This window comes from Pangasianodon hypophthalmus, chromosome 14 (assembly GCF_027358585.1).
Source record: "Pangasianodon hypophthalmus isolate fPanHyp1 chromosome 14, fPanHyp1.pri, whole genome shotgun sequence".
Classification (NCBI taxonomy): domain Eukaryota; kingdom Metazoa; phylum Chordata; class Actinopteri; order Siluriformes; family Pangasiidae; genus Pangasianodon; species Pangasianodon hypophthalmus.
The window spans coordinates 14,249,844-14,313,473 of NC_069723.1; the positions used below are offsets into that span (position 1 = coordinate 14,249,844).

Here is a 63,630-nt window from a genome sequence, read left to right on the forward strand (position 1 = left end):
TTCTTCACGTGTCTTAGCTGTCATTTAACTGTTTATTTAATTCTACTTAGTCACTTTGCTTCCCTCTCATTTCCCTTCTCCAAGTTCTTATATTTCTGGGCCTCGGTCTGTTGCAGCCGTCAAACTGATCACATTTTCAGATTTCTGTCATACACTCTTCTCTTCTCTCCTTATGCTTTGCCCTCATCAAATTCAGCTCAGTTCTTTCAACCCCACATGTCAGTCCACTCTTCACCACGCTGACTTTAGTACATCTTGGATCTGCTCCTGCATGCTTGCCCTCTCTCTCCTTCTCCCATCACATTCTGTCTTCTTTGCCCAGAAACTGTCTCCACTGGTCACTTTCCTCTCAGTGTGAATCTGTTTTATCTGCTCTCTTCTCCTCATTCTGCTCCCCCATTACCCAGTCACCCACTATTCTGTTTCTTTCTTTTGCTTTATGTTGCTTCTGCTTCCTTGACTGCCCATTATTCTCTGCTTCTGTCACACCTTCTGTCATTTTATTAAGCTGTCCCTACTTACCTTGGTGAATTTGCCTGGCAAAACGCCATATCCCATTGACTTTATACCCAAAATGTCTCTCCTATTCCTCTGTTGTTACCACTAGCTCTCCTCTTCTCATACTTGGTGGTTATCCACATTTCTCTTCCTTTCCTCTCTTTTTTGTTTTTCATAAAACATTTCATTCTGGTTTCTCATTATATTACTTGCTGTACTTTGTGCTTCTAAAATTAGCCACACATTGTGCAGTTACCAGTTCCATGATAGAATGTTCTATCACCTAAACCCTTTTTTTCCTCAGATTATAAATGGCAGAGCTCAAACACCTCATCTAGCTTATTCTATTGATCAGCTAACTATTACAGCCTAGCAAACACTTTCCCCATAATAAATTCTAACATAAACACTAATTAGTGTCACTTTTATCTTTATGTTAGCTTATTGGAAATCCTGAAAGTCATATTGTTATAACTATTTACATCTATAAAAGTGTAAACATATGAATTGAATAGTGGAAGTCTGGGTTCTCTGGGCTCTCAAAGCTCATAGTTTAAATTTCAGCAGACACAGCTGAAGTCTAATGAGCTACAAGGACAATATCAAGCACAGAAATGTTCTACCAGGAGCACTTACAAAGCTTTTATGTAATTTTTGAAGCAGCAGCTGTAGTGTAGAGCAAACTTGCAGGAGATTAGAAAAAGAAATGGTGACATCTACGTGTCCATTACCAAAAAGAATAATAAAAAGTTAGCTGGAGAATCTTCTGATTGCCCAGGTGGTCTGATATGCACAATAAAAAGGCATGAATCTAAATCTAAATAAGATTTAAGAAAGATATATACATGTGGAAGTTCATATACAATAATATTCGTTAGATTTTATATAACAACCATTACCATTCTAATTTTTTTTACAAGTTGGTTACTGTGGATTCATAAGAATTGTAAATTATAACACCTGTGATGTGTTGCCACTTGAGACATTTCTTTAGTTGGTTTCCATCCATCACCTATCCATTTGTATATTCAATTCAGAATTTTATTAGGGCATTTCCACACATACACCATATGGCAAAATGTTTGTGGACATCTGACCATCACATTCATATGTGGAGCTTCCTTGCCACAAAGTTGGAACAATTGTGTAGGATGTTTTTGTATGCTGTAGTATCACAATTTCCCTTCACTGGAACTAAGGAGCCCAAACATATTCCAGCATGACAATGCCCTTGTGCACAAGCAAGGTCCATAAAGACGTGGTGTGCCAAGGTTGAAATGAAAGAACTCGAGTGGCCTGCACAGAGCCCTGACCTCAACCCCACTGAACACCTTGATGAACAGGAACATCGACTGTGCCCCAGGCCCTCTCGCCTGACCTCAGTGCCTGACCTCAGTAATGCTCTTGTGGATGAATGGACGAATCCCCACAGCAATGCTGCAGAATCTAGTGGAAAACCTTCCCAGAAGAGTGAAGGTTATAAGAGCAAAGGTGGGGCTAAATCTAAATATGGCATGGGATAGTCAAAAAGCACATATAGGTGTGATGGTCAAATGTCCACAAATTTTTGGCCATGTAGACTACATATACAAACTATATTCTTTCTGACTATATTAAAAATTGTGCACCTTAATTGTATATTATAGCAGATCCATCTGCATAGAACTTTTCATTTCAGCAGGTCATTGCCAGAAGGATTCATTACAGTTAGTAGGCTTGTGTGTGGGCTGCTCTGCATTTTAGTGTGGTGGGTGAAAGAAGGGCATTATTCACAACACTAGTCTATTAATAATGTATAAGCAATATCTCTTAAGAAATGACTTATTTCTCTTAAACGCTGAGTAGAATTAATATGAGAACAACCATAATAATCTATCTCACCATTTCTCTTTAAATATGGATTACAAAGTATATGATGCACCTTGTGTTTGCCCTTAATTTCATTTACCAACAAAGATGTTGACATGGAGTAAATATCAGTATATTTACAGACGTCCCTGAGAAACATTAACAGGATTATAAAAGTCAGTAAATATCCCCAAGAAATATTCTGTTTTCTTCTATTTGAAAGTGATATAACAAACTGATAAATGCATATTACGTTGCATTATTCATGTTACATATTGCCTCAGATCATAGTTTCATCACCAACAAAACAATATGTATTAAAATTCAGTGTAGAGGTATTTGTGAAAAGAATGTAAATTAAATTCAACCACTGTAAAAAAAAAAAACCTGTTACATGCAACACTCTAATAGACAGCAGTCTAAATTTAGCCATGGTGAGATCAGTGCTAAGACATTGACAGTGCAAACTGAGGAGCTCATCGCCACCAGTGGAAAGTCAGCACATCTCTATTGGCCTCCAGACCCTGGATCCATCACTACCTGACTGCTTTTGTCAGGTCAGAGTTTAGGAGTGCAGGCTTGTAAATAGTGAGGATGTGTGAGAGCTTTTTAATGAATACAAATTCGCCCTTTCTGAGGTGGGTCTCAAGTGTAGTGTAAAGCAGATTTCAACTATTTTTTGAAGAGAAAGGGGTGTCAAATTTTTCAATTAGATATTGGCTTAAGGTCATGAAGTGAGGGAAGCAAATACACAAGCAAAATTCTTGAATTTTTTTTTTTTATCAGTCAGTGCTCTTGGTTATTTCATGTGTGACAGATGTATTATTATTATTATTATTATTATCATTATTATTATTATTATTATTATTATCCTGACTGGAATCAGAACCTATAATTGGCATCTTGATACGTGGCTAGATTTTATCGTAACAAAGGATTTTACATGTCTTGTATCTTATTTAGTGTTCACCCTGCATCACCAAGTTTAGGGTGGCAGGGTGGTGCAGTTGGTAGCATTGCCACTTCACAGCTCCAGAATCCCTGGTTTGATACTGTCTGTGCAGTGTTTTGCAAGTTCTACCCTTGTTTGTTTTCCCTCTGGGTTCTTCGGTTTCCTCCCACATTCTAAAATCATGCCAGTAGGTGGATTGGCAGCTCTAAATTACACCAAGGTGTGTGTGTGTGTGTGTGTGTGTGTGTGTGTGCGTGTGCATGGTGCCCTGCAATGGACTGGTGTCCCATCCTGGGTATAGTCCCCCCTCATGCCCAGTGTTCCTGGGATAGATTCCAGAGCCACTATGACCCTGACCAGGATATAGCAGTTACTGAAGATGAATGAATGACCAAATGTTGTTCAGGTAGACAGTTGCATTGTCTTTTGGCAAAAAAAAAAAAAATGCAATTATTTATTTCTTAATTTTAGTATTACACCAGCTTTTATTTTACCACTGGACATTCTCACGCTAATGTCCATTCATGAAGTCTGGCTTTAATTCAGCATGCATGCATTTGCCATTTTCAGCCATTCTGACAAAACAGCTGCGAGCTCGACAACTCGAAACGCCCTTTCATTAAGTCTTAACTCAATCAGATCTCCTATCAGTGTCGTGTTAAACACTAGCACGCGCGCCCCAATTTCCCCGGTTTTACCCAGTGATTTGTTTTTTTCCTGCATTCAGCACTGAACAGCTCCTCGCGCGCGTCATGCCTTGAGCAGAAACCTGAGCAGCTCGGTCGAACTGAACGCACGCGAATGCACTGAAATCTCGAAATGCGTCTATTGTTCTGGCGCAAGTGTTGAGTTGTGCTCGGCTCAGCTGACGGGACGGAACGGGCGCAACAAAAGCGCGTCGTGTCTTCCTGCTACAGCGCCTTCCAAGCTTCCCTCTGCAGATCCGAGTGCATATGCGTGGAGAAATATGCATGAATGAGCTTGCTGGTTTTTACTGTGCCCTTTGGGGGTTATCGATACGTCATCGCGATCTGTGAGGGATTGGCCGCTTTTCCGCTTCCTTTTTATTTCTTTCTCCCAATTTGCAAACGCGGCCAGTCTTCGCCTCCGGAGCGGCAGGATTCCCACAGTTGGGGAAGGTAAACTGCATTTTTATTGCGTGATATATTGCACTGATTGAAAAAAAAAGCTGTCTGTAGTGGTTGCACACAAGGAAATCCGTGTCAGATGTGCTACTTCTGCTACACTCTGCGTTTTGTAGCTCATCTGGCGTCCACTTTAGTCTCATGCAGGAATGCCGCAGTTTTTTTTTAATCTTGTAGATGAGATTAGATTAACCCGAGGCAAATTCTTTGAATTTATAGCAGACTATCCATAAAGTGGCAGGCCTACCAAAGCTCCTGATTTATTTATTATTCATGATCAAAGTTCAGGCACTATTGCGGAGGTTTTGTTATTCCCACTGCTGCTGGCTGGACAGAAATAAAATATCTAGGCAATGTTCATGCCATATGGTGGGGAACTATATTTTAGGGTTAGTCAGTCATTCTGGAGTTTAGACCACACTTGATTACTATAAAGTGATTATGAGATCTGATTAGGTTTTTTGTCCTTTAACTGCATTAGCACTTTTATTTAATTGTGTATTGGATCTATTTTAGGGTGCCTCCCGAGGGAATCTTGTAATCCTTCCGTGCAAGAGGAATGAGCGCAATATAGAGGCAACGGTGACACACAAGGGCTGGAAATTCGCCGTCAGCCGTCATCAGAGCCTCGTCCTGGTTTTTTTTGGTGGGGAATACGCTTCTTAAAAGGACTAAATGAGCGCCGGGTCTTCCGAAAGCCTGGCGCTTTCGATCCCACCGTGCACCTCGAATGGCACGGCGCGCGCCAATGGCACGTGCGCCGACCCCACCGATCCGCTCTTCCGGTCGTTTTCGTCCACGATGGTGTTGTTAGTGCTTGTGGCGATGATCGCCGGCACTGTCCTGGTCTCCCTCGCCACCTTTCACCTGCACAAGAGCAAGATGAGGAAGCGCAAAATGCAGAAAGCGCAGGAGGAGTACGAACGCGACAGCGGCCGCCCCAAAGCCGTGCGAGGGAAGCCAAGCAGCAGACACTGCGTAATGGAGAGACCCACGGCGGTGCAGAAAAGCGACCTGAACGCCAAAAGATCGGATAAAGAAGCCGCTGACAGTGCAGGCATCCCGGGGAAAGAGTGCACGGATTATACGAGACATACGAGCCAGACGCGCGGAGATCACCTGTTGGAATCCGTCGCGGTGTCTTGATTAACGCGGTGCCATCCCAATGCTTTGACACTGTAAATACAGCCCGTGTTTTGGTATAATTATATTACACGGGTGGGGATCCAGAATCAGCCTCTATACGCATGAACAGTGCTAAATCTTCTTCAGCTTCAGGAGGGAGGAGCCCGCTGGAAACAATGGACGCGTGCTTCAAGGCCAATAGATTTATAACGGTTTATAAGCTAGTGTCGCTGTGTGTGAGGATTGTATAGATCTCCTTCCTTCATCCATCTGAATAAATAGGCTCCCACTGCTAAAACAAGGAGTAGCCTGATTTCCTGCTTTTAAGAACCTAAAATTGTCATCTGGACCGCCAACCTTGATGGATGATGTGGACCAAACTGTAATATATGATTAGGAGTAGGAGACATGCTGGATGATATATTTGTTGCCAAAAGTCAGGTATGACTTCATGATTGAATTGAGGAGAGAACTAGATTGAGTTCCTGTATGCTAGAGCTGAAATAAGGACTAAGTCAAATAACTGGGCTTGTAGACGTCAATGTAGACTTCTTCTTCTTCTTCATACTTCTTCATCCTCGTACATATTTTAGAGTATTTCCCAGTAGCCTGCTCAGCAAGGTCCCCAGTGTTGAGTTAACACCCACAGTGTAAGAATTTGAATTAACATTTGATTTATGAAAGAACTCTTACATTTCTCATTTGCATTGAGATCGAATACCCCAATATGGAGAAACATGGTATTATACAACACTGTGGATTTTGCTGTGCACCTTTACTTATAGTTGTCTATTTAAAAAAAAACACGTGTATCAATATTAGGCTAAATCGTGATCTAAGTTTATGTCAGGTAGGCCTAAACTGAGAGCTGAGAACTTTCTCTGAGAGCTTGGCATGAAGAAATGTGGTAGTTTAGCACCTTTTCCCTGAGACTGTTAGCGCACTATTGCAGCTCCTAGTGGTAGTATTAAAAGCATCTTCATGTTCTGGTCACAGTGCCGTAATTCCCATAGCGATATCCAATATATATCCAGAGGTACTTTAGTTATGTATTATGCTACAGCTTTGGATCATTGCTTTCTTCTTTGCATTTTTGCTCAAGATTAATCTAAAACTAACAGCTAACTATTTTATTATACTCTGATTATATATCTAAGGAATGTCATTTAAAATCTACAGTGAATAAGACATTTTCAAAAGTTATTTTCTGTATTTCTTTGACGTTGTGTTTAACCATAAGGAGACATTCAATATAACATTGTAATGAAAACAGGTATTATTTTATTTTATTTTTCAATGCCTACTACTTTGAAATACCAATAAAGAATTGTGAAAATGTGTGTGTGTGTGTGTGTGTGTGTGTATGTGTGTGTGTGTGTGTGTGTTCTTCTTGCAGTTCTAAATGGAGCGTCATTAAGGTAATAGGCTCATTAGTATAATGTGCTAATCGTGACAGGGAATAGAAAGGCACATTATAAGGAAGCTGGCATGCTGCTGGAGTATAATGTGTAGTCATCCAGTGTTATAAAATTTCTGTCCAATATGAACAAGGATTTTGGCTTTTGGCTGTAAATTTGAAATAATTGAAGCAGTTTTGGCGGTGTGTATTCACAGAGCACATTTCATATAGCAGCTCAGACGTTATGACAAATTCTGTTGAACCCTTTAGGTGAATGCCCTAGGTCATTACAGTCCTTATATCCACATGTTCCATGTGCACTTTGTGAGACTGGGTGAGAACTGAACACCTTATTAGCAGATTCCCGAAACCATCAAGTGACAAGAGAGATATGTACTTATTTGATGTCATAACAAGCTACTCACCAAGCTATAGGCCCTCCATGATGCATTTCAGTTATATTTAACCAGGGATATTGTACAAAATATTTGGGTCCTGTGCTAAAACCTTCCTGTGTCTTGAAAATGGAAAGTTTCATCCAGGCGCCTTGAGGACTCCCTTTCACAAATGGCCCAAGTTAGTAAATTATATTATCCCCCACAGTGACACCACTGCACTTCACTATCAAAGCATCTAAACAAATGTGGAAGGCCTTTCTGTGTTCCTTCACATTACATATTTAGCATAGAAAAGCATAGAAGCCATATCTGCGGCCTGGTGCCCAAGAGAGCAAAACTGGTCTTGCTCTCTATTTGGGAGTGATCGAATTACTTTCTCCCCTGTCAGTCAGAGCAACACTACCCAATCATGGGTATCTCTGGACTCGTATGTGGAAGACGGCTATTAGCACTTTCCTCCAAGTCTGTTCAGCTGCCCCTTAGTATAGCATGAGCAGCAGATTATGACAGATTAAGACTATGCAGTGGTTGGCTTCACATGTCTCAGAGTAGGAACGTAATACACACATTTACATTTGCTCATTTGGCTGATGCTTTTAACCAAAGTTACTTACAATCGAGGCAGAATACAACAGAGCAGATGAGGGTTAAGGGTGCTGGGAGTTCAATCCGCAACCAACCATTCAGTACACCAAATCCTTAACCACTGAGTTACATGCTCAGGCTCTATATAGAAAAGTAAAACCAAATTCATACCCTAGGTTTAGATGATGTATGAAAAAACGGAACAAATCTGTTGGCTGGTTTTTGTGTCTGTTCAAGTCAATTTTAATTACCTTTGACAAGAAGGTTTATGCTTTCATCTCTGGCAAAAGCCTAATTGCTCAACTGCAGCACTATCCAGTAATTGTAATAGAAGCAATGATAGCCAAGGACTAAAACATTAATGAGAATGAATGCCTCACAGATATGTCCTTTTATCCATGCTTGTATTGCTGACAGACTTAATGTTATCCTTTCAAGTGAGACACATGACCTTGCCAAACTACTGCAGAACTTATTATTTTTTCTTTCCTTTCTCCCTCTGCTTCTCATTGTGTGTGGTCTGGCACAGTCATGAGCAGCACATTCCACACTTAACAGCTCTTTCACTGGGAAGATGTGGACTGTGGAGGATGAACCACTTAGATAAAAGCTTTAGCAGTCATGCATTATAGGTGTGGGAGTGAACGAGCTTTCCCCCTAACTCCTGCATACTGAATGACCTACTAGTATAATGGATTCAGTAATCAGAGGGGCCAGTAAAATCATCTGACACTCTTGAGTGTTTGCATATCCTAAACTAGATAGGTATATTCCATACATCGGGGTGGTTTATAAATGTAGACTATGTACTGTTTTGTTAAAGTTTTCAAAAGGTTGATATTATATTATTATAATACACTGAGAAGGATTTTTGAAGTATGATTTTATGTAAATAGGTACATGTCATGTACTGTATATGTTAAAACAGCATAAATGTCTTTATATAAACTGCTATCAGTAGGCAGAGTAATTCCAGGGTAATTTACTCTATTAGTCCCTTACAAACATTTTACATTTGGGAAAATGAGAAAATTTTGCAGAACAGCAAATAGTCTATGACAAACATGATTTTGCTCATTAGTGTTGCATAATTTAGCAACACAATAAGCAAGGTAATACAAAGTGTAATAGCCTAAATGGCCTACATAGGCATATTGTAGCTCAGAATTAAAATGTCACTCAATCTCAGATTTTAAATATTAATATGTTTGTAAGTGATACAGTGTAGTCCGTGAGCAATTTGACAGTAACACAAATCTTCCTGCTTTGATTCTGCCCTTAACATTTGTCAGTAGAATCTTAGAAAAAGTGCAGTGTAATCCTACAAAAGGGTAGTGTGATGTGTCATGTGTTATTCCTTACATTACTATCCAACAAATTATTGAGAAAATAATTTGAGATAGTAACATAAGGAATAACACATGACACATCACATAAGGGTTCTTTGGATCATTAATGGTTCTTAGCATCTTGAATGGGTTTTTCTCTCTGAAATGGAAATGCCCTGTTGGATTCTACAATTAGGTTTCTAGATTTTATGGGTTTTTTTGTTTGTTTTTTTTTGCCTAAGAGTGAATGTAGTGATGTCTATAACAGGGATTTGTATCCAAATACTAAAGTGACTGTTTTTTTTTTTTAATATTACATAATTTTTTTCCAGTCACCTCAAATGGTCTCAAATGGGAGACTACATATAGTAAAAGCATGTGATTCCTATATCCTATATTATTCACACAGTGTAGACCTTTAATACAGTTGATTTAAAAGTAATCCAAATCCAATCTTGTGCACAAAGTCAACATGCAGTTCTATTTTGCTATCTGGTTACTTAGACACTGTGTTGTACATAAATAAAAAATAGAAGAGTGAACATCCAGCACTGGATGAAACTGAAATTAAGAGAAGAGAAAGATTTCCTCATGACAAGTATACCTATTTTTAGAAGGAAAGAATGCTTTATGGTATCACAACCCTGCAGCCACAGTCACTACCTGCTTTGGCCTCCTCCTGAATAATTTAGGTAAGGTGAGTACTGTCAGTTGGTTTTATTAAACCTTGGTTTTATTATCCTTTTAACAGAAAAAACAAATCTACCCTAGTGATTTTATTAGATATACAGTACTTAGATGCATCATTTCCATTGGCAAGCTCTAGCAACAAGAACAATATTGCACAGAAGAGTGTCATTTCATATAATATATTACAAGCAATCCTCGAAAGATTGTGCTGCTATAAAATGCAGTGAGATGCTCTTGCATTATCATATAATTACATCTTCTTGTGTCTGCCTGAGATAGTTTTATAGTTCAAAATGTGAGTTCTCTCTGCCTTAAGATAGAAAATGGCTTCTCACTTCAGAAAAAGGACAGAGCCACTCACTTACACATGACTGTGTTCAGCATTTACTGAAAATGGCAGTGAGGCCGGTGGTTTAAGAACGAGTAAGAGTGAGCTCTCATACAAACAACACTTCAGTTCTCACTGCATGATGCTTTAGTGTGTAGGAGTATTGGCAATATGCAATGTGCACATGGAACATATCAAACAGCTGTAGAAAAAAATGGGCCAGGGAATAAAGTGAAAAAGAATGTTGATTGAATGGCTCTCAAGACAAGTGATTGACAGCAACTAGATGAGAACTGATAAAATTCTTACAGCTGCCTGTAAAAGAGACGTGTAATAAACAGCTGTAAAATGGGCCAAAGTGGACAGTGCCAGCCGCAGATATAGAAAGGCTTCTTCAGAAATAGATAGAGAGTCTCATGTGAAATTGTGCAGGCAAAAAAGGATCCAATAAGAGAGTAATGGTAGATATCTAAACCGTGTGCTACATTAGTTACAACAGCAAATTAAGACCAAATTATTACAATGAACCTAGCCCATGCACAGACTTTCAGTACAATAAGAATAGTCTCATTCTCAGAGCAGTGCTTATGTAACGTGGCAGCCAGAGCCAGACATACAGTTGAATGCAAAAGTTTGAATGTGATATAAATATTTTCAACGAACTTTTTTACACCCACCCTCTGCCTTTGTAACTTCATAACCTCTTTGCAGAACCTCTGAACAGCTTTCGTGTCCTCTCATTTGCAGTATTTGCTGCTCTATTCTTCCTGACATAACATTTATAACTGAAATGTTTGGCGAGAGAGTCAAGGCAAGATTTTGATTTTTTTTTTTTTTTTTTGTCTTTTTAAATGTTTTTTGTGTAAATGTTGCCTTGTTGTTTGAACTATTTTCTAGTTTCAGCATCCACCAACATTTACTTTTTGCTACCTCCGGTTGACTTAGGCAGACCAAAAATATTACTGGCAAGCTTCAAACACATACTGTTGTTTCGGCTATAGTTTTGGAGAGTTTTTTTCAGTCCAGTCCTTATCTAGTGAAGTCTGTTTGCAGATCACCATTTAATGTTTTGAGGCTGTCAAAGACAGAGCTTAGAGAACCACCAGACTACCAGAGAAGAAGGTTACATATGGTATACACAGAGAAATAAGACATACACAAATGCAAACTATGAACAGGAAGTGTGGTCATGGTAGAGCCAAAGCAGAAGTGCGTCAAAACAGGAGACAAATAAGAAGGTTTTCGTGTCAGTTGGTCTTCAGAAAATGGCAAAAATTAATTCAAGAGAGCAGTAAAAATATCCTGGAGGTTAGGTTTGGTGTTCATTAAAACTCGTCTTAATGGGCTATGGGTCTAACTTGGTGGGGAGGATGGTAAACAGCGTGCATGTCTTGTCACTTGAGGGAGTGCTGATGAGACGAGGGGATGATCACATGTGACTTCAAGTAGTGCTTGCTGAAGTTTGTGCTTCCTCAGGCGAATCTGCAAAAAGGCAAAAAGACACATATGTTGGAGTGTTGTTCCTCTAGAGCAAGTGCCATTTTTATCCTCCTCATCATGAGACACCCACTGGGAGTGATTGGGAAGCTGAGCAGCCTCCAGCCGCGCCTGTGCATTTTCAGCTCCGCCTCACACAAGATCATGTTTTTGCTGAGGTTGCTGTTGGTCCTTCGATGGCAATTAATGACATCAGACATTAACGATACCACTTTTAGCATTGCTAGTAGCAGTGAAGAAAGTTAGCTCTGAACTTTCTGAAACATTGCATAATGAATGTAATTCTTATCACTGTTCTGTCATTATACAGTGCCTTGCATAAGCTTAAATTACCCTGAAATTATCCAGGGTGAATTCTCCTGCCTTGCACCAAGCGTTATGGAGGTAGGCTCTGGATCCACCACGACCCTGAACCGCATAAAATGGTTACTTTAATAGAATGAAAACTTTTACAATGTTTATATTTTTTATTTGTAAATAATTTTGATGTTTCCCTCCATTTCAATACTGTGGGTTATTTTGTGTAGATTCATGACATATAATCCCAAATATATCCCAATATAATCACAATCATATAATCCCAAAGCCTGTTTCAGTTCCAGGTTGTAACAATATAAAATTCTGAAATGTTTAAGGGGGGTCAATACTCATCCCATTGCTTATATAGATCATCATTATATGCATTATTTTGTAGGTGGTACTTTGACATTTTTCCCCAAAGTGAATGAAAACTGTGTTCTATTTGTTGTGATTTCTGTATTGATCATCATTAATATATAATTAGAAATGAGTTCTGGGAATTTAAAGAAGTTGCTTGGTTTCAAAGCTGCACTTTCTGTATCCTTCTACTGAGGGTGGAGCATTTAATACTTTAAAGATCAAGCAACAGCTTTACAGCAGGAGCAGGATAGTGACCTTTAAAGAAATATGCTTTTGGTATAATATAATAGAAGAAAATCTGACTCGTCTATGTTGTTCAGGAGGTCAGTGTCAGCCTGGCAGCCACTTAGTTTGTGCCACGATGCATCGAGTTGACGAACGTGGCAATATGCAGGACAAAAAAGTGATTACAGTAAAGGATGATCAAGGTGTACAGGATGCAAATTCCATGCTGCATTATTTCACTTGCCAAAAAATATTTAGTGACCTTGCTAGACATTCTTTCATATACTCAAGATGAGTGAGTCTATACTAGAGAGAGTATACAATCACTGAAACAAAAGAATAGCCCCTTCAATGCCTTCCTCTATAGCCTTGTGCCATTAAAATTCCTCTCATCAATCATGGAAATTCAAATGATGTGAAAGCCTCTCAGCGCCGTCCTTTGCCTGCTCCAGCATAAAATCAATCAGACAGCCCAAGTGCATGCTAATGAGCGGCCTTGAGCTTGAGAGAACTGATGCAGGCTGTCATGGTATCCAGTCACACAGGCCGGATATGCCCAAAGCATATGTTGCATCTTATTCAGGTCTGATGATCAAACAGCTATGGTAGTTTTAGTCTCTCTTCTTTAATGGCATTTATTTTTTAAAAAATGGCTTGGATCATTGGAATTCAATGTATTTTCCACCAAGAGAAAATAAAAGAGTCTGATATAAAACTCATAATGAGCAATGAGATCAGACAAGAGATAACAGTAGGTGGCATTACACTGACAGGATACTAGGTTTTATTTAACAGAATGAACACAAACCTAAAACATATCTATTCGGATTGTTTGAGTTCATCTGGCTGATGCAGGATACAACTGAGCTGAAGGGTCTTGCCCAAACACACTAGCTTGGTGGTACTGGGATTTGAACACAAAACCTCCCGATTTGTGATTGAAGCCTTAACCACTCAGCCATCAGACTTACACCACGACAATGCTGCAACTAGCTTGCACTGATTCAACTACTTCTACCAATGAATTAACGCCAATAAATATTGTATTGAAGCCACGCAAGTTCATTGAGCTAGTTGTGGTGGTTCAGTGGTTAAGGATTGGAGTCACAGTTAAAAAGGTTGTCTGTTCAAATCCCAGTATTACCCAACTGCCATGAATGGGTCCTTGAGCAAGACCCTTCAGCTTAGTTGTATAATGCATCAACCAAAAGGGGTGTTCTTTTATGCTATGTATGATATTATAGTACTTTACTGTAAATTTATTTTAAAGTTGTTTAAAGTAAAGTCTACAGTAATTTTTTACAGTATATTGTATATATAAAGTTGTTAAAGGGAAGTCAGAAATCAAATAGAATTTTTGCAAGTTTAATCTTTTTTCCAAGTTTTATAAAATGAAACTGAGGAACTAGATTGGGTAATGTGTGTATGATATATTACCTTTCTCATCCAGAGCCCATGGCACTTTTTGGGCAGTTTTTAAAAAGAATAATTCAAAAAGCCAAATTTTGGGCCTTTTGTGGCATGGGAAAAATAAGATGAATGACTTCTTGAGTCTAGAAGTAAAGATGTGTGTTATGTCTCATTTTTCTAAGACAGTGTGTGTAGGACTTGTGAGAGTTTATAAATTGAAATTCTGGTCTGACAATACACCCAAATGGATTAGGATGCATTTTCGCGTTTATTGAATATTGATAAGCTGCCTTGCTTGCCACCATATTTTAAGCAATAATGCTTTTCTAATACACGCTGCTGAGACACACTCACCAACCACATCATTAGGAACACCTGTACGCCTGCTTATTCATGCAATTATCCAGTCAGCGATATGGCAGCAGTGCAATGCAAAAACAAGTCAAGAGCTTCAGATAATGTTCACATTAAACATTAGCATGGAGAAAAATGTGATCTCAGTGACTTCGACTGTGGCGTGATTGTTGGTGCCAGACGGGCTGGTTTGAGTGTCTCAGACATCCTGGGATTTTCATGCACAATAGTCTCAACAGTGTTTCATGCACAACAGAGTTTGCACAGAATTGTCTGAGGAACAAAAAACATCCAATGGGCAGCAGTCCTTTTCCAATCTTTGACTGTTCAGTTTCAGTGAGCCTGTGCTCATTGTGGATTCCTTTTCTTGGCTGACAGGACTGGAACCCATTGTGGTCTTCTGCTGTTGAAGTCCAGCCTCCTCAAGGTTCAGCATGTTGTGCATCCTGAGATGCTTTTCTGCTCACCACAGTTGTAAAGAGTTGACTTACTGTCAGCTCGAACCAGTCTGGCCATTCTCCTTTGACCTCTCTCATCAACAAGGCATTTCAACTCAGCAGAACAGCTGCTCACTGGTTGTTTTTTGTTTTTCACACCATTCTAGAAACTGGTGTGCATGTAAATCCCAGGCGATCAACAGTTTCTGAAATATTCAAACCAGCCCTCCTGGCACTAACAACCAAGCCACAGTCATGAGTAAGTTCATGAGTACAAGTGAAAGAAATGAGGTTCCTCCACAGGGTTGCTGGTCTAAGTGTCTGTCTCAGTCTGTCTGGGCTGACCTTCTCAGGCTGTTGCCATCGCAACCTCCACCAGGAAAAACAGAAGGAAAATAAATAAATGAACAAAATGGAGGTGGTAGAGAGTGCTAGCTAACACGGTGGTCTGAAATCTCTCAGAGGTGTTTAGCTGGGTTCAGATCTGGTAAGTGTAAAGCCAAAAGCATGGCTATGATTTACATAAGTTTCATACTCATTAAACCATTCAGTGAGCCCTCGTGCCCTGTGGGTGGGGCCGGGGTCATCCTGGATCCTGACTTTCCTCTAAGTAGAGAAGTGGACTTAAGCCATGCCAGCATAACAGGGCCACTGTTTTTGCCTCTGTGACCTGTCTATATATGGAGACAAAGAAAGATGAGTGGAACTGCATGTTTTTCTTTTCATTCTAATTATCAAAATGCAGGCACTGTAAAAAAGGTTACTGTGAATTTAACAGTAATTTACTGGCAACAAGGTAACTGGCAGCTGGCAAACTCAACTGGCCTGCATTGATGTACTAAAAGATGTCACTGAATTGATTGTTGTGTTGGCTGAGTGGTTAAGGCTTTGAGTTACAGTTCAGAAAATTGTAGGTTTAACTCCCAGCACTGCCAAACTGCCATGATTGGGTCCTTGAGAAAGACCATTAACCTTCAGCTCAGCTGTATCCTGCATCAATTTTAAGTCTCTGTTTTTTTAAAAGCATCAGCCAAATGAGCAAATGTACTGGACTATGTGTTATTTTATACGATGTAAGATATTACAGTTTTTAACCGTAAATGTTTGCAGAACTTTAACTTACTGTAAAATTTACAGTAACTTTTTAAAGTGTGAATTTCATTTTAGTTTATAATGCAGAATCAGTTCCATGTTGAAACTGCAATTAAATTAAGTGACAATAAAACAAAAATTCTTTCATGTGCTTTCGTGTGTTTTCAGGTAGTGTTTAAATGAATTATTGACATGTCAATGTCATGATTTTTTTTTAGGAATTATCACAATTTATACCTGCCGGTTAGGCCATTAATGATTGATTATTACATTTAAGTATGTGTTAGGAAATAAATTAAGTGCCACTACATTTACATTTACATTTACAGCATTTGTCAGATGACCAATTTACAGAAGTGCTTTGTAGTCTCCATTAGAAACTACAGTATATCCTCATGCTAGTATAAATAGGCCCCATAACCCTGGGTAAGAAAGGAGATAACTGAACTGGGTAAGATAAGTGATAACTGAAGTGATACTGGTTGGTAGTTGTCCAAGCTGTCAGGGTGGGTTCAGTCCTTGCTGTCTTAAAGGCAGTTAGCTAGCCACTATAACTAGGTTTAGGTATCCTTTAAGAACAGCTATGGTTTTATCATCACTTTAAGTCTAATAGCATAGGTTCTTTGAGGGCTTGCTGAAGGAGCAATATGAGCATTACAAATTAAATTCACTTGACATGATGTTAAAATTCTTTTACATCACAGCTTATAATTAAGACCACAGATTTGAAAGAAACTACTTTGACTGGGGAAAAGTTCAGAAGAAACTGGCACCACTTCACTGTCTGCCTAATTAATTCAAGTTCAATTCAAATGTAGCCTAGTGTTTTAATACTGTTTTAACATGTCTACTTCCACTTACAGACACTTTCAAGATGTAAAGGAAAGTCGACAAGAGTGGGAAATATTCATTAAATGAACAGTATATCACCGAAATTGTTAACAATTCTGAAGATAAGGCTGGTATAAAAAAATGGTAGTCTGAGAACTCTGATGAAATAATGAAATATAAAGTTATTTTTTATTTTATAACTCCCTCCTGAGCGTGTTTTACTGGCTTTGAGAATCTGCGATGCTGAGTTAGGCTCGAATGTGTTTTCATGGCCCTGACAGGTCTGCTATCTCACATTATACACTGACATTGTTAAATATTGCCTAAATATGTGTATTTGTTCTAATCCGTGGTATTGTGATATCAAGCTCCACTACTTTGTGCTTTGATATTGATAGCATTTATTTTTTTTGTAAAATGTTGAACTTTATGATGAGTTTCAAATAACAGTAATAAATAACAGTGAGTATTATTATAAGTATTATTATTATTATTCACAGACTTTTTCAATTATATTTCCTCATATGCTTTTCTACTCTAAATGAAATAAAAATACAGGGAGTGCTAATATGTAAGGCTGAAATACTATATGTTGGTTTTGGTAAATTCTACATTATTATGTAATTACACAGAAATAATATGTAATACTGTAATACCATAATCAAAATATACATTTCTGTAGTTTTTTCATTCATTTATCTTTAGTAACTGCTTCAACCTAGTCAGGGTCTTGATCTGGAGTCTACCCTGGGAACACTGCATGTGAGGACAGAATACACTCTGGATGGGACGCCAATCCATCCCAGGGCACCATGCACACACAGACCTGAGCTCAGGATCAAACCAGAGACCCTGGAGGATACCAGCAGAAGAACATCAGAGAATAAATCAGAAAAAAAATCATAAAGATCTTTTAGATATTTTATATTTTTGGAATTGCTTAGGTTCATAAGAGGACTGCAGGTGATTATCAGTGTGTGACTACATCATGATAATCATCTGCCATCCTCAGGGCTTCACTAAATCAGTATGATGGAGCTTGGAGCATCTTTTAATATCTGCTGCTGAGACATATCTCTGTGTGGTGCACTCTCTCCAGTGAAGGAAGATATTTAAAGTACTTATCAGTGTGAACAGAACATCTGAGGTCTGAGAATGTCGTCTGTTGTTCTGGTGGCAGTTAACACTCTAGTCATTTGGAATGATGATGCCTTTACTTGGGTTTTGCTGTTTGAAGCTTTCACTGTCCTTCTGAGCATGTAGTTGTTCTAATCTTCTTTGGGGTTAATGCTCAGAAAAACTGAAGTATGATTGCAGCAGTGATTTTGGGAATGAAACTGAGACTGATTTGAAGGCCACGTGATAAAACATGCAAAGCAGACACCCAGTGATATGTAAGTAATACACTATCAAAATTTGTGTGAGCACATATTACCCACTTCACTGGCATTAGAAACAGCTAGAAATGTTTCACAGTGTCTAACCTAATGGTTAGAGCGGTGCCTTGCAACCTGAAGGTCGTGGGTTCAGGTCTCAGGTCCAGCAGGGATTGTGGGAGGGGGGGGAGTGAATGACCAGCGCTCTCTTCCACCCTCAATACCACGACTGAGGTGAGACCCTTGAGCAAGGCACCGAACCCCCAACTGCTCCCCCGGCACTGCAGCAAAAAAAGGCTGCCCGCTGCTCCGGGTGTGTGTTCACTACTGTGTGTGTGTGCACTTGGAAGGGTTAAATGCAGAGCACCAATTCCAAATATGGGTCACTGTACTTGGCCACACGTCACTTCACTCAAATACTATATAAATATAATTGCAGTCAATATTACATTGGAATCTCTTGAGTAACAAAAACATAATAAAATAATAAACCATTACAAATTATATTAGAAATTAATTCAGTTACTTCAAGCCACTCAACTATTTTATGTGCCTTAAATGGGCTTTAAAGTGGCATTTGTGTGGCTCTGTGTATTTCTGTTCTGTAATTTTGCTCAGTGAAATTCTGTTTCCCTCTAGTGGACACTGTGTCTCATGTCACGGCTTGATAAAAAAAACTGAAATTATCACTGGACCGGAAGTGCCAGTCCATTTATGGAGCAATGTCACTAATACAAATAAAAATAACAAATAAATGAGTGATGCACTGCATACATTATTTAGTGTTAGTCACAACTACACAGTAAAAAAAAAAAAGGATAGTAAATCCCAACTGTAAATTCATAATACATTCCATAATGTAAAATCCTAGTAATAACCACCAACTGTAAGATAGCTCGACAACAGCTATCCCAACTGTAAGATAGCTCGACAAAAGACTTGTGCCTGCTTAAGTTATGAAATATGGGCTAGAGGACCTGAAAAGAAAAAAGCACCTGAAACCAATGCAGAGTGGACAAACTGAAATTTCATTTACTCATTAATCATATTAGCCTATTGCTGTTTTCTACATTAGTTCAAGTTCTTTATTTGTCACATACAGAGAGTTATACTGTATAACTCTGTATGTACTGTATAATTCTTGCAGTGTTCTTGCAAGTTCCCGGACTGTGCAAACATTATAAAGACACATAAGACGCATAAAAAGACATAAAGTGCACAACAGTGCAGGACAATACAGTGCAGATAACAATAAATATATTTGTTCAGAATGCAAACTGCAATATGTAAGTGCATCTGATATGCTGTATGCTATGCACATTATGTACATGTGTGTCCTGATTTGCTGTTTGTGTGTGTGTGTTGGGAGGGGATGTGTGTGCTGTTGGAGTGAATGACATGATAGAACAGTCTTCAGCCTCCAGTCAAACTGTGACACCTCTACCAGTTCTCACCTTCTGTGAAAACATAGCTCCCTCGCCCCTCCTATCACCAACACGGAACATCAGGTTCAGAACACTGAGGAAACAGAAAATCAGGAAAGCAACAAGCTCTGACCATGTCTCACCAGCAACACTCAGACACTGCTCAGAACAACTGTCTCCTGTTCTCACTGATCGATTTAATCAGTCTCTAGCCCAGTGTATTGTGCCTGCCTGTTTCAAAACCTTCATCATTCCAGTTCCCAAGAAACTGACAACCTCTTAGTTAAATGATTACAGACCAGTTGCCTTGACATCTGTAATCATGAAGTACTTCGAAAGAATAATTCTGCACCACCTCAAAACCATGTCTGATGCCATTCAAGTCCTCTCCAGTTCACATATAGAGCAAATCTGTGGAGAATGCTATAAATGTGGCTTTGCATTACATCCTGCAGGATCTGAACAACTCTCACACCTACACCTGATTCTGTTTGTGGATTCTAGATCTCAGTTTTAGCTTTCAATAATATCATTCTTGACCTACTCTTGGATAAACAAAGGCAGCTTAACATATCTATACCTGTCTGCCGCAGGATTATCAATTTCCTGTCCAACAGGAAATAGCACGTCAGGATGGGTGACCAGTTCTCAGACTCACTCTACTTCGACACCATTGCTCAACAAGGTTGTGTTTCTCCCTTGCTCTACTCACTGAACACCAGCAACTGTACAGAGTGTCCCAAAAGTCTCCATACATAGAGGAAATTAACACTTTTGAGAAAAAAACATCTTCCAAAATTTTTCATACTTAGTTTATATTTTATATTTTTTCAGATAGCCTTTAAAAATACCTCTGACAAAAGAAGAATATATTGAAATCATTCTCATGGCTTGATTGATAAGCTCTCGCAAGGTTGCAATGGACTTTAACAGGAAACATGGCAAGCACATCACACATGACACTGGTGCCAAATTTATTAACAAATTCAAAAAGACTGGAAGTGTTGCAGACCAACAGAGAAGTGGATGTCCATGAACATCCACTGACGACGGCACAAACTACATGGTGCTGGCATACACAGTCCATTATGTATGAAGACTTTTGGGACAAGTTTGCAGATGACATCTCCCTGGTGGGACTCAACTCAAACAACGATGATTCCACATATCAGACAGAAGTGAGTCATCTGATCGCATGGTGTGCAGCTAACAACTTAGAGCTGAACATGCCAAAACCTGTGGATTTCAGAAGGCAGCATCCACCACACCTTCCTATAGAAATAAATGGCTCAACAGTCAGCAGAGCAAAGTCACACAAAATCTAAAAGTAATTTAAGCTGTCACCAAAAGCTACTGGTCCTATTCTACAGCGCAACAATAGAATTAATAGCCACATCCTCCATTTCTGTCTGGTTCAGCTCTGCAACTTCACACTCCAAACACAAACTACATCATCATATGTGCAGAAAAAATGATTGGCAGTCAGCTCCCCACCCTCACAGACATGTACTCATCCAGGGTGAAGAACAGAGCAGGGAAAATCATGGCTGACTCCACACATCCCAGTCACGTTCTTTTTCAGCATTTCCTTTCCCAACAGAAACCCAGAATAAGAGCCCTGAAATTCTTTACCAGTCCACACCTCCACAGTTTCTTCCCCCAGGCTACACTCCTTCTATATAAAGACTCCTCCCACATCCCTGCCCTCTGACATGCAGCACAAGTCACTTTAATACACCAGCAAAATTCAATTGTAATTGCACTAACACCTGCAGTAACTGCACAATAACAATAATTATAGTCATATTAACAATTATATTACACCCCTACATTCTGCTGCATCAGCAGTGTCCACATATCGCAATAAACCTTTGTACTGGCTTCATATTATATTGTATTGTATTGTATCCTATATAGATATATTATATTGTATTATATTGTATTGTATTGTAGTAAGTAAACCCAGCCACTGGGAGTGTACTCTCAGTGCTGGACCCAAGCCCGGATAAAATGGGAGGGTTGTGTGAGGAAGGGCATCAGGAGTAAAACCTGTGCCAAATCAAACATGAGGAACAATGATCCACTGTGGCGACCCCTAACGGGAGCAGCCGAAAGAACAACAACAACATTGTGTTGTAGTAAGTAGTATTGTATTGTATTGTATCACATTGTATTGCACTGAACTGTATTGTATCATATTGTACTCTCTTGTCAATGTGCTGTCCTGTACTCTGTGTGACACTGCACCAAAAAGAATTCCTTGTTCCTTCTGTGCTTGGAGAATAAATCTGATTCTGATTCTGATTCTGATCAGACAGAATCGAAGCATTGCTGGGATTTTTAAACACATCAGCATTCCAAAACCAAAAATAGTTGTCTACTGTCCAGTAGGTGTACAGAATGGCAGTGTATAGGAGTGCGATTGGGCAGTGTGTAGGTGTACAGGGTAGTTGTGTCTAATACAGTGGATTAATAACTCCAGTATAGCTGCAGTGCCTAATACACTTGTGGCAGCACTAAACACACTATCATGCCACTACCGAGTCAGTGTCACTGCTGTGCTGAGTGTGTAGGTGTACAGGGTAGTTGTAGGTGTACAGGGTAGTTGTGTCTAATACAGTGGTTTAATAACTCCAGTATAGCTGCCGTGCCTAATACACTTGTGGCAGCACTAAACACACTACCATGCCACTACCGAGTCAATGTCACTGCTGCGTTGAGAATGCTGTGATAATAAGCTATATGGCCAAAAGTGTGTGGACATCTGACCAGTCATACCTATATGCGTTGCTGAACATCCCTTTCCAGATTTAGCACCCTCTTTGCTGTTATAATAACCTCCACTCTTCCGGGAAGGCTTTCCACTAGATTTTGGAGCATGGATTTGAGGATTTGTCCATTCAGCTACAGGAGGTCAGGCACTGATGTTAGGCGAGGAGGTCTGGGGCGGAATCAGTGTTTGAGGTCAGGGCTCTGTGCAGGCTACCTGAGTTCTTTCACACCATGTCTTCATGGACCTTGCTTTGTACACAGGGGCATTGTCATGCTGGATCAGATTTGGACACAACTGTGTGCTTCCACGTTTGTGGCAACGGTTTGGGGAAGGCGCACATATGGCTGTGAAAATCAGGTGTCTACATAGTTTTGGCCATATAGTGTACCTGGTTAGTGGTGGTCATGTTGTGGTTCCATTAACTGATAGATGGGTTTTAATGGATTTATTAATGGACTTCTTTGTCTAATGTTTTCTGGTAAAGTGTTGATTATGCATACTGTTTAATGATGATTTTTCTGACTAGGGAAATGCAGATTGTCCTATTCAGGCTCTGATCAACCCAAACAAAGCCACTTCCGGCTTTACTGTTAAACACTGTTGGTGGCTGAAATTAACCTGGGCTTGTAAACATGTATGACTTTTGTTCATCCTGAACGTTTATTTATTTGGGTGAAAACTGATCTAAAATACAATATATGAACAAAGAAACGCTACTTTTTCTGTACACTATTAAAAAGCACCAAGTACCAAATTGTTGAATGTTCAGTTAAACTCAGAATGTATAACATTATCCTTTTACTAGATTTTCTGCTAGCCGGTATTTGCATTTTGCTAACGATATCCCTTGTAATGCTTTCTACGCTTTGCCTGATTCAAACATCATTCGTTCTCCTTTATAGTTTTTTTTTCTTTTTCAAAAAAATTCTAAAAAAAAAAGTACATATACGCCATACACATTTGTTTTATCTTTGGAGGACTTATTGATGTACAATTTTTCTCACAGATCTTACATGTGTGAAATTTGTGCAGGCATGACCGAGACAGCTAACCCGCACAGTGGTATATTGAAGGCCCCCTTCTAGCAGACTGCTTTCTCTGGACAGCAAACACGGACATGGCGGATTATGATACCTACGATGACCGGGCTTACGGTAGCTTTGGTGGCGGAAGAGGGTAAGAAAAATATTTGTCTGAAGAACGGGAATTCATGCTGTCGGTTGCCGGTTCGGCGGGGTTGAGGCGGTGCAGGCTGGCGGCCGGCGGGGGCAGTGGGTGAGAGCGGGCGCAGGCCCGGGCGCGCTGAGCGCTGTGGGGAACTGCGCTCCCCGGCATGATGAATGGGAAGTCGCTCACTGGAAAAACGCAAGCGCGGGGATTGGCGCTTCATCCATTTGTGCGCGAGGGATCACTCGATCGCCTTGTACGATGCGTTTTTCTTTGTGGTGAGCTATCAGTGCTAAAGCGTGAAATACCCGACTTGATTCGGGTGGAAGGCTTTTGCCAACGAGGCAGTTGGCGCCAGGTATCCGCGGTGAAGAAAAGCACAGCCCACATGGACTGCGAGCTGTGATGCACATAGCAAGCGAAGCGAAGTTAGCGATTTCGCGCCCATCTGCGATTTCACATACTATTTAGATCTGTTTTATGGGCTTGTTTGCACTGCAGTTGCGCTTGAACCTGTAGGTGAAACGTGATCGCTGCATGGAGGCTAACTGTAGCCGGTTAGCTCTGAGTCTCAGGGAGCAGCTCTGCATGGTGGGTGTAGAAATCAGGCCCTGCTGCACTTCACTCTACACTGACATTGACTAGCACACTTTCTGTACATCACAGGTTTGTACTCCATCTGATCTCCTAAAGAGTTTACAAAACGCAGATTTTAGTCATTTTTTCCTGGTTGTCGAGCAGCCAAGGTTGCGGATTTACTGTTTTTTTTAATGCTGTAATTGACGATGTCTTGACAGAATTTCATTTCATATGAAGTCCAGTTGTTTTTAAAAAAGAAAGAATTTCATTTAAGACTACATGATGGCCCGAATCTTCCGTTAGCATGCGATGAGCTGCATGTGAAATCATCTCACCTCACGTGGGATGCAGTTAAAGATGGACTCACGTTGTTTTGCAGGAAGTTTATTCCATCCTGCACTTGTTCATGATCATGTTCATGTGAAACTAAAAGTTGCTTTGCTCAGTGCAGCTTTCTGCAATCCCAGTATTTTGATAATGATTAACCAACCATATATTGCACTGCCTTGTAATAAGTGGCTCTAACTGTTGACTCATCACAGACATCATTTACAATCATTAAAATGATTTTGTGCTGATTTCATGTGTACTTCTGAATAAATATAAAAATCACAAGTAATAAGCTGTTTTATGATGTTATGAGGAAGATTAGAAGACCTGCAAAAACCAGAGTTTCCGTGTGACTGCAGAACTGGCTTCTTCTTCTTCTTCTTCTTCTTCTTCTTCTTCTTATTATTATTATTATTATTATTATTAGACTGTTTTCATTGTTGAATAGTCTTCAGTTTGTTACTGAAGGAATAATACACATTAACACATTTGATTGAAAGAAATTTTGTCATGGAGAACCCCACAGTTTCTTGCAGCCGCTTGTAAAAGAACCGGCACTAACAGCTTTAGGAGCTTTGTCCTGAAACCTTTTGTATAAAGCATTTGTGCTTGCTTTTGTTTAGCATTTGCAAATGTACTAATATTGATGAAACATAGAAACTGGAGTGTTACATGGTAGGGTAGAGCCTAACTGGCTTTTTATTCTATCTGTCTATCTATCTATCATTGTTACATATAATTACTAGACTTTTGATTACAGTTTGGTTTGCTTCAGTAATGTAACTTTAATGACACAGGATCATTACGCATATAGATATTTACACCATATATATTAACATTTTCACTTGTTTTAGGTGGGGTGAAGCTAGGAATTTTCTCACTTAAACATGAGAATTTGTCCATTTATGCTTACGTTTAGGTTATATAAATGACATGGGTTGGCTGTCTGCTAGATGAGAAGCACAAAGACACTATTCTTTCTCAGAGAGGAATTTTTAAGCCACTGTGCCATTTGTTTCATTTGTTCTGTAAGTTGCATGGAAACTTGTTGTTTACAGTACACAGTATATTATTCACAGCCGTGGAGGTTGTGAATCTTCTTTTTTTTTTTTTTTGTTTAAAAGATATCTTATGATTTTAAATAATGATCATGTGTAATCCAAATAGTTCCAAATAGTCAAACTTGCTCCCCCCAACCCAGATACAGTCAGTTAGCCCTGCACAGAAAAGAGCGCAGTGGTGCTCAACAGTTAAGGCTCTGGGTTCCTGATCAGAAGGTCGGGGCAAGCTGCCACTGTTGGGCCCTTGAGCAAGGCCCTTAACGCTCCCTGCTCCAGGGGCACTGTATCATGGCTGACCCCAGCTTCCTAACAAACTGGGATGTGCGAAGAAGAGAATTTCACCCTGCCGTAATGTTTATGTGACAAAATAAAGGCTGCTGCTTCTAAAAAAATTCATTAAATTTATTAAAATCACAATCTCAATTGGTTTCTCAAAGCAGTTTGATTTAAGAACAGAGCAGATAATACAACATTTGCACTTCTGCAACCTTTGCATAAAACTGAGCGCCACTAGAGAACATAACAACCTTTGCATAAAACTGAGACCCCCACCACCACCACCATATTTGCTGATAAGTGCAGAGAGTGAACAAAGAAAAAGGGGAGAACCAAAGTTTAACAGCTGCAAGTGAATTTTATAATGATCCAAACTCCTCCTGGTTATAAGAGAAGGAAGACATGTGTCTTATACAAATAAAAATAAAAATAGAAAATAAATTTCATATTATGTACTGAATGTTAAATTCCCAGTTACTAAGCAAACAAAGACTAAAAACATAAAATGAATGGAGTGAGTGAGTCACGGCTGCACATGCAGTCTCACGCAGAATCTGCCAGTGAAGCTTAATGTCTTGTGATTTTCTGGCGGCAGAAGAACAAATCACAGCAATTATTTAGCCAGTTTCCTTTTATCTTTGGGAAGACTCACTGCACTGTTTGTGGGACAGTTCGCCGGATAGATATGTCTAAATCAATAATCCAAGTGTAGACAAGATGTCATTCCCAATCATTCACTAGGAAAATGTAGCTACGACTCATCACCGTAATAATGCAGGAATTTAAAAAGTTTTCTCTGCAAAAATCGGTCAAACAATTGCGATCTTAATTCAAAGGCAAAAAAAAAAATTCATAATTCTTGTTTAATTGTAAGAATCATGCAGCTATACCTCCAATAAAACCAGAAGCCTGCTGTTTGGTGGATCATTTCATCCCAGTTCAGCTTCTCCAGGTCTAAAAATTTGGCTCATTTTGGCCTCCTCCAGAAACCTTCTACTCATAACGACAATATCAAGCTTCTTTTTAGTTAGTCTAATGTAATACAAAGGAATTTGCAGTGTGACAGTGATTGGGAAAAGCCCAAACCCCTCAAACATCATCAGAAATGGGCAGCTTTCCTTCTGTGTTAGCGTCAGATACTTTGCGTTCCCTGTAGATACATTTCCTCTGACACCAGTGGAATGTCTCTGGCATGTTGGACACCTTCTGCATGTGTCTTCTTTGCCAGCACAGACTGGCAGTGACACAATTTCTATTTGAATTTCACCGATTTTTCCTTCACGAGGAAGCGTAGTTCTTTTGCAGATCCGTTTCAGCAGGTGTAGCATGTATGCCCATTTGTTTGGTTTAGTATAGTGCATTATAAAACCATGCACAGACACAGGGTTGTGAGCTCTATAGTGCTGGGGAGTGATGTCTTCCATTCGGGAGCTGACTGCTAGCTTTATAATACACAAAAGATTATAAAACTGTTAGCGCAGAACCCTCAGAGGAAACACAAATCATTTTCTTTCTGAGCCACTTCAACAAAGGAAAATTAGTTCCACTGAAACAATTTGTTTCATTTTCTCGTAGCCATAAGCATGTTTGCAAATATTCATTACAGCAACATGTTAGAATACTTGTGTTAGGATTGGCACAGGTTTTAGTCTAGTTACTGTCAGTGTTGCTGAATGGAATTGTGTAATGTTCTAATTTTGTTGTTCATGCAAATAGGACTGGGCAACATAGCCAAAGATGATGTATCGTAATATTTTAGGTGATAACTCTGGATATCATGGTATACACATTTTAATGCAGAGCAGAAGTGGGCCTTTTCTCAATCTCAGATCTTTTTGTATTTATGAGACATTGTCTGGCTTTAAATTCCCCATGAAATGGTGTCTTGGCTGTGATTTGCATACGTTGACATACTTCTTTCTGAAACATGACGTCAGAGTAAAGTGCTTGACTGACTTGCACAACAGCCAATAACATTTGAGATACGCCACACCCACACCGAATTTATATTATTTCAGTTGTATAAGAGATTATTTAGAGCCTTTTACTTATTCTTACGGATGGAGGAGCCCTGGCGGCGTATAAAGATGGAAGTAGTGGTCTCGATCGGTCTTGAACAGCGCTGAGTTGGTAAAACATCGTAGAGAATGTCACATAACCGTGACCTCGTACAAATTCCACCCTCTTCAAATCCGATAACAACTTTTATTTCTCTCTCTTTCCTCAACCAAGGGACGGTTGGAAAAGTAAATAGTGTGGGACAACACACAGCCATAAGTGCACAGGCAAACCATCTTGTCTGCTAACGAGCTACTAAGAACCGCCTCCCGAGGCGGGACATGTATGGCTCTAGAGAGAATTTAATAGGATGTTCATAAAGTTTTGACTAGATATGAATAATCAATATATATATTTTTTTTATTGTTTTCCTGGATTGGATTTATTTATTTTTTTTCTCTTCCCCCAAGTATCTGATTGTTGCGAGTGCAAGAACCTTAACTGAAAATACTTGAAAGAACTGAGCGACTAAAACCGCTAGTCCTGGCTAAAGTGATTTAACATGTGATTTTGTAGTGAAGAGTGGGACAGGTAAAGCAGCACTCCCAGAAGTAATAGTAACTACTTTTAGTGTAAGTTGCTGGTTAGAAAAGGTGGTGAGTAAAAACACAGATCTAGAAGGTTATGTGAGGTGAATGCTGAACTGCTTTCAGACTAAAATGGAGCAGCGTCTATAAATGACCAGCATGATTAAATATGTCCCAGCCTGATATGATGTGTGAATGCTGGTGTATAAACTGTTTGAATATCTGAGCCAGGTCTGCATACAAATATGAAACTGTTCTTGTACACACTGGCTGTTTGATTCACTAGCTGTCACTGATCAGATATGTGTGGACTAATGCTTACTGGTGTTGGTGAAACTGGGACTACAGGGATGATGTATATGTCGTCAACTTCTCCGCAGAACAAGATAAGCAGCACAAGCATTGTTTTTTTGCACTACATTTTCAGATCACTACTTTGGATGTTGCATTTAGTCCTATAATTATAAGCAGTGAAATCCAAAATATCTCACTTAAATTTGTTAATCTAATATTTGAATTGTTTACTATATGGAGCTGTAGAAAACTCATCATAAGTTAAATACTCATCATACTACCTACATCTCCCTTCTCCCCCAATGTCAATTCCCACCCACTAATTCAATTCAATTCAGTTGTATTTGTGTAGCGCTCTTAACAACAGACATTGTCACAAAGCAGTATTACAGAAATAAATACGTTCAGGATATAAATTGTAAATGTATGAATTTATCCCTAATGAGCAAGCCAGAGGCGATAAGGAAAAACTCCCTGAGACAATACGAGGAAGAAACCTTGAGAGGACCCAGACTCAAAAGGGAATCCATCCTCATCTGGGTGACAGCAGATTATTACTGCAATTATAAATAAATCTCTTCTTTAACTGTGTACTACATGGACAAATAGTGCAATTGTGCAACCAGGAAACTGCTTACAGTTTTAACATGAAGTCTGTTTACTGTTGCTGAGTCCTAGTCCTGCACCAGTATAAACATTTACTCTTTTGCACTGAGAAGCCGAATATAGTCTGAAAGGTTAGATGCACTCTGCTTATTTATTTGATTCAGTAAACCTGACGTGGAAATGGTGGCGCTAGAGCTGTTTGTACATGACATAAACATTAACTTGCTATATAACTTCTGCAAAATGGAGCACTGAAAAAGCTGGCTTTCAACACTACATAGTGCAATTCACTTTAAGAAGTGGGGAAAAAAATACAAAGCTTACTATAAATTCTGCTTTAAACAATTGTGCCAAAAACAGACAACTATTTAGGCACGTTGTGAAACAGACAGGACAGGTATGGCAGGTGGCCTGCTGGCAGACGTGGTTAGATCCCCAGAATTGCCCCAGAAATGGTTTCTATGGTTAATTCAGTAGTTTATCTGGGTCAGTAAGGAACATTTATATATACTGCCATGTACACTAATATGCTTAGAATGTTACACTTTTATTTATTTTTTGATTGTTATTCTGCTGTCATTCTAAAGAAAAATTTGCCATTTCAGATCGTTTTATTCAAGCTTGAGAGGACAAAAAACACACTCAAACATAAGCATATCAAGCAATCCGTGTTTAACTTTTCGTATCATTTCTGACCAAATCAAATGAATTGTATTCTGTATTAGAAGTTTAAGCTCCTTATTATTGGTGCCTGCAGCAGTTGTCACATTAATTGAGCCTTAGTATTGATGACTTGGAGATAAAATCAAATTGAATTAGGAACTTCTGTAATATTGTACTAAAGAATGCATGATTATTGAGAATACTTAGAAAGTAGGAAGTTTGCTGATCAGTTGTGCTTTCGGACAGAAGACCTCGAGGTGCAGGCGGCCCAGGCGGACCCCGCAAGCAGAAGGAACTCCCAACAGAGCCTCCATACACAGCATATGTAGGCAACCTGCCCTTCAACACAGTACAAGGAGACATAGACGCCATCTTCAAAGACCTCAGCGTGAGGAGTGTGCGACTAGTCAGAGACAAAGAGACCGACAAGTTTAAAGGTGAGTCACAGTTAAAAGCTTAATAATAATTTAATAAGAAAACGTCACTGTCTGCTTGCCATGAATACATTTGTTCTGACCTTCCTTTTAGGTTTCTGTTATGTCGAGTTTGACGACTTGGAATCTCTAAAAGAGGCTTTGACGTATGACGGAGCTGTGAGTAGTTTGTATTTCTGTAAAATAACAGGTAAGTAGTAATACAGACTGCGCTGACATGCTGGCTCTCTTTTACAGCTGCTTGGAGATCGATCACTGAGGGTGGACATTGCCGAGGGCCGGAGACAAGAGCGAGGCGGTGGATTTGGCTTCCGAAAAGACGAAAGAGGTACTGGTCATAAAACATTTCATCTTTTCATAAATTCATAAGACACTTTTTTTTTTTTTTTTTTTTTTTTTAGCAATAACTCTGTTTCAGATACTTAAGTCTTCACTTTACTTGGTCTTTCAATCACCATTGCCTACTCAAATCCAAGTCTTAGTAAGAATGAGTGACAAATCAGTTGGCAAGAAATGTAAAACAGCAATCTCAAATCATGCCTTTGAAAATTATATTAGAATAACTAAAGCTCAGTGCTGTTGCATTTTAATGATTTAATAAGAGCATTGTGCACTATAATGCAAGTCATACGACAAGTCCTTGCATGAGGCATACCTAAACTAAATCGACGTAAACTACGTATTCACTTTCGCAAAAATTAAACAAAGTGGAGTTCAGATGATGTTCGCAGAGCATTAGAACATATTTGCTGCTTGAATAATGCTGCGTGATATTTACTTCTTTCATTCATTCATCATCAGTCAGGTCAGGATCATGTTGGTTCAAATTACTAATTTGTTTATATTTTGAGAATGAGTACTAGAGAGGGTAGGATTGGTAAGAATTCCTTCAGGAATTCTCATAAAAAAGCTCCTGATTTTATATTTTTCTTTTTCGTAATTCAACCAAATGAACTGTTATGCTGTATATCTGTTCAAATAGTGCAGTCGTGACTCTATTACTGAATCCCGTAATACATACTTTTATAAAAATTAAAATAACTGTGATCAGCGTATCCATATTTGTGATTAGTCACACTTAAAAGTGGCTTATTTTGTGTATTTTTAGGTCACTGGGTAAAGATGTAGGTTATTTGAAGGGTAATACATTTTTAAATCATATTAATAAGAATATTTACCTAATAGTCACTGAAACCATTCAACTAAAGCATTACAAAACCATCAATATAACGGTTTTATGAGTAAGACACACAGTGTAGGGAGTGCATCTCCTATGTAGTTCTTTTTGTATCCCTCACTTGCTGAAGTATTTGCATGATTTGATTTGTAGGCTGTACTTCATTCCAGTGTTATTTAACTAGAATTTTACGTCTAAGCCAAATAACTTGGATTTTAGTAGGTGACTGTTCACTTCCTGCTCATTCTTCATTCACTACAGTCTTTCGTTTCCCTAATTTTCTTCTAATAGCAAATAATCCTACATCATAGGCTTCCCTGATCTCTCTTCTTAGCTTCACTTACAAGTGAACTGTTTTCCCAAGGCTGCCTTTCTGTGAAAATGGTTCCACCTTTTCTAGCAGTGTGACTAACCAGGGCATGGCAGGAGGTCACTTTAGCAGAACCAGTGTGTGTGGGTGGCTCTCTTCTGCCGCACACCTTTCCTTAGATTGCAGTGTGTTTTAAACGTAGCCCCATGTGCATTTCAGGCCGCGGTGGCTCACGGGGGCCCAGAGGAGGGGGACGAGACTCCAGAGACGACTACGACCACTCAGGAGGAGGTGCGATGAGTGGGAACAAAGGCACATGGACAAAAAAATAAAGCCTGTTGTACAGGTCTAGCTGGTAGCTTTAGAATACCCTCAGTCATAGAAAGAGATGCTGTAATTTTCCCTTGTCTTTTCCATAGATGATTGTTTTTTGTTTTTATCTTCGTGATATCATAGGGAACATCTCATTGCCATCAGTCATACTGTTACAGTTTCACTGCTGGTGTGGAAAGAGATCCCTTTTAGAAGTTGTCTATAAATACTGATCTGACATAAGAGCTTTATTTTAATTATTTTGAAGCAATTATTGTAGATCAGTATTTTGGTACAACTTGTGTTTTAGAGGTGTTGGTGCATGCATTAAACTCTGCTTTTTTTCCCAACCTCAGGGTATAGAGATGATGACTTCATGGGTGGGAGGAGTCGTGGAGGCAGTCGTCCTGGCGACAGAAGGGGCGGCGGTGGAATGGGCCGCTACAGAGACGGACCTCCACGTGGAGGCCCGACAGACTTCAGAGAACCCTCTGATGGTGTCATAGATTTATTCATGCTTCAATTTTATGCATATTATTTCTATAAGAGATGAGAATGCTTGGGCAGATCTTGTCTTTTAATTACTGCTAAAAATGCAGTATTTATAAGTGGTGTTATTCTTGGCATATTTTTGGATTTGAGGCTGATGATGATAATAATAAGAGTACAAGATGAAACCACCTAAAATTTGTCTGTTTGGTGGAGGAATATCAAAATATATACAACTGGGTGACAAATTAAAAGAAAAAATGGTGGCTCTGTTATGCTATGGAGGGAAGCTTCTGCAAATCAATACAAACTTATTCAGGCTGATCACATTTATTCTTTGAAATATTTCTATCCTGATGAGACAGTGCTCTCAACCACCATCTAAAAACAGTCGAAGGAAGAATTGTGTTCATCCCTCCTGTACCGTTCCGGAGACTTCTGAGAATCTGTGGCATGGTGCACTGAAGCTGTTCAACACCTTACTGTGATACTTTTTCATTTTTTCTTTAAATTGTCACCTGTCTGTACATTAGCTTAATGTGCTTGGTATTTCCTTTTTTACACAAACAGCACTGTAGCACCCCCTGTTGGTGGTGTCTAGTTAAGCTTTTGGATCTGTTGCCCTTTACCTCAGCTGAGTCACTTGCTCAGTCATTATTTTAATCCCATTGTCAGGCCGGAAAAATATATCTACGTTTTCCATTAGCGCACAGTTCGGCATTGCTTGTGGCAAGCTCACAGTAGTGTGCTTTACCACATTGTCACTTTGCAGTACAAAGTTGCAGCATCTGATAGCTGAGGACATAAGTGTTGTAGAATCTGTAATGTATAGCAATGTTGGCTTTATTTGGCTAAATGCTGGCTGTATTTGTTTTCTCATTTCTCCAGAGGAGCGAGCACAGAGACCAAGGCTACAGTTGAAGCCGCGCACAGTCTCCGAGCCCCTGAACCAAGTGGCCAACCCAAATTCGGCCATCTTTGGGGGTGCCAAACCCAGGGAGGAGGTAATATCCAAAGACAAACACTAAAGAGACTGCAGCCTCCCTCAGTACACTGAGATGGATGGAAGGATGGAGGGAGGGATGGAGTGGGAGGGGGGCCAGTGGAGAGTGCAGGACCAGGACAAGAAGACAAAATGGGGGAGAGAGAAAAAAAAAAAAGTATCATCATGCCAACAGGAATATGATAAGACTCGGTCATCGTTCTTAATAGTTAGAGATGAAACCCTTCTTCTTCATAATCCAATTTGATTTGAATATATTTATTCAAGAAGGAAAAATATGATTAAAATCCATACACTTTCATGACACAGTTGCACACACAAGCATACACAAACGAGCAGCTCGTGAATGCATGTCAAACTGATCAATCGTTTTTACGTCCACCTCTGCTTCCCTGTAAATAGTGCCTGCTCTGTACTGTAGTTTGTCAGGGGAAAGCTCATTCACATTCTTTGTGGTGCAAAAAGGGTTTGATATAGCTGCTCTCTTAAATGGAATCCAAACTGTTTTAAATTTTTTTTAAGTCAATTGCTACTCAACTCTCCCATCACTGTTCTGTGCAGTTGTAACAATGCAGTTTGGATGTGGAATTAATTTGATACAGCCTCTTTCCTTGCAGGAGGTTATAGATACATGTAACTTGTGCTTTTCAATAAATTTTTGTGCCGGTGATGCAGGTTATACTGTCAGTGGATATTTCCCCTGCCTTGCCTTCAGTCCCTTTTGGGGTTTTTTTTGTTTTTGTTTTTTTTAATGTTACCCCTGGGAACATTGTAGATTTGATGTTTTCAGAGGAGGCACAAGCAGTTTTATGTCCTGCATGGTCAGTGCACCAGCTCTCACTTGTTTGTGGAGATCCCTCCTGCTTTTAAAAAAAAAAAAAATTTAAAAAAAAAAAAAAAAAAATTGAATGCACATTGGGTTACTAGGATGGTGCTGTCCTAGCCCTGGTTGTGTTTAATGGAAAATTGGCTCAATAAAGCTGTGTAGTAGAATTGTACAAGCAGTGTTCAGTTTTGGGGTGAATGTAAGATAGAACATTTAATGAACAGAAATGATGAAGTTTCTTTTATTAGCTTACTGCAATCTCCTGTTCACATGGGGCTGATTTTGTTATTTGGTCACATTGTTCATCAAACTATTAGGTGTTACCTTTCAGCCTTTGTGAAACAGGCCCTTGTGAAATCATTGTTCTTATTTTTTTTTTTTTCTTGTTTAAGCATTGATATAGCCGTGTGGCTGCATTATTCCGGAAGGCTAGACTGGATCTACGGGCTTTGGCCAGCAAAAAATCTTTCAAGGTGCCAAGCTTCTCCGCTTGGCTAAAGAGAAGATGATTGAAAACAGGCACGGCATGGGTTAACACCCACCCGTGACTATCTGCTATAAACGAACTTCCTACCCACCTAAGCGAGACTCTGAGGACAGTCACATCAGTTTCATTCTGTTGCCTTTGGGTAAGGACCTTACAGTATGTGCTTTTGTCTCCTTTTCCCAAGGCATTGTCATGTTAAATCAATTTGAAATGCGTGAAAACAGTAATAATTGCTACCCCTTTGTGTCTTCTGTATTGCTTCCTAACTTGCTGCTCAGTTTTTTGAAATAACATTTTAGTTTCCACTGTCTTAAACATTAAACGGCTTAAATGTTAGGATTCTGAAATCTGAATAGTCGTTTGTTTTTCATACGTAATTCAACATTTTGGAAGATTTTTTTGACCATGTCTGTATAATCCAGGTGAGAAATGCTTTCTGCGAAAAAGATACAGCCACACCGTGAGTAGAAGAGTGAAATGAAAGCATGATGGATATGAACATGGATATCAGCTACAGTGTCAGTCAGGCTATTAACTTTCACAGCATGTACTTCATCCAAAAAAAAAAAAACAAAAAAAAATAGTGTTAGCTGTGGATCTCTAACACAGTCAGTAATACTGCCTTCACATAGGAAACTTATTGAAGAAACATCACACACATTTCCACTTAAGGTGACATCAGGCACTCGTATTGTCTACTATTAGATCAAGTATAGAATTCTCTTTGGGTATCCATGTGTTGCAACCATTTTATTTTACATTTTACTGAACGTGAAAAAACGTAGAGCATTTTCTTACTGTACTATAAAAAGAATTGGCTGTTTTTATTCTTTTGTTTTTCTTTTCATTTTCCTACACTGTTTATGGCAATAAAATGTATCATCTTGAAAGTGTTTCAAATGAATATCATAACTGAATGTCACATTTACAGCACATGAGAGGTTCATGTTCAACAGCTCATAAATAACCACAGCTAGCTGGGAACATTTTTCTTAAAGCTGGATTGGGACCCTGGTGGTTTAAGAGAGTGTTCACCTCATCTAATTCATGACTCCAGCATCACACTACACACATCTTTTAGCTGTTTGGTTGCACAGGTACAATATGCTGTTTTAATCTTTCATAAAGCAGGGTAGTTGGAGGTTCAGTATATTTGTGTGTTTTGTAAAATCCACGTTTATAACAGAACAATTAATACTTCTTTCGTAAGGACTAGGCAAAGCATCTACACCACGAGTAGAATTTAGCTGAACTAAAAGTTGAACTAAAGGTTTGTGATACATTATATTGCCGTTATACCACAGCGAGATCTGATGGGTCAGAAGGTGTTGATTCATTTTTTTTTTTCCACGGCTCTGACAGTACTTCAGGATGCAAGACAAATCACAGGATTATATTAATGTGCTTGCTTAATAGATTATTAATAATCTGGGTAAAGAATTTATTTAATAAATACAAACAAAATTGTTTATGGTGAAGCTTGGAGATGTTTAAACTTGAATGGAAGGAGTCTCCAGTGTCAATGCTTCATAACAGTTAGAGGTAATGATGTAAGTTAAGTCATCTTCAAGACAGAGGCTTTTGCCTTTCATTTTTATTTAATTAATTAATTAATTAATTAATTAATTAATCAATCATGACAAGCTGCATTTTTGCCCCTTTAACCTCGAGAGAACAAAGAGAGGCTGGTGAGGAAACAACTGTTTATAGCTGCTATAATTTAAGTGATAATGGGGACTAAAGAGTTTCACAGACATTCCACAACATTAAATAGAAACAAACAAGTAAAAAGTATGTGTTTCTTGTTGGGCCATATGGCTACAAAGCAGTTTTAATAGTCATTTATACATTAAGATTCATATAAAGTATATTCTAAGCTATAGAGATTGGGATAAACTTATGTTGTTTCTTTCAACAGAAAGCCTGCAACTAAATGTACAGACAAACCAAACACAGCATGCCACTTATGACCACTCATTTAATTATCTAAAAAAAAATTTCTTTTGGAGCTTAGACATTATAGAGCCTGTAAAATTAGGAATGAGGATTAGGGCAGCCTGTCTCAGTGCTCTTCAGCTTCTAAACACTAGAGGTCAGAATTAACATTTACATTTATGGCATTTGGCAGACGCCCTTATCCAGAGCCACTTACAAAAGTGCTTTGAAGTCTCTATCAATGGATACATTCTGACACTGGTTCGCTAGGTCACAAACTAAGAATACCATCAGTCCAAAAACTCTGTTGGGGAGGTAATGTAGTAACAAGCGCTCAGACAATACAAATTTTTTGTTGTTGTTTTATTAAGTGCTAACTTAAGTACTTTAGGAAGAGGTCGGTCTTTAGACGTCGTTTGAAGACTACCACTGATTCAGCTGTTCGGACATCTAAGGGGAGTTCACTCCACCACCTAGGTGCCAGAACAGAGAAGAGTCTCGATGCATGCCTTCCTTGTGCCCTGAGAGATGGTGGGACTGCATTCATTTTACCATTCATGCACTAAAACATCCTATTCTATTTCAGTATTCTAAAAGCATGAAGCAAGGGGAAAAACGCTAGAATGTGTGCAGTGGGTTCCCACTTAGACTTCAGCTTCTTCAGAAGACAAGAGTTGCTCTGGTACAGTCGATGTTTACTTCCCAAACTTACTTGTTACTGCGGTGAACAGCCAGGTTTTCGTAGCTCTGTACCATCTCAGTGTGTTCACTTGGATGATAAAGGGCTGGAGAAGACGTCTCAAGCAAGTCCACCACCATCTCCTTTTTCTACAAGATGGTTAAACTGACGCCAGTCTACAAAGCTGTCAGTCAGGCTCCTCTATCCTGCCTCCATCCCGTCACTGTGTTGTCTGAGAAGAGAAGTGTGGTAACATGAAATAAACCATATCTACAGAGTAAATCCAAAGATTAGATTATAAAAGGGACTGGCTTTACTGGAGCATTTGGGTAGTTGTAACCTTTGATACAATTATGACACCATGTGTAGACAAACTACACAGTAACCTTTGACAGTGTGGTATATGACATTAATAAACATGGTCAAAGGTGTTGAAACATTTTGCATCCTGGTACTGAAAAATGTACAGTTCTCATCATGGCTATTGCACTGATTCAAATCCAACTACTCAAACATTAATGTGTTCCAAAATATGTATTTAATGGAGCCATTAGAGCTTTTTTCCCACTGTACTTTGCACCCACACGACACAAAGCAGTTTACTGTGTGTTAAAAGGTTCAACATTTTGTGTCATATTTACAAGTTTTCTTAATTTGAATTAAAAATAGTTCTATTGCTTAAAACTATAATTAAATAACTATTACTGGAATAGTTGACCATAGTCTATCCTGATCTCCATCAACATTCTATCATTAAAAATATTTATAATTATGGTGGACTCCATGGCTATATGTCCTGCACCCTGGACCTACTGTAGGAAATGGCATGAAATGGTGCACTATGTGTAGCCTACTACTCAGACTGAATCCCACCCCTAGGCAGGATGCAGTATATGATATGTAAAGAACATAAACAATAAAAAATTTCCAAGTAGGTGATCAGGTCTGTCTTTGTGGTGTACTGCATCCCACAATGTAGTGCAGTCACTGAGATCAAGAGGGCAGCAATGCCACCAGCTCGTTAGCAGAAACTAAACAATAATGTATTTGGTTTTGTCTTCAATAAATTTGGTGTTATGTTTGCATTTTTGGAGTAGATCTTTTTTTTTTTTAAAGCTCTTTAATTCATAACTTAAATCTTGGTTCAGAAGGTAAAATTGGCCATTCTGTTCCAAAATGAAGGCTATACTGATATTCTGGTATTTTCTACTGTCTCCTTGCATCATTTTCTACTTGAACCATGAAACAGTACCACATTATTCTTGGTACCTGAATAAACTGACATTTTAAATGATACAGTCTGAGGAGGAGCTGCTTCCACAAGTGTGTTTGACTTCCAGGTAGAGACCTGACTGTGTAGAATAGATAAATAGTACTTGTGTGGTTTGTCCAGGTACCAGCGGCCAAAACACAGGTTGAGCTGGTAAAACTGGTAGGTGTTGGCACATGAAATGTTTCTAATTTCCCCAGTAGTAAGGAAACTAAGGGCTACTAGTTTTCTAGAAAACAACACAACAGCAAGTCAGCAGGAAAATCCTGATCATTTATTAATCAATTTAGTAAAGAGATAGATAGGCAAATTAATAAATATGCAAGCAGTGCAATGTAATACAGCAGGTACAAAATTACACTCCTGGGCAAAAAAATGGGCCAAGCCCAATATGGCAAAATGTTACATTTTAATGGTCGTAACAACAAATCATTGGTCAGGAAATGAACAAGAATTAAACAAATACTGTAGATCTCTCCCTGCTCTATCAATCCTGGGTCATTTATGAGCTTGTTATCAGGCCCTGGATGGGCTGCATCAGGAGGGGCTGATAACCAAATAATGACTAATCTCTTAAGGAAAAAAACATCCCAGAAGATATCTTTGGAAACTTTTGCACACCCAGACAGACGTGTGTTAGTCTGAATTTTACATCAAACATTTTAATCATTATCATAATTTTTCTTTTGCGTACAAGAAGACTATATAAGTGAGTTTCCTGGTTTCTAGCTTTTCCCCAAACACTTCACTGCAGCAAAAGTAAACCAGCAAATGGAGGCACAGCAGCTCTCAGGAGTGCATTTGTTTAATTCTTGCTCATTTTCTGACCAATAATTTATGGTTAAGACCATTAAAAGCTTAATATTTTGCCATTTGGGGCTTGGCCTCCCTTTTTTCCTTTTTCCCTTTTTTTTTTTTCTCAGGAGTGTAGATCATATGGTTTATATGTTTTAAACTGAATGTAATCATACGTATAATTACACTAAGCTGTTGATGTTGATCTACCAGCATTGACCAGCTCAGCCTGTGTTTTGGTAGCTAGTATGTGGTCTAAACAAGCCGGAGTTTCAGCAGGGTGGTATAGCAGTGTTCAAGTGTGCTATTTGGAACACAGCCACAGTCAGTTTAGGACATGCCCTCTGCCTACGACGTGCGCGCTCCCGACCTTGTGACGTTGCCAAAGGTCACGCGCACGTACCTACAAAACTACCAACAATAGCGACTGAGGCGTTGAAGTGGAAGTGGACGAGTTTTTACTATGAACTCATTGGCTTCGAGTCGCGTAGTAGGATTATTGGAGAAACTTGGTTTTGCGTACACTGGAAAATAATCTCCGGATTGTGTTTTTGGTGGACTAGAGAGAACTTTTGAAGTCTCGACAAGTTGGGAAGTGAGGTACGTTTTGCAGGTATGAAAAGTGAGTAAGTTATCTCGCTTGAGTTTGAACCTCGACGAGGACAGAGAGAAAGTGGAGCCTGAGTATGAGCTGAAGCTTTCAGCTGCTCTGTGTGGCTTTACACTCGACTGTCTAGCTGAAGTTCAGTCTAACACATGGTTAGAGAGTTCCAGTGAACTTGTGGGTTGAATACTGACCGGGTTCAGTCAGCTGGAAATATGTGTATAAAGCTATAAAGGGTTGTTTTTTGTTTGTTTTCTGAGCCTGTGATGAAAATGATAGTGCTCTGATTTGAACTTTCTTTAACACTGCCTTGTAAAAGTGTTGCCATGTAGAGCAGTCCCAGCTCACTCATCTCATTTATCCTCCTATTGTTATCATTTCAGTTTGTCAGCTGTGCTCTTGGCCATTTCATCAGCTCTTTGTAACTGAAAAACATTCCAGAAAGAAACAGAACCGTTTCCTGAATGAAAAGTTTCCTATTCATGTGCTCACTTGAGCTGCAGTGTTGATCTGTGAGTGTGTAAGAGATCAGGTTTCCTCATAGGGGAGTGGAAATGTGTGTCATGGGATTTATGATTCCTGCATGTTGCAGTGATGATGATGATGATGATGATGATGCATTTCCCAGATTCTCGCATACTAGTCTTGTTTCCTCTCTCTAGATGCGTGTGTGTGTGTGTGTGTGTGTGTGTGTGTGTGTGTGAAATGAGCTGCACGTCTGTCAAGCTGACACATTACACAACCATCACTGAATCATAGTCAAGGTAAGGACAGTTCAACAACCTTCAACTAATCCACTTATTTCAGTTCGTTAACTCTTTGTGACATTTCGATAGTTGAAAGAATACTAATCGTAGCTCTATTCACCACATCTGTAGCGTATGAGAAATACAGATGTGACCCCAGACATGAATTTCAACACATTTGTCAGTATTAAGAAAATAGAATGGAAAGCCTATTTACTCAAACCTGCCATTACTAGAAGTCTAAGGGCGGCTGCTGAATCATGTTGATAAATATTTGAAGTAGTATTACAAAGTATTATTTAAACAATCCAAACTTTTACAGTCTAAAAAAGAGGTCTTAGGAGGAAACCGATCTAAAAGAATGTCTTCCCCAAACTTATATATGTAGTTTTATGTATTTTTCCAACACGTGAGCAATACAGTAAAAAATAATTGTGGTTTTCTGGGATTCAGGGACGTTCAGAGAGAAACTGAGGTATGTCCTGATTCCCGTGTTTACATTAATAACGCATAACCACATATTCCTCCCTCTGAATAAGTAGTCCCAGCTAGGAAAGGACAAATTATACAAATTTAAAGATTAGGCTAATTTACAAATGTGTTTTGTACTGAAAAATTGTACAAAACTGTGTGTTATGTATAAACATTTATTGACTGACTCAACAGCTGCCCTTAGACTTGTATGTGTGTTTTGAATAAACAGTTTGTTCTTTTCTCAGTGTATGGAAACGTTGAAATTCTGTTGTGTTGATCGTGCATGCAATACAGATGCAGTGGGGAGTATTTCTTTGACGTGGTTTTATCAGTTGTTCGCCAGGTGATACAAGGTTGAGGTGATACTGGAGGTTTAGTGTACCAAAGTTTGATTTGTGCTATCTGCAGGTCGCAGATCTTATTAGCCATGTTCTGCTAGGAGGAGAGGGAGGTGTAGTGAATTCTTTGCTTCAGGTATGTGGACAGTCTGCTACATGCCTGGTCATGTGACCCAATGAAGCTCGTAGCATTTTCCTTCAGGTGTTTTCCCCTTCAATTTTCTCCCCACTTTGTTCACTTGACATTTCCCACCCACCACTCATCTCTCCCAACATCATACCACAGCCACCACCCGGGGAGAGTGAAGGCTAACACGTACTTCCTCCATCTTTTGGAACTTCTGCTCATGCTGTGTCTCAGGGCAGCGTAACACGCTTAGAGAAAAGCTCTGTCTGCCCTCTTCTGCATACATTAGCCCACGAGTGGCTAGTGTCTTCTGAAAGGTTGGCCTATAAGGCTACGGCATCGTTAGGATTCAAACTCGTGATCTCTTACCAATAGGGTGAATGCTTTTCTCTTCTGTTTCAAGTGTTTTCAAGTTCTTGAAACAAGTTTTTCATTCCATTTATGATGACTTGGGCCAGGAATGAGTGATCTTGGAACATCAAACATTGCAAATTAGCAACTGCCAAAACTTCTATAATTGTTCATTCTGTGAAGAACCAAAAAAGAAAGTGCTTTCATGTGCAAGTCATGTGCAAGATCACCAGTTGCACTGCCGTGGCTGAGTCATGTAGGTCAACCCATCTGACAGCCAATTCACAAGGAGGAGCTTTTCAAACTACATTTGTAGTAGAATGTCAGTTGAATGTTTAAGACCCACCTTCCAATACAATGGCTACGATCCAATTCGAAGTAATTATGTCTATGCCCTTCTAATGTTCTTTTGGCTGATTGGGCAAATATCCCCACAGCAATGCTCCAAAATCTAGTTGAAATCCTTCCCAGAAGAGTGGAGGTTATTATAATAGTAAAGGGAGGACTAAATCTGGAATAGGATGTTCAAAAACCACATATGGGTGTGATGGTCAGATGTCCATAAACCTTTGGCCTTATAGTGTAGAAAAACAGTAATGCAACTAATAATACAAATAAGTTTAAAAACCCAAGATGTCATTGAAAAGTCAGTCAGTGAAAGTGTGACAGCAGCTATTTGTTTGCCTTACTAACATTAGGGAAGTGTTTAATTTTTGGATGTGATCCTATATCTAGATATTTTTTGAGCAAGGGATTAGTGAGAGTAATTGCTCATGTGTGGTGAGAGCAGGCCCAAAGTGAAAGTAACAGCTACTTTGTGACACTGCATTGAATACATGGATGTTTACACAATGAGAAATTAGTTGCACATACAGGAACATGGGAACAATAGAAAAGGGAACTGATCTAATAATTTAGTCTCAGTGATTCATACATGAACAGATTTAGGGGAGTTTTAGTAAAGAGACTCTTACTGCTATTCTAGCATTTGCTTGTGTTTATGGTTTTTGCGACGGATTACTGTGAATTCGCTTTTGTGAATGAATATAATTCACACGTGGATTTGTCATTTACGCACTTTCAGTGTTTAATATGAACCATACCGATTAACCATATATAATTGTCAGTATATTAATTTTAGTCTTATTTCTAAATTATTGAAAGTAATTTCAAATGTGAAGTGTTAAAGTGCAGTGATAGTTTTGGGATGAGGCTAGAAATAAGGCTGTTATCTTTTTATCTTTTTTTTTTTTTTTTCATAGCTCTAATAGTAGTTCTGGCTGTAAGGCAAATCACAGGTTTATGTCAATGCACTCGTTCTTATATGTTATTGTTTCTGTAGTAACATACATTGGGACTTGTACGAGAGAGCGGCTCTACAGACATGGATTAAATTGCAAGTGTGATTGTTGGTATTTTGAAGTTTTTTATAAATAGAAAAGGAGTGGCATTTTTCAAATTACTTTGTTATAAGAGGAATATAACACGGCACTTAAATTACTTTGGTATAGGAGGAATAAAACACTTCAGAATAATTCATTTTGAAGTGGTAATGACCACACTGCCCAGTCGTTGATTATTTTCCTGTAATAGCACACCCTGTAAAGTTTTATTCCTTACTTGTATGGTGTGCTAAAGCCTAGAAATGTAGAAGACTTGAATTTGTTCTGTATTTTCCACAGACACGAGCTGCATATCTTTCTGCAGTTATTGTGAGCAGTCAGTAGTGTCCTCTTTCCTTTTTCTCTGCAAGCTGTCTTGCCAGAGCAGCGTTATTGTTCGTTTGGGCCTGTGCTATGGGGCTGTACAGAAGCACTGACAGTGGCATGTCATTTGGTGAGCAGGGACTGAGGGAGTGCCCCTGCTGCCGTGTTGAACTTTGCATGGCCTGCTGTGCTTCCTGGCAACGGCTAATATGAATGAAAGAGACGGACATTATCTGCGCATATCATCAAGGTGATATTTGTTCTAGTACGCATGTAAGAATACACCTGATGAATTTGATTAAATCACTGTTAAAACGTAGTGGAAATATGGAGTATTCCTTTTTTTCCTTTCACTTTTCCACCAAAGTGTTGTTTCAGAACTATATTTCTGTTAGATCACAGCACTCACTTTTCTACAACGAGCTCTTAAAACATAGAGGCAAAATGAGCCGTCCGTTTATCAGGAAGCATATCAGGAATTATTTCAATGTGATATTTTCCCCTACAACTTCAGCTTCAATACCTTGTGCTTCAGTTAAATATGAAAATGTTAGTGATTGGCACTGACATTTTCTGAGTTCTCGTGTGAAAATTATTTTCTAATTTGTCTGGAATAATGTTGTCAAAATCATGTTGTTTTAGGGTGAAATGATCAATAAATATAGAATAGGGGTGTAATATACGGGTATGAAAATATACTGTAATAGGAAAATGTTAGCCTGGCTTATTGACAGTTACTTGTACTACTAAACTGTATGTTTTTAACAAACTATTGAATGTAAAGACGAAAGCATTTTCAAAAATTATTATAGTAGTTTCTGCAGCTGATATTTGCAGCGTTCCTCTACATGGGCTTTAACGTGATTTTGAAAATGTAAGCAGACTTGATTTGCTATGACTACATGTTTTTAAAATTTCTCTCATCTTTACATCTTACTGCAAATAAATGTTACTTTCAGTCTGGACAAACAGACACTAAGGTATACTTTGAAACACAGACATTGCTTTAATTAATAGTACAGCACCCTCCTCTTGCAGTATTATCTAGTATCATCAAAGGTGGCTAGTTAACATTAACGTACCACAGCAGACTGATGGAAAAAGTCATGCTTAAATGTGATTCATATACTGTAACTAGCTATCTGTTTAACTGAGAAGAGGTATATTACGAATGAAGTGATTTGTCTCTGTGATAATGGGTGCAGATGCCATACTGTGAATTTTTCATTTGTTCCAGCTCCAATACAAGTTTGAATTTCTTGCATGATATTATAATTTTAAAATGTTCTTTAACATGGCTTTGCCTAACCTTCTTCTTCACTGCTGTTGCTGTTTGTCTTCATTTAGAAACTATTACCCCAGGGCAATGTGAATCTGTCTGTGTAGCCATGGAAGCAGTTGTGTCTTTGTGTTTGACTTGGGTTGCCACTGTAGACTATTAATAGAGGACAGTAGAGTGCGGGTAGTCCTGCTGTGCCTTTGCTTCCTTGTTATTGGATACCTTCGTTTGTTCTAGCATTCTCTTTCGTGGGTTTGCTTTACACATGAGCTGCCGGTACATGGCCTTTTTTCACAGGCGAGAAAAACGTTAATAGTAACTTAGAGTCATGATAATTTATAAATTATTGCCTTTTATTATGTCATATATTCACAAATTGTTAGCTTTATATATTGTGGATATCTCCAAATTAGTGGCTAAAATACAGTTCCACTTCTGTCATTTTTAAGTGTCACTTTGTCATCTAGGCAGATAGCAAGCTGTTTATATGAGGTGACTTCAGTAGGTCTTCTGTTACACTGATTTTGTCAAAATACAATTTTACATATACACAGGTGCCTGTAAAGAGTTCTGAAAATGTGTAATAGCTTGAAATAGCAAAGTATACATGAATGACATTATTAGCATGAAGGTCCATGCTGGATTTAGGCAGCATTAATGTAAATATTATAATTATATTTTTGGTTCTGAAAGCTATTTGGCTGAACTGTGTTCAGAGCCGTTGTAAAATATTCAATATATACACCTCTGTGACAATAATTACAATAAATGAATTCTGGATTAATGTTTTAAACCAATAAAACCATTACACTAATGCCTAGTCAACACCATGATTTGCTCACAATACACCACTTTTATCACTCTGTTGTTTTGTGGACGTAGCGGTGTGCACGCTGTACAAGCAATTGCGACGAGGCTCACAAACAAAATGATCTTTCACCTGGAGAGATAGATCCCAGCTGGCTTCATCCCCAAATCCCACTTTGTCACAAAAATAAACAAGAGAGCTATGATGTCTATCAGCGCTATTTTTATGAAAACAAGTAAAATGGGGAGGAAGGATTGGTTGGGGAGACACGAGCAATGAGGAATGTCTGTTCTGCAAAAAAGAACTGAAGTTACAGTGAAATGAAACATAGCTATTTTTATACTGTGCATCGAGTTTTTATTTTTGCTGTTCTTAACAACCATTTGGTACCACATAATTTCTTATGGAAGCAAAATTATTGTGCTTACATTTTGCCCTGACCTTCTCTCACAGACAGACGGATGCACTTCCTGTCTAGCCTTGACCTTGGGAGAAAAACATTAAATACTATGGAAAAAGACATAATAGCTTAAAATTAAAAAAAAAAGTAAAAGTAATTCCCATATGCATGCATCGTAATGTAAAAAGCCACGTCATGAACATGTACTTAAGGCTATTAAATATAGAATTAATACATTTAGCATGCTTCTAAAGAGCTGCATAAAACTCGTAACAGTAAAAGAATAACCTGTATGCTTTAATACTGGGAAAAAAGTTGCTATTTGAGATGACATTGCATATTATTCTCAAACATATAGACATATAGACAAATAGACAATGAATACAGTTAGAATCTGAGTACAAATGAGGGCAGTTTGCATTGAAATGATCACTTATTAATCTTTATGAACACATGAGTAGCGGACATACCTTTACATCATTAGTAGGCTTAGAGACTGCTGAAATATCACAAAGACCTCATTTTATGAGTATTTATGATCTCATATTAAACCAGGCTTTGGCTTTGGTCTTCAGTGATAGGAGCTCATAAGTGCAGCATTTATTTGCAGAACGTTGGCTCGATGCAACCAAAGATATTTCGAAACAGCCAGGCTTGGGTGGCTTCTTTTGTGTGTTTCAAAATGAGTGTCATCCTAGTAGGAGCTGTGTGGCAAGGCTCTTGTATCTCAGCCTGCACACACTCTCTGAATAAATGATAGGAGTCCTACTTCAGCAACCAAGCACCAAACCACCTGCTGGTACTCTGACCTAGTAAACTCTCTCCGCAGTGCTTAGATCCTAGTGTTCTTGATAAGAGGAGTCCAGTTGTGTCTCTGATACAGCAATTTCCACTTCAAGCTTTTATTTCTCTAATTCTAGAGAGTTCTCCATTTACTGTCTTTCAAATCACCAACATAAGTCCATAATGTCTAGCAGCTAAGAGCAGCTGTCCAATGTTGAGACACTTAGGCCACCATCTGGATGATTAGACAATGCTCCATGAATGAACTATCAAACTAAGTAGCATGTTGCAAATGAAACTAGTGATTTCATAATGCATGCATTTGGTTGTGCAGATGCATGCCTCTGTTTATGCTGATAATGTGCTCTCGGTTTTTAGCATTGGGGGCACGGTGGCTTAGTGGTTAGAACTGTTGCTTCTCACCTCCTGGGTGGGAGTTTGATTCCCGCCTCTGTCCTGCATTTGTGGAGTTTGCATGTTCTCGTGCTTCGGGGTACTCTGGTTTCCTCCCCCAGTCCAAAGTCATGCGTTGTAGGCTGATTGGCATCTGTTAATTGTCCGTAGTGTGTGAAAGGGTGTGAGTGTGTGTGTGATTGTGCCTTGCGATGGGTTGGCACCCCATCCAGGGTGTTCCCTGCCTTGAGCCCCGAGTTCCCTGGGACAGGATCCAGGCTCCCTGTGACCCTGTGTAGGATCATCGTTTACAGAAAATGGATGGTTTTTAGTACTTTGCTACACACAAAAAAAAAAAAAAAGATTTAAAGTACTAGCTCACATCAAGACATAACGAGATGCTACACATCAGTAACATCATATTAGTGTAAATGATACACTTCAAGTATCCCAAGGGCCTAGTTTGTTTTTGAGAGCATATTGGAGTGAAATTATAGCAAATTTATTTTAAAATGGTTTCAGCATTTTGTTTCTGTTGTTTTTTTTTTTTGTAAAGGAAGTTTGGAGTATGTGGGCCAGTTGTTGTAACTGGCTCTGTCTGGACTCACCCACTGTGGAGGAAAGCAGCAGCCGTCGATCTAGCTCACGCCATCAGGCGTATACTAACTCTGGCTACAGCAGCTACCCATCTCCAACAGCTCCAGAGCACACGTGTAAGGCATGTGGAGGCCGCTTTGATGCTCTTGAAAGAAAGGTAATGAACATCCACAGATTTTTTACATTTTTTTCCCCCCTCCAGCTCTGGGGTTCACAGAAATGGTTATCACACAGGATCCATTGAGTGATGATAGAAATCCCAGTCTGTGGCACTCATTCAGGCAGTATACTGTGTAAATGTCGACATTTTTATGTTTCATTTTAGCTGATTAACTAAGCGTTTATCCTGTTTACAAACGCTGGTATGAATTTTATTCTGTGCTTATATGTGCTTATTATTGTATTTCAGACATAGAATGTTTTGTACAATGAGTGTGGGTGATTGGTTTTACTAGCTTCTCAAACTAGTGTGCAACAGATAGAAGAAAAAGTCATACCAGATAAGAAGTGTCTTTGACTTGGGCGTCTGGACACTTCTCATCCCTGGAATGTGGTGAGGGGAAGCTCTCCCGAGACAGAAGAACAACTGTTATGGGATTGAATAATTTATGGAGACACAATACTTTAATTAGACTTGATAGTAAAATGCTAAGAAACCTATGATACAATGATATGAAAATGTGTAACCGACATATATTTTGTATTTTCCTGTCGTAAGCTTGAAGTGCTTTGAGGTAAACGAGGTGTAGTAGGTATCTTGAGTGCCTTCCTTGGCCTGTGATCAGTTAAGCTTAATAAAAATATATGCTTGAGCAACTTGAATCATTATTAGTGAAACATCTTTCTACTTTAAATAATTTCCACCAGGGTAGGTGTTCTAAGGAATCTCCCCAATTAGATAACACACCCATTTCACACACTTGAAGGGTTTGGTAATTAGTGGTTACGCTGATGTACTGAGAATATGAAAACACGCTGGCATCAGATTGAAGAACAACACCAAACTGAGCTAAGTAGAACTTTCAGATGTAAAACTAAAATTACGTTTAAATTAAAGTTTAAATTAAGATAAAAGACATTTCATTGTTGGCAGTCAGCTTTAAGCATAGTATATCTAGAATATTTATTATCCACTATGAAGAAATCATGATCTGTACCCAATATCATGGTTTTTAACATATGACTTGTTATAGTACAGCCTCTTCTGGGAACTTTTTTGGGATTTCCCTGGGAACACTGCAGTAAAGTTCAGCAACTCATAATCTATTGGAAAAATAGGATTTATTTACTAAATGAAGAACACAGGAAATGGACAGAGCACTGCACTCTGTCTAAGTCATTACTCATATGCAGCCAAATAGCAAGATGTTTTATTTAGTACAGATCAAATAATTTTTGTATGAAGTAGATCAGATGGAATGCTGATTTGTCTGAAAAGATGGACTTCCACAACTTTCGCAAACAACAGCTGTGAGATTACACTAGTCAAATAATGTCCTGGCCCTTAAAAATAACATGAAATCTAAACATGCCACACACTGTGTCCTTACAGTTAACATATAACAATTTATTAGGATCAGATTTGTTTTAATTTGCGAGAAATGTGTGAGATATGGCTAAAGAGAACACTGCCGTGTGTGTGTGTATGCATCATTGATCAGCTCACAGCTGAGAGGACTCAGACATTGAACACTTTCTACTGGTTACCAAATCAATCATAAATGATACATATTCCATATTCATTTTCATGTACAATTCATATTGCACAATATTTCCATGTGCACATCCTGTCCATCACTCAGAGATGACCATCACTCTTTTTTTTTTTTTTTGCTCATTTCAGCATGTATGTGTAGACTGCAAAAAGAATTACTGTAGCCGCTGCTCCGCTCAGTTAGAGCCTCATCCACGGTTGTGCCACACGTGTCAGCGTTTCCATGGTACCATGTTTGAGCGGGCAGAGCTGATGAAGCTAAAAGTAAAGGACTTGAGGGACTACCTTCATTTGCATGAAGTCCCTACACAAATGTGCAGAGAGAAAGAGGAACTTGTGGAGCTGGTCCTTGGTCAGCAGACCCCTACCTCTGATGCATCCACACCAAGCGAGACACATGCACACACACCTCTGTCTGAGCAGGAAACGATCTCTGAACCAACCACAATCACTGAGCAGTCCTCTACAGGGAGTGGTGTTGTGACAGACCTGACCTCCCAGTCACAGACTGCAGAGGACGAGCAGGTAAGGAGAAGAGGAGGTCCTCACTGCTGACCACCTAGTATAGTTTTAATAAGTTTTTTAAAATGTTTACAGTTTGATGGGTACTAAGTCCGATTGTTTTTTTTTGGTAGATAAGTATATGAAGATAGAACAATATTGTCCAGTTACTGTCCAGCACATCCCAAACTGTGCAGTTTGCCAACACTAACATTTTAACTAACTTTTTTTTTAATTTATTAAAGAAAATCGTACTTTTTCCACTTACATTTAATGTTGTGGAACACCTATGAAAACAAGGTACTTCTGTTATTGCTTACATTATAGCATGTATAACAGCTGTTCCCTCAACAAGCTCTCTTTTTTCTGTCTTGAAGTTAATAAGACAAAACAAATGCAGTTTATCAAGTTACAGAAATTGCAAAACCCTCCCTGAACCCTGAAGACTCATTCGTGTCAGAAAACTTGAAATTACAGCTCTACCCCTGACTGTTACAAAGCACTGACCTCTTTCATAAACGTCAAATAAACATCTTCAGAAACAGAACAGAAAACTTCAACATATTAACAGTTTCACATTTATACACATTTATCTGGAGCGTCCCCCATAAAAGTCCCTGTGTAATTTGTTAGTATAGAAATGATAACATACTTGAACAAGCGTGTTAATATAAACCTATGATTTGATTTACAACTGCCACTACTGTAAGAGCTGTAGTGTTACAGAAAAGTAATCAACACCTTCTGACCAATCAGATTGGAGAATTCAACAGTGCTGTGGTAAAAAAATTTTTGTGTTTTTGTTATTAATAATGTCACTCTTTGCTTCCATCAATCGTCAACAGTTCCTGATTCAGAGTGATTTATCATATCAGTCTCCTCCAAGAGAAAAAAAAATGTTAGATTGTATTATTATACTTTTTTATATCTACACTGGACCTTTGCGCTGATGCATTTTGAACCATCTGGGAACAATGTTAGAGCTAGCAGTTAGGACCTGAAGGAGAAATGGGTAAAAGTTAGAGAACATTCTGGGAATGAAACAGTTCTAGGAAAGAAAAACCCAGTATTGGATGAAAAGCAAAAACTAAAATGGCGTATCTCAGAGCTATTCCATAGTGACCGTTGTATGAGCGCATTGTGTAACATGTGAAATTTTTTGTGGGTAGTGTCCTAGTTTTGGCTGCACATGAACTTCCTTTACATAAGACTGTTTCCTGAGTTAGTGGCTATTACTCCTTTAAGATGTACATCATTTCAAGGCTATCAGAGAGTTTTTGTAAAAGCACAGAAAATACCCTAGCTGACTAACTTGTTGGGTTTTCCTTCCTAAAAATGTCTTTTTTATGAAATATTTAAAATATTAATGTCCATGTTCATGCTTTAATGGTCTATATTGGGCCTTAAAGGGTCTATATTGTCTTCTTTACCTGTATGATGTTGTGTTCTTGAGGCCACCTGTAATGTACCAGAATAGTTGTAATTCATTTTTACATAAGCTTTTTCTAAACTGTGTTTTGGAATTAAACAGCCAAAACAAAAAATTGGACACACTGCAGTAACAGCAATCCTCATCACTGTAGCTGTAGGCCAAACTGGTGGCAATGTGGTAATTTATTTGTGGTAGTATCATCATAACCATAGTTAATTTAAAGTGGACTGTCCTTGAAGCAATGTTCTTTGAAACACTGAAACTAGCAATATGTACATAGTCCTGTCTACTTCCAACTCTTTTTATGTAATAAAAAAGCAGGAAAGAGTTTAAACTAGCAATGCAAATGATTGGCAGATTATTTCGTCCACTAACCAAAAGACATTGACAAAGTTTGGCAAATCAAAAATACAAATAAAACCCTGGTTTATGTTAGGAAGCATTTTATTAGCCTTTGCCTGTTAATATTAAAATACCAAAATTGTTTGTGTGCTTTTTTTTTTATAATGCTAAAATTTTCATTTAAATTTGTCTTTTCCTGGAAAATGGTAAAGGAAATATTGATGACTCATCCTGAGTTTAGGGCCATATATTAAATTTGCATTCCATGAAATGGATCCTTTTCTCCTTCAAGTCATTAAAATAAATTCTGCCAGTCATTGATCTACAGTAGCAGGTTCATCACAGTCAGTCACAATCATCCCCTGGTATTTGTGCAAATTTGCGTATGTGTGGTGTATCATTAGCTCGCAGCTCTCATGTCCCTCAGCATTGACTTCCTATTACTAAAAAGAAATATGTCAACATACCAATACCAATTATAACCCTCAGGCCATTTCATGTGCAATTTGATGTAGGCAACGATGTCAGTTAGCCCACCTGCTTAAAAATGGCAAGAAATGTAGCTGTAGTTTCCATAGTGGTTACCTGTGGCTGATTATAGCTGTGTGATTTTTGACCTGTAGATTGAGTCAGTGGCAGAGGAGCCAGATGATGTTGAGGAGACAGAGCTTCAGGGGGCACAGGAATGCCAGGTAGCCTTACATCAGTGTTTTATATCCCTGTTGCTGCTACACAGCTAGGAGTTTGAAACGAAGAAGAGGACAAGAAAAGGAGCAGTGACACTTTGGAGCACTGAGGGGAAAAAAAACACAATTACTCAGTTTAAACTGTGCAATTTACCTTTGAATGGCTTGTTCTTAATGTCTCTCTCTAGGAGGACAAAATTGAGATATTTAAAATGTCCTCTCCTTCATTTAGTTCCTAGCTAGTAGACTTAGACCATGCTCTGCTTTTTCATTTATATAATTTATTCACTCAGCATGATTTTTATTCCTGACATCAGACTTGGTGTTAAAAAGGGAAATGTGTTTACTCTTTGAGATGGAATCTCATTTTTGCAAAAAACTTATTAATCAGTAGTAGTTTTGTGAAGGAAATATCTATGTTTGTGTAACCATAAAAATACAGTTTAGCTAAGAAATACTCTTATAGGTTGGTCAAAAGCCCTAACTAATGATAATTCACCCTTTTTTTGTTAATTGTTGTATTATATAATAAGACAGGGATGTAAACATGAGTGGCATCATATCAGAATTAGATAATTATGAGATTACTTAATGCTGTTTATAGGAAATATGTTGTTTATATAGAATCTCGGACAACTCCGGCCTTTAACTAGTTTGTAGATAGAAAGCTAAAACTAAACTATTTAGTATGCATCCAGTACTAGAAAATGATAGGGAATGTTTGATAGATACATATCCAGTTATATCTTAACATTATTCTCTAACACACCTGTAGAAGCTGATCACATGTCAAGTCAGAGCTTTCAGAGTTCTCAGCTGGTAGGCACGAGTTCAACAAAGTCAGAAGCTGATAATTATAGTAATTATGACGAGTCACACTATTATCCAACAAGAGAAATATAATAAATGACAGTCATTGTGACTCTCATTTTAAAAATCCCAGTAGTATTTGTTTAATATATACAGTCTGCCTTATCCTCTTTTAATTAACAATTATCAACGTCCTCCATTTTTTTAAATAAAATCTATTTTACACATGATCAGGCTGAGTGGCATTGGCTATGAGCTGTGGTTTTTTAGGGGAATTTCCTTTTTTGCTTGAGAAACTTATTTGAACTTACTGTGGAAACGCTATTGATGAACTTGGTGTGATCACTGAATTTTTCCCAGTTTACTGATCAGAGTTGGAATAACTGACGGAATTCCTTTCCATTCCTCTCTGAGAATAAATTCATTTCTAGTAAATCATAAACTCGAGAGGATGTAATCTGAGATCCAGTAAATATCTCAAGGTCATTGTCATTGTTACGACACAAAGATCAGACGTGCAGTTTAGCCATAACATGCTTGAATCCAGCCCTGCTATTTATTAAGTAAAGAACTTCATGTGTGTCCTGGTATGCATGATAGCACATGGCTGGACTTTCTGGCTTTTCTTCGTCTGCTTTCTGTGTCTCGAGTCTAGAACTGCTTTACGTGGTTGCCACTTGGTTGCATGGGGGTGTGGGCTTTCTCATCTGTCAGCAGTCGCTGCATAACTGATAGAAAAGTGACAAGTCACATTTTTTGGGCATGAATTTTCACAAAGTGATTGTGTTTCCCATTACTGATAAATGTTGAAGCTAAAATCATGTCATGGAATCACCCCAAATAAATTTCTCCTTTCTTACCCTGGTCATATGTGGAAGGGAGTTTTTCTAGCAAACAACATTAACAACGCTGTGACGTAATGTAGAGAGATGCCGCCTTCTTTAACACGTTGTAGGCAAACAGACTTGTTCAGACCTGAAAATTTATTTCATTCCCAATCAAAATTAAGCCTAGGACTCATAAACACACAGTGCTAGTTGGTAGTTCCTGTTTTGGGTAATCTGTTTACATCCAGTATGTAAAGGTGGCATTTACATTCTGCATGTGTAGCTTGAGGAGAGAGAGAGAGGTAGATTTCTCAGGTAGATACCAAATCTTTAAACTGTTTACAATTGGCTTTTGAAGACCTGAGCCAGGGACTGCTTTTCAGTCTTGCACCTATTTTATTCAGCAGGACCAGAGAAATGTCTCTAAAAGTAAAAATAGATTTAAAAAAAAAAAATGGACATGCAAATGGACAAAGTGAGAACGTAAGCAATAATGTTTCACATAGGAGAGATAGGCAGGTTATTTATCTCACTCTTCTTGTGCAGCTTTTTGCAAATTATGTTGTGGTTTTGTGTTTGAGTTACAGGAAGTGGTTAACTAGTTTATAATAGTCATAATATTGTCCCAAACTAAAAGTCCTTAAATGAGTTTCCACTGTTCAAGACCTATTTTTATTTTTCACCATAAACAAACCCACTCTTGGTTTCATGCATTTCCTGCTATGTTTCTTTCTCGCTCTTAGTCATCAGACTCGGACGAGGCGTTGCCCTCGGGTCGGCGGGCATCTCTCTCAGACATTTCCTCAGTGGAAGATATCGAGGCGCTGAGTGTGCGTCAGTTAAAGGAAATCTTGGCCAGGAACTTCGTCAACTACAAGGGATGTTGTGAAAAATGGGAACTGATGGAGCGAGTCACACGCCTCTACCATGACCAGAAGGATCTGCAAAACCTAGGTGAGACATATACACATGCCCGTGATGAACGACTGATAGTGTTAAAAGTTGAACGAGTAAAGGGAGGTTACGGAGTCCATATTTGTTGTATGTAAAGTAAGATATGTGAGCTTGGACACATAAAACACGCTGGTAATGCTGTATAAATGTAGCATGGCAAGTCTTGTATAAGATACATACTGACAAATGATGAAAAGATGAAAAGCATTTAATTTTCTTTCTGTAAATCTTATATGACGCAGAAATGTAAAAAAAAATCTTACTCATTTGGCTACACAGGTCATTTAGAGCATCACCTTTTTTTTTTTTTAAAGAATATCATTGCCTGTACATTGCCTGCTAGGCTCTATTTTTCCCTTTTCCAGTTTCTAATGCCAGTGATGTACTAAGCAAGTGTCATGATGGAGACTAAACATTTCATCTGAATGATCCTTAGTTAAAAATATAGTCTTGGGCTATACTGAATATTTTAATTGTGATATAATTTATTAGAAGCCCAGAACCTGTTACCAGCTGTTCATATGACACAGATAATTTTATTACATCACAAATTGATTTAAATGTTTTTTCCCAGGTTTATTTGGTTAGTGATTTAAAGGTCTAGTAAAAGTCAGAATTTAGGCTGTTATGAAACATTACAAAAAGCATAAATGATGGTCATAATTCCTTCCTGTCTTTCAGGATACAGCTTTGTTGATTTTTACTAAATATATTTTGTAACATGTACAGGGTTCTGGCACACGTCTGGGAAAATATAAAGACACTTATTTCCAAGAACTAGAAAAGCACAGAAATAATAATAATAATAATAATAATAATAATAATAATAATAATAATAATAATAATAATAATAAAAACATTTTGGAAAAACTATGGCTAATTCTGTTCTTAAAGTAATACAGGCTCTGGACCGGGGGTCATCAGCTAAGTATTTAAACAGACTGGACCAAGAACTCAAAAAATACTGCAGTGGAACCAGTGTAAGAGAAAAACACTAGCCATATTCCAACAACTCCAGTTTTCTAACCACGAACCTTTGTGACTTCTGTAGCAGATCCTCTGTTGCAGCTTATCCAATCACATGCATTTAGGTAAATTATTTAGCTAAAGGCGGAAAAGAACGGATTTTCACAGATTTAGCCTCTCTGGTCTGATTAGTGATACGATGCCATAGACTGTTTAAAAAAAATTGACAAGAACAGAATGTTTAAAGATGATTGGTCAGAGAAGTACATGTTTATTCTCTACTTCGAAACAAACGTCTCATCTGTTTAGAGTCTGTAGCGATGGTTAAAATTGGTAACATGTGTCACAACACCAGTGTGAATCAAAGCATAATCTGATGGTAACTGTTGTTATGTTGGGAACTTTTGAAGCAAGGGATTTTATGTAGCTGGACCTTGAATACCCCTCCTCTTTAGTTTCAACTGTAACTAAGGTTGCCTTTAGGCATTTCCTAATTCTTACTCAATTCCAAGTTTTCCTTTTTTGACAATGATTTTTTTTCTTTTTTGGTATGAAAACCAAACATCTGGAACATGAGGAAAAAGCATGAGCTATGTTGTAGCCTCACTACAGTAGAAAACAAATTTTGTTTTGCAATGTCAAGGGTATAGTCTAAACAAGCTGATGAAATTACTGAAGAAAGCTGTCAACTTATCCATCGTATATAATATACACTGTTTATTTTCCTGTGTCCTTTCCTGTGTTACATACAGATTCTACAGCGCCGGCCAACATGGAAGAAAACTTGTGCAAGATCTGCATGGACTCGCCAATCGACTGTGTGCTCCTGGAATGCGGACACATGGTCACGTGCACAAAGTGCGGCAAGCGCATGAGCGAATGCCCCATCTGCAGACAGTATGTGGTCCGGGCCGTGCACGTTTTCCGATCTTGAACCAGCGCATCTTTGGTTGGAGGATTAAAAACTCTTTCTCGTCTTTTTCTCATCTTTGCCCATGGAAGAGCCATCATCGCCCTGCTGCTTCATTTGACTTACCAGCAACTGTTGAACTGGTTGAACTGTGAAGAATAGAATAATGATACACTAGCAATAATTTTTTTCTTGTGTTTAGCTGTCAAGCAGGTTTGTGTTTGTTAAATTCTATAGTGTGTGGCTTGAAACTACTGCACTTACTACAGTGCTGGAACATTACATGGACTTCTTAGATTCAGGATGTAGTTTTGCAAATAATTTAATAATTTTCTAGCACATTTGTTACAGCTCCAGTTTAAACCTAAACGACCAAAATCTGTTCACACAAATGCACTGGTTATGTGGAATGCAAAGGCAGCAGGATTATAAGCTCTCCAAACAAAAAAGATTCACTTTCACCAATAGCAATGCTTAATTGTACAATGTCAGTATTGCACACCTGTCTAAGCAGAGCACAACAGTGACACTCCCACGTCCCATGATGACAGCTGTAGGCTGCATAGGGCCAAATCTGTGTGACTTGTTTGACGAGCATGATGGAACACGGTGACAGTTTGACAGGCCTGAAAAATCACTGAATGCCACAGAGCAGGTGACACCAAAATAGGTCCCGCAAACTCTAGGTGATTTTGAGCACCCAGTCAGTGAAAGAGTGGACTAAACCTGACAGGAAATATCTCGAGATATCCCATCCTTACAGGATTGTCGCTGTTATTAAGTCTAGGGAAGACGTAACCAAGTATCAAGAATGAAATACCACATACAACTCACTTTTACTCAGTTTCACTTAGTTAACTGCATTACTCTTGCTATTCTCTGCTACTGCAGTGTTTGATGAAGATACTCAGAATTCATCTTGACATGTCCAGATTTAGGTTTATATTTATGTCTTTGTGAATCCAGAAAGTTTTCGCCATTCGTTTGTGAGTGATAAAAGATTTATATCTGATGCAGTGCGAGCTGAACTTGTGTCTCAAGGCCTTCAGTTCACAAGCAAAGATAATTAATTTGCTATAAAACTACACCAAAATGATGAGAAAAGTACAGAATTCCTGTGAGTAATCTTTTCTTGTGGAAATATACCATTTACAGAGTTAGTATTTTTCTACAGACATTCTCATTGCTTTATAAAATGAGTGAAGGCCATAGGGAATTTAATATTACATCGAAAGGAGTGTTTCTGTAATTGTCAATGCAAAGAAAATCATAATAATACGATGTCACTTTGAGCAGCAGCTGTAATAGCTAAGACTGTCTTAAGATGAAGGATGAATGTTCTAAAACCCCATTTTGAGAAAATGAGTGTGTGTGTGACATTTAGGTGTACAGTAATGCTAACAAATGTGTAATGCCTTAATGTTCTGTCCACCGTAGGCCTGTCATCTAAACCCGTAAAGTAAACAACTGATTTGTGCTGCTTTTATCACTATGTTAAATACATGCGACAGAACATCTCGATAATCAAAGTCCAGAGCGTCTGCTCGCTGTTTGACTTTAATGTTGCCGTTTATTGGTACTTGATACTGATAGAAGCTCACAGTAGACTCAGTTTAAATTATGTGTGGCAGTGCAGTGCACTGTGTGGGCTTCAAGTTGACAGAATATTGCAGTGATGCATTGGAATTTAAATTTAGTACTTGGGATAGACGCTAACCACGCTTCACTGGAAACAGGTGTACATTTACAGCCTCTTAGCTTCAGGAACCGGTTTCAGGAAGTAGGTGAAATATTAGCAGCATTTCAGCCCTATGCACTGATACAAGTCTAGATACTGTGCCAAAATAAGATTACTGTCTCTGATTATGGCACTCTACGGGTCTAAATGACTGCTAATACTTCTCAATGCCTTCAGATTTCCCAGATTAGTGGAAACTGATCATGGAAGTCATTTATGCTGAAGTACTTTTGGGACAGAGAGCGCTGAAACAGAAATGTGCCTTTACTTGTTGCAGAGCTTAGCAAAGTCTGCATAACAGAGATGTGTTTTTATAGAAACCAAATGGATTTATGAGAAACTGTGTAACATCTTTAATAGACAGCACCTTAAATCATGCCAGATATTGCGTGATAACTGTTTTTGTTATTCTGGTCTTTTTTTTTCTTTTTCTTTTTTTTTTTTGGTAAACTGTTTCTGAAGGCCTTTTCTACATCTCAAAAGGCTGTTCCAAACTGTTCAGTTGTTTGTCTTTGGGACATTTGTATAAAAAAATCACTCAACATCTGGTATTATTTTAATCCAGGGACCTGCACAGTTCTCAAATGCTGTAGAATAGCCAGTGCTGATTGTTACTGATTGAATAAATACTATTTGTAACTTAATGCCTTAATCATTCTTTATTTCTCTACAACGATGAAGTTATTTAGAAAGAGCCTGGGATTTCTACTGAGGTCATTCAGAACTCAGCATTGGTACAAGGTATATTGTAATGCTTTGTTTTATTTTTCATAGAGAAGACATTATTTCTTTTTGTAAATGCATGATTAGTGTCAGATATGGGTTCCGGTTTCTTAACCAGATACAATGTAAATTTATGTCAACAAAACTCTTTGTAGAGAAGTTAATTTAAAACTGCCTACTAGATTAACTAATTGAAGTTTCTTGTGTGTTCTTCTTTTGATGGTTTTGTATTAAAATACTTCCTGGATTTTGTTGTCAAGTCTTGTTCTTACCTCTAAAGAAGCTATGGTATGTAGAACAGTAGGACTAGTTTATCCTGTTCCTCGGTATGAATATGTACTGGAACGATGCGCGCGTATGCAAATGATGCATTCTGTAAGTGCTCAGACTCGAGTCTACGTAATAGAAAGCATCACTGCATAACACAGTTCTGAATTATTGGCACCTTTGGTAAAGATGGGTAAAAATGTTATGGCCTCTGAGAGGTCAGAATATTCCCAGAATACAAAACACTGGTTTGTTTAGGAGCTCATTTGCACATTACAGGATTCTGCAACATCAGTATTGCATAGACTGATAAAGTGATAACAACTGATAAGCAATTTATTGTCCAGCCTTATTTAAATATTGAAAGCATTGCATTGTCATATCTATCAGGTATGTTACACAGGTAAGAAACAGCAAACGATCGGGGTGGAGTTTGTTTATTATGTTACAGGTTATTGTTAACAGCTTCACACGTAATAGATGCCAGTGACTCAACTTCCCCACGTATACAAGCAGATGAAAGCAAATATGCATACACACCATGAAATGATCCCTGCCTTGATGACATACAATTATAAATTTAAAGTAGAACCTACGTCAGGCCTTGTTAGACTTTCTGGTATTGTTTGATTAAACTTTTAACATTAAATAAAAATAAATAAATAAATAAAGGATTAGGGAAGTGGTTTGATTTCAATTTAGATATTTAATGAAGGATTGAATAAAACTATTTCTAACTTAATGCCTTAATCATTCTTTATTCCTCTACAACAGTGACATTATTTAGAAAGAGGCTGGAACTCTTGTGAGGAGTGCAAAATGGGGGAGAAAAATGACTTCTCGTCATATTGTAGTTGCTTAAAGACCAGAATGGTAAAAGAGTATGTAAATTATTTTCCAATGTTAGCTATTTCATTTCAATTAATTTAGGTCATTTCATAGGTTCAGTAATAGTGAATAATGGCATCACGTTAGTTTTGACCATGTGTCTGGTCTTGAGGCGTGAATGAGATGGAGAGGACTACACTTAAAATATTTGGGTGTGTTTGAATGCTAATGAAGTGGTCAACTGAATATGTAAATCCTCACAACCACTTGAAAATAGTCAGCGAGTAAGACACGAAATAGTGATGTTTTACATCGTCGCATCAGCAGTGACATCTGGTGGACTGGACAGCTCCTAAGGTAAGGTTTCAGCGTCGCTCACTCTGCCCTGCTGCTAACAGAGACAGCTAATGTAACTAACACCTGATATGTAAATCTAATACATTCAGCAGTCTCTTAGCTCATTTGACTCTTTAGGCTCAGGATTTGTTTTCCAAATACACCTATTCTGTATTTCAATCTGAATAGTGTTTCCTACAAGGTAATAAATATACACTCACTGAGCACTTTATTAGGAACACTGGACTAATACTGGGTAGGGCCTCTCTTTGGTCTCAAAACAACCTCAATTCTTCTTGGCATGGATTCCACAAGATGTTGGAAACATTCCTTTGAGCTTCTGGTTGATGTTGATGATTGTATCATGCAATTCTTGCAGATTTTTCGGGTGCACTTTCATGCTGTGAATCTCCAGTTCCACCACATCCCAAAGGTGTTCTGTTGGATTCAGAACCGGTGACTGGGAAGGCCACTGAAGAACAATGAACTCATTGTCATGTTCATGAAACCAGTTTGAGATTAATTTTGCTTTGTGACATGGTGCATTATCATGCTGGAAGAAGATGGATAAATTGTGACCATAAAGGGATGCACATGGTCAGCAACAATACTCAAATAGGCTGTGGCATTCAAGTGATGATTGATTGGTATTAACAGGCCCAAAGTGTGCCAAGAAAACATTCCCCACACTATTACACCACCTCCAGCAGCCTGGACTGTTGACACAAGGCAGGTTGGGTCCATGGATTCCTGCTGTTGGTGCCAAGTTCTGACCATAGCGTCTGTGTGCCTCAGCAGAAATTTGAGAGTCATCAGACCAGGCTATGTTTTTCCAGTCTTCAGCTGTCCAGTTTTGGTGAGCCTGTGCCCACTGCAGCCTCAGCTTTCTGTTCTTGGCTGACAGAAGTGGAACCTGATGTGTTCTTCTGCTTTTGTAGCCCATCCACTTCAAGGTTTAATGTGTTGTGAATTCTGAAATGCTTTTTTGCTCACCACGGTTGTACAGAGTGGTTATCTGAGTTACTGTAGCCTTTCTGCTAGCTCGAACCAGTCTGGCCATTCTCTGTTGACCTCTCTCACCAACAAGGCATTTCTGTCTGCAGAACTGCCACTCACTCAAAATCTGAGTCTGTTATTTGTATAGCCTTATATGCCTTTCCATTTGTAGGTGTATGGTTAAGATATATATATTTAAACCATAACATTCATACATTCATCTGGAGTCTATCCCAGTAATACTGGACGACTGGATGCGACGCCATTGCAGGACAAGCATGCACTCACACATTCACACTGATTTAGAATAAGCCAATCCACATATTGGTGTGTTTTTGGGAGGAAACCAGAGAACTTGGAGGAAACCACATGGACACTGCATGCAAAAAGCCATATAGACAGTAACCCAAGCTCAGGATCAAACCAGACACCCTGACAATGTGGTGATTTTGTATCATCACCTTTACAGCCAGTAATTTTTGGTCACTACAATACCCAGCCTACACTGTGCTAATATATCATAGAAACATTAGGGAATCCACACTTATCATTAGTAGTATATACCACAGCAGGCAGGATTTAATCAAAAGCATCACAGATTATGATTTTTTTTCCCTCAAACATGGGCTGTGTTCAAAATGACATGCTTGTACACTGCACCAATATATGCTACAATATGCTATACATACTGTAAGCCTTTCTGGCTTCTTTGTGTGCTCCCGATAAGTACAAGTACAGAGTCCATCACCAATATGGGCAGGCGAGAGGCGAAGAGACTGTTCAACCGGCCATATTGGTCTACTGCGTATACTCTGGCTCTAGTTTTCACAAGATAGTGACTTTCAATTCAACCAAAAAAGGGTTCGAAACTGCACAGTGGGAGTAAATGATGCCATGCTGTCTGTTCATATATAGTCATTGCATTTAACACTTGCATGCTTTAAAACAAAAACATCCATAGCAGCCGGGATCATTTATTTCAGTCAGTTGGACAAACGTGTGAGAAAAACATTTCCCGCGCTTTTTAAAGTTGTCATGTGTATCAAGGACTGAAAAGAAATAGGCAGCCCTGAGTTTTTGCATGTAGTAGGACAGACTAATATGTATTGACAATTTATTGTTTTAAAATGTATTTTTGCATTCTTATGCTTGTTTAATCAAACCAATTATCTGATATTTATCTTCAAAATCTTCAAAATTATAACTGCCATTTTGGTATTTTTAAAAAATAACTGAACTGATTAATTTTTAATTGTTTTAAATTTGAGGGGTTTTTCTTCCCCAACTCTTCTACACCGATCAGCCATAACATTACAACCACAACAACCAGAACATTGCCCA

The 63,630-nt window shown here is 38.6% G+C and overlaps 3 protein-coding genes across 14 annotated transcripts; all 3 read left to right on the top strand.

Annotated features, from left to right (window-relative positions):
• Positions 1 to 3,845: 3,845 nt before the first annotated feature.
• si:dkey-35i13.1 (uncharacterized protein C11orf87 homolog) lies at positions 3,846 to 6,905 on the top strand. Its single transcript, XM_026934958.3, has 2 exons — positions 3,846 to 4,437; positions 4,960 to 6,905. Exon 2 carries the CDS (start codon positions 5,119 to 5,121, stop codon positions 5,587 to 5,589), a length of 471 nt encoding a protein of 156 aa, XP_026790759.1. The 5' UTR covers positions 3,846 to 4,437; positions 4,960 to 5,118; the 3' UTR covers positions 5,590 to 6,905.
• Positions 6,906 to 23,407: 16,502 nt separating this feature from the next.
• eif4h (eukaryotic translation initiation factor 4h) lies at positions 23,408 to 35,864 on the top strand. Of its 4 annotated transcripts, XM_026934789.3 has the most exons (8): positions 23,424 to 23,551; positions 30,183 to 30,373; positions 30,465 to 30,529; positions 30,608 to 30,698; positions 32,077 to 32,148; positions 32,526 to 32,666; positions 33,547 to 33,662; positions 34,880 to 35,864. In XM_026934789.3, exons 1-8 carry the CDS (start codon positions 23,493 to 23,495, stop codon positions 34,883 to 34,885), a joined length of 741 nt encoding a protein of 246 aa, XP_026790590.1. In that variant the 5' UTR covers positions 23,424 to 23,492; the 3' UTR covers positions 34,886 to 35,864. The 4 variants fall into 4 exon arrangements, with proteins under 4 accessions (XP_026790592.2, XP_053095538.1, XP_034166539.1 ...); XM_026934791.3 differs by lacking the exon at positions 32,077 to 32,148 and having other exon boundaries at positions 23,408 to 23,551; positions 30,186 to 30,373; XM_053239563.1 differs by lacking the exon at positions 34,880 to 35,864 and having other exon boundaries at positions 23,408 to 23,551; positions 30,186 to 30,373; positions 33,547 to 34,331.
• Positions 35,865 to 39,823: 3,959 nt separating this feature from the next.
• Positions 39,824 to 60,109, top strand: rffl (ring finger and FYVE-like domain containing E3 ubiquitin protein ligase). 9 transcript variants are annotated; one of them, XM_053239561.1, is made up of 7 exons: positions 39,824 to 40,266; positions 40,920 to 41,021; positions 48,223 to 48,416; positions 50,103 to 50,498; positions 52,872 to 52,940; positions 55,315 to 55,525; positions 57,244 to 60,109. In XM_053239561.1, the coding sequence occupies exons 3-7, from the start codon at positions 48,231 to 48,233 to the stop codon at positions 57,423 to 57,425; spliced, it is 1,044 nt and encodes a 347-aa protein (XP_053095536.1). In that variant the 5' UTR covers positions 39,824 to 40,266; positions 40,920 to 41,021; positions 48,223 to 48,230; the 3' UTR covers positions 57,426 to 60,109. The 9 variants fall into 9 exon arrangements, with proteins under 9 accessions (XP_053095536.1, XP_026790602.1, XP_026790603.1 ...); XM_026934796.3 differs by having other exon boundaries at positions 39,829 to 40,266; positions 48,219 to 48,416; XM_026934797.3 differs by having other exon boundaries at positions 39,829 to 40,253; positions 48,219 to 48,416.
• Positions 60,110 to 63,630: the final 3,521 nt, after the last annotated feature.

Coding starts and splice junctions, on each gene's coding strand:
- rffl (XM_053239561.1), top strand. CDS start 48,231: ATGTGGGCCAGTTGTTGTAACTGGCTCTGTCTGGACTCACCCACTGTG. Junction 48,417..50,102: donor TTGATGCTCTTGAAAGAAAG/GTAATGAACATC, acceptor TGCTCATTTCAG/CATGTATGTGTAGACTGCAA. Junction 50,499..52,871: donor AGACTGCAGAGGACGAGCAG/GTAAGGAGAAGA, acceptor TTTGACCTGTAG/ATTGAGTCAGTGGCAGAGGA.
- eif4h (XM_053239563.1), top strand. CDS start 23,493: ATGGCGGATTATGATACCTACGATGACCGGGCTTACGGTAGCTTTGGT. Junction 30,530..30,607: donor CTTTGACGTATGACGGAGCT/GTGAGTAGTTTG, acceptor TCTCTTTTACAG/CTGCTTGGAGATCGATCACT. Junction 32,667..33,546: donor CTTCAGAGAACCCTCTGATG/GTGTCATAGATT, acceptor TCATTTCTCCAG/AGGAGCGAGCACAGAGACCA.
- si:dkey-35i13.1 (XM_026934958.3), top strand. CDS start 5,119: ATGAGCGCCGGGTCTTCCGAAAGCCTGGCGCTTTCGATCCCACCGTGC.